At 46.4% G+C, this 71,252-nt stretch overlaps 4 protein-coding genes and 1 long non-coding RNA gene across 7 annotated transcripts; 2 read left to right on the top strand and 3 right to left on the bottom strand.

Annotated features, from left to right (window-relative positions):
- Window positions 1-25,275: 25,275 nt before the first annotated feature.
- On the bottom strand, window positions 25,276-30,451 carry LOC136549899 (polcalcin Phl p 7-like). Of its 3 annotated transcripts, XM_066541331.1 has the most exons (3): window positions 29,901-30,451; window positions 29,009-29,299; window positions 25,276-28,916 (listed from the first exon to the last, which is right to left on the bottom strand). In XM_066541331.1, the coding sequence occupies exon 1, from the start codon at window positions 30,308-30,310 to the stop codon at window positions 30,011-30,013; it is 300 nt and encodes a 99-aa protein (XP_066397428.1). In that variant the 5' UTR covers window positions 30,311-30,451; the 3' UTR covers window positions 25,276-28,916; window positions 29,009-29,299; window positions 29,901-30,010. The 3 variants fall into 3 exon arrangements, with proteins under 3 accessions (XP_066397428.1, XP_066397426.1, XP_066397427.1); XM_066541329.1 differs by having other exon boundaries at window positions 25,276-29,299; XM_066541330.1 differs by lacking the exon at window positions 29,009-29,299 and having other exon boundaries at window positions 29,901-30,450.
- A 1,887-nt stretch (window positions 30,452-32,338) lies between these two features.
- LOC136551922 (calmodulin-like protein 30) lies at window positions 32,339-33,841 on the bottom strand. Its single transcript, XM_066543451.1, has 2 exons — window positions 33,508-33,841; window positions 32,339-32,835 (listed from the first exon to the last, which is right to left on the bottom strand). The coding sequence occupies exons 1-2, from the start codon at window positions 33,655-33,657 to the stop codon at window positions 32,431-32,433; spliced, it is 555 nt and encodes a 184-aa protein (XP_066399548.1). The 5' UTR covers window positions 33,658-33,841; the 3' UTR covers window positions 32,339-32,430.
- A 119-nt stretch (window positions 33,842-33,960) lies between these two features.
- Window positions 33,961-38,111, bottom strand: LOC136551921 (protein disulfide-isomerase SCO2-like). The gene is made up of 3 exons (XM_066543450.1): window positions 37,606-38,111; window positions 37,375-37,501; window positions 33,961-34,295 (listed from the first exon to the last, which is right to left on the bottom strand). The coding sequence occupies exons 1-3, from the start codon at window positions 38,020-38,022 to the stop codon at window positions 34,222-34,224; spliced, it is 618 nt and encodes a 205-aa protein (XP_066399547.1). The 5' UTR covers window positions 38,023-38,111; the 3' UTR covers window positions 33,961-34,221.
- Window positions 38,112-38,778: 667 nt separating this feature from the next.
- LOC136551920 (uncharacterized) lies at window positions 38,779-40,632 on the top strand. Its single transcript, XR_010782698.1, has 3 exons — window positions 38,779-39,466; window positions 39,547-39,618; window positions 40,205-40,632. It is a non-coding gene; the product is annotated as an uncharacterized lncRNA (long non-coding RNA).
- A 4,627-nt stretch (window positions 40,633-45,259) lies between these two features.
- Window positions 45,260-47,008, top strand: LOC136551919 (uncharacterized). Its single transcript, XM_066543449.1, has 2 exons — window positions 45,260-45,484; window positions 45,570-47,008. Exons 1-2 carry the CDS (start codon window positions 45,466-45,468, stop codon window positions 46,130-46,132), a joined length of 582 nt encoding a protein of 193 aa, XP_066399546.1. The 5' UTR covers window positions 45,260-45,465; the 3' UTR covers window positions 46,133-47,008.
- The last annotated feature ends 24,244 nt before the right edge of the window (window positions 47,009-71,252 follow it).

Below are 71,252 nucleotides of genomic sequence, written 5' to 3'. Positions count from 1 at the left end.
AAGATGATGTACAAGTGATTAATCCACCTTCTTTATCAAATGTGCCACGAGATGGTGATAAAGATAGGAGAGTAGAAAATGAAGATACTCATGTCTCTCATGATCAAATGGTGGCACAAGCACAAGATGTTGATGCTCCACAACCCCCCTCAAGTGGTTGATAGAAGAAATTCACCGCTACTACAAGCTCATCCACAAGATCTCATCATAGGGAGTCCATCAAAGGGTGTAATGACTTGATCTCAAAAGCTTGCTTCTTTTATTGAACATCACTCTTTTATCTCTTGTGTTAAACCTAAGAATGTAGAAGAAGCTATTCAAGATTCCAATTGGATAAATGCCATGCATGAAGAGTTGAACAACTTTGCTCGCAATGAAGTTTAGACTCTTGAAGAGCGACCATAAGGTGCAAGAGTCATTGGAACAAAGTGGGTGTTCCACAACAAGCAAGATGATCAAGGCGTTGTTGTGAGGAACAAGGTAAGACTAGTTGCAAAGGGGTTCTCTCAAGTTGAAGGGTTGGATTTTGGAGAGATCTTTGCACTGGTTGTAAGACTTGAAGCCATTCGTATCCTCCTTGCATATGCATCGCATCATGAAATGAAATTATGTCAAATGGATGTTAAAAGTGCATTTTTCAATGGCTTCATAAATGAACTAGTCTATGTTGATCAACCTCCTGGGTTTGAAGACCCTAGATATCCTAGTCATGTTTATTGGTTGTCCAAGGCGCTATATGGGCTTAAGCAAGCCCCAAGAGCATGATATGAATGCCTTTGGGATTTCCTCATTGAGAAGGGCTTCACCATTGGGAAGGTTGACACCACACTATTCACCAAGAAGCTTGATGGAGAGATCTTCATTTGTCAAGTATATGTTGATGATATCATATTTTGATCATCAAATAAAGATTCTTGCAAAGAGTTTGGTGAATTGATGTCGAAGGAGTTCGAGATCTCTCAAGAAAAATAAACCAAGGATCTTCTCAACAGGTTCAATATGGATGAGTGTAAGCCAATCAAGACACCAATGCCATCTAATGGACATCTTGACCTAGATGAGGGAGGTAAAACGGTTGATCAAACTCTCTACCGCTCTATGATTGGTAGCTTGTTATATTTAACCGCATCTAGGCCCGACATCATGTTTAGTATGTGTATGTGTGCTAGATTTCAAACTAATCCTAAGGAAGCTCATTTAATTGCCGTTAAAAGAATCCTTAGGTACCTTAAGCACATACCAAGCATTGGCCTTTGCTATCCCAAAGGAGCTAGATTTGAATTAGTTGGCTATTCCGATTTGGATTATGCCAGTTGCAAAGTTGATAGGAAAAGCACATCCGAAGGGTGCCATTTGCTTGGTAGATCACTTGTGTCTTGGTCCTCCAAGAAGCAAAATAGTGTGGCTTTGTCCACCATCGAAGCGGAATACATTGCCGCGGGTGCTTGTTGTGCACAAATACTTTACATGAAGCAAACTTTGCTAGACTATGGCGTAGTTCTAGAAAAAGTACCACTTTTGTGTGACAATGAGAGTGCGGTAAAGCTTGCTAATAATTTGGTTCAACACTCTCGCACCAAGCACATAGATATCCACCATCACTTAGAGATCATGTTGCTAAGAATGATATTTCACTAGAAGGTGTAAGGACCGAGAATCAATTGGCGGATATCTTCACTAAACCGCTAGATGAGGCTACATTTTGTCAGTTGAGGAATGAGCTCAATATGCTTGATTTTAGTAACTTCACTAGAAAATGAGCTTGTGTTGTCCCTTGCATTGCATTGTAATATACAACATGTTTAATTTTTGGTAATGCATTTAGGGCTTGTCTAACATGGTTAAGATAACCGCCGAAAAGCGTGTGAAGAAGCTTAACCTTGGATCAAACTTGACAAGCAACTAGAATTACTTTCAAGTATTGCATTGCATATGCATGAATGTTGTTTTGTCGTTTCTCTCCAACCACCCTTTTATTACCTCTTTTCTTAAAAGAATTATAGCCCAAGGCAAAATACTTTGAAAAATTTGAGGGTTTGAGAGAGGTCACTCACATTAGTCCTAATTGGTGTTTATTTGGGTCTTATTGAAGTTGGAACTTGATTGGGAACAGGCAGCACGAAGGAACATTGAAGATTTGCTGAAAAAGAGTGATTGGATGCTGCACCGGACTATGAAGTCTAGTGTCCGGTCAGTTCACAGGAGGTAAACCGTTGCTGCGAAGGAGTGACCGAACGCTAAAATAGTTCTTTTCCAACGTCTAGTCAGATGACGTCCCTACGTCCGGTCTAGCGAAGAATAAGATCTAAGGATCGACCAGACTCTAGCTATGTCCAATCAGTTGTGATCGGATGTGTTCAGTCATGACTCGAGAGGTTTTGGACCTCTCTAGACTCGACCAGACTCTGGGTGGCAGCGTCCGGTCGTTGCCACCGGAGCATCCGATTAGTAGAAATCGTATAGGATCTGAACTCTTCTCCGTTTCCTTTTCTGTTCTATCGGGTGATCACCATATAACCACGTGAGTTGACCTAGCCCGTACCAATCTCGCCTACGCTGACTTCGCCACCGCCAGCAGTGCCACTAGTGCCACGCCGCTTTGTGCCTCCCCACGCCTATGCACCACCACGAGGGCCACCGCATCCTGCGTCACTATGCCCGCGCCGCTCCAATAGCCATGCCTCACCGCCTGCTACACAGCCATGCCCACGCTGTCCACACCCATGCCATTGCACCATGCGCCTGCAGCACTCCCATGCCACCATGCCCTACTTCAGCGCCGCCACCGCGCTAGCAATCGTACGCCCTGTGCCCTAGCGCCACCGTGCCTAGCCGCCCCTTCACGCCGAAGTTCCTACTACCTTCACCAACTGCCTCTAGTGCCTACATTGCACCTCCACGGCCAATCCATGCTGCATTGCAGCAACCCTAACCCTAGACGTCAAGTTGCCAACCCAATAGTTCCCCATTTCATTCCACTGCTCTTTGGTTCACTGGTTCGTTAGTGAGTTGGTGTTGTTGAGGTCACTTTGGTAGTTGTCAGATAACTCAGAGCCAAGCCCACGAGTACGAATCAAGGCCAAGCCTTGGAAGTGTCAGTGACAGTTGGTTCTTGTCCATGATTGTAGTTTGTTTAAGCTTCAGTAATGGCTCATGTCAAGAATACTGGAGGTGGTCCAGGTGATGAGGATCCGAGGCCTCTGCCTTGCTTGCCTGCTGATGTGAAAGGCAAGGCAATAAAGAAGATCACATCAAAGAAGTAGAAGTATGCAGATGCTGATACAGCAAGAGCAGCAGCAGTGGCAGCCACCGCAAATCATGCAGAGAGGGGAGGTGCTTGAAGTGGAGTCCAGATTGTAGATCAGCTTTCACCAGCACAGAGGGTAGCCATCAAGCAGGTTGAGCATCATCATGGTAGTCTAGTTGGGACTGTCATGCTTGAGGGACTGGTGTATTGCTATAGAGGAGACTCAGCCTCAGGGGGAGCCACAACAGTAGACAGAGCAGACATAGGAGGCAGAGCAGACCAAGGAGACAGAGTAGGCACCTCAGCCACAGTTATGCCACTCTAGTCATACTCATACCCTAGGTGACACCGAGGGTAGAGACATGGAGGAGGGGTCCACCTCCTAGACCACAGGGTCCGCCTCCAGTGACTCATCTGGATTTGAGGGCCGCCACGGCCAAGCAGGTGCAGCAGCTCAGGTTCGTACAGTTTCGAGGACTAGTTCCCGCTAAGGAGGGATAAGCATGCTTTAGAGGGTTTCTATACACCATTGTAGGAGGATTTCTATAATGCATACCTTAACAGTGGGGTTGCCTTCAGATCTTGGAGAGTATGCTCTATTGAGGCCATTATTGCAGTAGCTAGAGAGCAGATCCGCCCTCACCTCTCTTACTTGCTAGGGTTGACTGATTTACTTGGACAGATAGACATATATGTACCCTCATGGGTCCATGAGTTCTATGCTACACTTTGGATTGACCCGAGGCATAGATTTATTCACTTTGCATTCAGAGGCCACGACTATAGGCTGATGAGCTTCAGGGTCAGAGAGATCCTCAGATTATAGGAGTCACCCATCCGGCTACATGAGGTTTGCTATGGTCATATAGGGCCTCCTAGATGCCCTCATGGTGGTCTCATGCCTCCCATAGATCTCATCCGACCTTGCTTCATAAAGCCATTCAGCGAGGGGTCAAGCAGGACACCCAGGGATCTTACTTCTATAGCTAGACTGCTTGATGCTATCATGAAAAGGATCTTGCTGCCGAGGATGGGATATCATGAGGGATTGACTCACATATAGTTGTGGCTACTGAACTGCCTTGATCTAGCAGACTGTGTTTGATGTATGGGATGTCATTCTTTCTAAGATGGAGAATACACTTGTAGAGAGATTCAGATGTCATAGGCAGCTATCGTATGCTCACTAGATTACTTTTCTGATTCACAAGGTAGTCACAGTGAGGCCTTCTAAGATGTTGGCAGAGTATTCAGGAGCTACTATAGAGTTTTTAGCATACAACATGACTCAGATGCTCTGCCATAGTGCAGCGAGGACACCTAGCCAGCCGCACCATCGCCCTAGAGGTGCTAGAGACTATAGCCTAGCAGGATGAGACTATCAGGGGCATTGCAGCGAAAGAGGAGGAGTAGCTAGATGCTCAGCAAGAGGGTATGGTCAAGAGTGACCCCTAGTGACAGTTCAGATGATGACTACTAGGTTATCCCTCGGATGCCTCCTCGGCGACATGATAGTGAGGCCGGTGGCTCTAGTTTAGCTCCACCATAGGCACCGTAGATAGACCCTGCTCTACTTGCTATACTTGAGTGGATGAGGTAGGATTAGGCTCGCCAGGCACAGGAGACAACAGCTGCTCTAGCACATGTTCAGGCTAGATAGGACGAGTTCTAGCAACAGTAGCAGCAGCAAGCCACGTAGCAGCAATAGCTCCTCATGCAGTAGCAGTTACTTGATTTCATGCAGCATGTTGTTACTGCTATTGGGGCTCCACCGACACTAACTTACACCTCAGCTCGACCAGCCTACCACCACTTTACAGACTCTAGTTATATAGCCTAGTGGGCTTTAGAGTCGGGGACAACCAGTGACTTAGTTTCCTTCACTGATAGAGCAGGTGTCCTAGTGGTTTGCTTCGCTAGTGATAGCCTAGGGTCTGCAGTTCACACCGCTTTGCACAGGCTTCACACTAGCTCAGAGCTCCTCATTGCTTGTCACTGATACCCCAGTTTCACTAGAGCCATGGTGCCACTTTCAGCGAGTTGACTAGGGCAGCCGACACCGCTAGATCAATATGTCCCTAGTCCTTCCACATTTGCTCCTATTACTAGGACTACAGTGACGCACCCTTCATCAGTTGCATCATCAGAGCCGCTTGCTTCAGTGATACCTATAGAGTCATAGGCCACACCAGTACCAAATCCGACCTAGACCACTTCAGCGTCACTACCAGTGACAGAGGGTCATACAGCTCAGAGCACAGGATTAGATGATGCTGCTGCCTAGTTCTAGATCGCTCATCGCACCTTAGCGCACGACTCGTCCGCTGCAGCCCCACCGACAGACCCTTAGGTTTTGGTGTTTGACGCCAAAGGGGGAGAGAGATCGAGTATGATGGACATAGGGGGAGCGATATATTTAGGGGGAGCTTATTTACTACATTTGGCTTTTTATGTGTGATACATTATTATGCATTCATGTTTACTTTCATGCATCGAACTATATATGTGTGATTGTGATATTTATGTGATATCTATGTGATATCTATGTGATATGTGACATGTGTGCTCTCTACCTTGATCTTTATATATGTCATGTGACTTGGTTATACCCATTTGCCTTGCTTCCGTGTTTTACTCCGATGCAAATGAGCTTTATTTCTTGTACTCATGCTTATTTCATATCTATTGAGTACATCATATTGGCTTGGGTCATATAAGCTTGCCTAACTCTTTTGTTTGAATTGTCAAAAGCTTATATGAACCAAGCATGTTGAAAACCTCATCTCTTTTACATACTCGAGGTTGCATTGTCATCAGTCACTAAAAAGGGGGAGATTGAAAGCATCTAGGCCGCTAGTTGGGTTTTGGTGATTAATGACAATATGAGATTACTGTGACTAACATATGTTTTGTAGAGGCAATTAAGTTAGGTAATGGTAATGGCAATTGATTGGGCAATCATGGTTGTCATGCCCCTACGATGGAAATCATTTCGGTTTTCAAAGGATGGACGACAAGGTTAAGGATGGACTAGTTCTAAGTGTCGTTTGGTATTGAAGAGACACTTAGAGTAGTTTAGGACTTTATTTTTCCTTTCGCCATACTATTAAGGGGGGTATGGATGGGTAGCTTGACCTAGGTGAGTCTAGTGGGTTAGGTGTGGTGCACATTTGTCAAATCTAGCACTAGGCAGCTCCAAAGTAGCCCTTAGATCAATTCGGGCAAACTTCATTCACATATGATTTTGAGTTGGAAGTGAATGGAGGGTCAAATGTTGACCGAACACTAGTTTTGGTGTGACCGAACGTTGGCTCAAAGTCCGGTCAGTTCATTTGATCAAGGTGAAGTCATTTGGTTGTGACCGGACACTGAGAGAAATATGATCGGACGCTAGGTGCCAGAGTCTGGTCAACTCCAGCAAAGTTCATTTTGAATGAGGGGTTATAAATACTTCCTCTATTCACTCAAGGGATCACTTTTGCTCATATCAATAGCTGAGAAACACCCTTGAGAGTGCCAAGGAGAGCAAGGTCCTCGTGAGGTGATTGAGATTTGAGAATCCAAGAGAGAGGCCTCATTAGTGAAAAGAGAGTAGCAAGTGTGCATCCACCCTTCTCATTAGGCTTGTTGTGGTCAAGTGAGAGTTCTTGCTTGTTACTCTTGGTGATCGCCATCACCTAGATGGCTTGGTGGTGATTGGGAGTTTGGTAATCATCAAGTGGAGCTTGTGGATGACCCAACTCAAGTTGTTCTTGCTTGTTACCCTTCTCAAGTTTAATTATTGCAAAGAATTTTAGAATTAGCCCAATTCACCCCCCCCCTCTTGGGCATCTTGATCCTTTTAGCTCGCGTAGCTGAGGCAGTTAGTATAGGGATTGAGCGAGATGGACCTCACAGATCCTAGTGTCGGTGCAGCCCATGTAGCCGAGGCAGTTAGTTTAGGGATCGGGTGAGACAAAGCTCGCGGATCCTAGAGTCGATGTAGCCTGCGCAGCCGAGGTAGTTAGTTTAGGGATCGAGAGAGGCGGAGCTCATGGATCCTGGCATCGGTGCACCCTGCGTAGCTGAGGCAGTTAATTTAGGGATCGGGTGAGGCAGAGCTCATGGATCCTAGCATCGGTGCAGCCCATGCAGCCGAGGCAGTTAGTTTAGGGATCTAGTGAGACGGAGCTCGTGGATCCTGGCGTTGGTGCAGCCTGCGCAGCCGAGGCATTTTTTGGTGTCTTGAGTCCCTGAGCCCCGTTGGCCTTTGGTAGGGGTCGGTTGAGTTTTGTGCGTTACCATGTCCTTAGTTTCTCACAACCGGAGGGGCTGAGCTACCGTCGCTTGCCCAATGGCTCGGGCTCGAGTGACGCGCTCGGTGAGCACGCTAACGGGTATGATCGAGTGAAGTCTAGGTCCATCGTTCATGACAGGGCCGACATAGCCCTAATGTGGCACTCCACTGCTCCTTAACCTGCAACCCGGTAGATGTCTGGGTCATTCTAAAGACCGACCTGGATGGCCCGCTGGCCTCCCCTCTATGGAGATTCTGTGGGTTTGGCGAGGTTTAGGATCGAACAAGAAGGTTGAGATGACCCCGTCTGCTTCAGGGCAGACTAGGCGAGGGCCGCTCGGGGCTCATTTGCATTTTCTCCCTTGGCTCTATTTGACGTGAGGCGGCATCAAGCTCTTCGTGGGCTAGCCTTCGAACCCCAGTCGGTCATTGCTCATGTTGAATGAGGCAACTATCGCTTCATGATGCAACATGGAGCGTTGGGAAGCATTTGACTGCATACGCAATGCTTTAGCCCCCGAGCCCTCGGGCGATTCAGGGTAGAATCATTTGGGGTGTGTGGGTGTATGGAATGAATGCGTGTATGAATGTATGAATGTTTTATATAAAGAAAGAGCAGGGGTCGGTAATGTTACCTTGATGACTTGAGTGACGGGGTTTGAGGAGCTCCAATCGGAAATGTCCGATCAGGATCCATGCTCGTCGTTCATGATGGAGTCGGCATGGCCCTCATGGGGCATCCCTCTACTCCTTACCTATCTCTTGGCATTTGCCTAAGTTGTCTGATCGACTCAGGAAGCCCATTGGTCTCTCTCAGCGGAGATCCCATCGCTTGGGCCTTTCCAAGTCCCACCTGGGAAGGCAGAGGGTTGCCTATGCGTAGTGGCACCTTGTTTCTCATGCCCGACATGTGGTAGTGGTGGGCCATACCAAGGACATGTCCTGTCTGACCAGGCGCTGTTCTGTCGGGCAGAGTGTGTCTTATCGGTCAAGGAGCGTCCCATCGTATCCCATCCACATTGAATGGGGAAGGGAGAGGGTTTTTTGCCCCTATCATTTCACCTTTCCCTGATCGGTGCTCCTTTCCTAATTGTTGTGCCCCTTTCTTTAAGTAGGAGAAGGGAGAGGGCTTTGCCCTATTCCATCACCTATTCCTCATCTGCTGTCTCTTCTCTTTCCTCCTTCTCGCCAAGAGCATCTGAGTTCCATGGTGGTTCCTAGGATAGAAAAAGGGGAGAGCGAGGGAGAGAAAAAAACTCACAAATCCATTTGTGAATCTGGAGCAAAATGTCGGGCTAGAGGTCATCCGTTGTGAGGGAGTCGATGCTGGAGGCCTTCACCGAGAAGGGGTTTCTGCCGCTGAAGGAGATGGCGCACTAGAGGGCTCTTGGGAGGGAGGATTTCCTACAACCTTGGACCGGTGAGGTTGTTTCCTTCCTTGCCTTCCATGAGCATGGGTTAGGATACCCCGTGGACTGGTTCCTGCACGGGCTCCTCAATGAGTGGGGCCTAGAGCTATAGCACCTTAATCCGATTGGGGTGCTGCATATCGCCAGCTTTGTCACTATGTGCGAGGCCTTCCTTGGGATGGAGCCGAATGTGGACTTCTTTCGGTGGATGTTCTCCGGGCAAATTTGTCGGTGGGGAATCTGCCCGAGACCGCACCGGTGGGGGGCTTCGCTCTGTAGAAGAAACCGAGTGCTGGGAGGCTCGTACCCCATGTATACCCCCTATGATTCCAATCGGGGGTGGCATGAGGAATGGTTCTACATTAGGAACCCAGCGGAGGCTCTGTTCCCTCCTTTCACCGGTAGGATGTCGGAGAGGCTAGATAGCTGGTCATGGGGCCCTGTCAGCCGACAGAAGCATAAGGTGGAGATTACCAAGGTGGAGCTCTAGAAGCTCATGTGGTGTGGCCTCGACAGGGTGTGGGTATTCCATACCCACTTCCTGCCATTAGGTCGCTCCGTTGGTGTAGAGGATGTGGCCGATGTGGAAGTACAATGGCCCGAATGGACCCTGACCGTGTATCATCGGAGGAGCTGCCGAACGACAAGGTCTAGAGTTGCCTTGACTGGGTGTTGTAGACAAGACCTAGGGAGACCCTTGATGGAAAGCCCGGACCACTCAACTCCATGGTGGTGTCTAAACTGGTGTGCTCTCCTCTTTTGTACTCCGTGCTCTTTTTTCCTCTGCTCTCCTATTTTTTTATTTTGAGTCACATGTTTCATAGGGACTTGGAGTTTACAAGTCCTGGCTGCACCTTCTGAAGGGACTAGAGGGCATAGCTTGGCAAGCCACCTAGAAGGAGGCGTGGATGCCAGGAAGAAGAAGAAAGCCAAGGAGGCTCGTGGAAGCATGAGAAGGAGAAGGTGATCACCCGGCACGTGTGGGCTGGGGAAAATAAGAGCAACGATGAGTTAGAGCTCGAGTTAGAGGACCCCATAGAGGTAGGTGATGACATGATTTTCTCTAAGGAGGAGGAAAGCCAAGAGGTTGTTGCAACCTCGGTGGGGTGTTGCAATCCAGCGGCCATGTCCACTGGTGGTGGGTAGGAGGTGGAGAGGCACGGTGATGTTCCTTGGATGAGGAAGAGCGATGCGAGCACGGATGCCATTAGCAAATAGGAGGTGAAGCAGACACGGTCACCGCACCCTTCGGTGGTATCATCGGCTTCATCCCCGCCTGCTATGGACACGGCGGGACAAGCCCAGTGGTTGGAGGAGCGGGCTCGCACCCACATGTCGTTGGGGCTAGCGCTAGCATGCCCAACAGGAGGATGCCCCGCTAGCTGCCCCAGTCGGCATGCCCCGAGTCAAAGGTCATGGTGACTCGTAGGTTGGGTAGGAGCCAGTGGGGTCAACTCCCCCGGTTGAAGTGAGGGGGCGTGGGTCATGGCCTAGGAGCGGTCGTCATCCAATGGGCCCATTAATGTCGGGTCAGGGCTTCAGAGTCATACCGATTACATCTCGGTATGCCTTTTTTGTTTCTTTTTTATCTTGCTGTTAGTTTTTCTAGAGTGTGTCTGACCTATACTTTTTCGACAGCGACCGGATGTTGACGGGGCTAAGCATCACCCCAACTCCCATGCGGGAGGATTGGAGGCCCACCTTGTAGTGTGTCATGGCGAGCGGTGGGTAGAGCAGGGTGGTGGCAGCGAGTCCTTCCCTTCTAGGGGTGGTGCCCCCTGGGTCGGTCGCTAGTACAGCGGCAACGGCGGTGATAGTATTGGCGGTGATCCTAGTGGTGACGACGGATGCTGCGTTGGAGGTATCCCTTGCGGCCCCTCCTCCACCGGCTACGGTAGAAGAGGAGAGGTAGACCGGGCTCCTTGCCTCGCTAGGTAGAGAGTTGCATGGCTCACCTTCTCAGTCAGCACTAGAGCTGCCGGGGGGAGATGCAGCTGGGACAGAGCCGGAACACCCATCAATGGCCTGTGAAACCAAGGTGGTGGAGATCCCCTTTGATGACGAAGCAAATGATGAGGTGGAGCCACCGGTGTTGTTGCAGGAGCTAGCGGTGGTCTGGTAAGAGGCTGGGCCCTCCAGCAGGCTAAAGGAGACCCACCTGGTGTGGCCCTGCCCCAAGGACCTGACCAAGGTTTGGTTTATCCTTCAAGATTCGCAAGAGTGTCAACTCTAGGACATCCTTGGGGGGAGAGGACTCGCCATGGAGTCTGATCTTGCCAAGCTGTCGGTAAAGCTTGAGGATGCCTAGGAGTAGGTTAAGTCCATCCAACGGTTGGTCAAGGTTGACCTGCTCCGTGCCGTGGAGGTGCATTTCCCATGCTTGTCCTTGACCCCTTGGTCTCTTGTTGGTTGCCTCAGCATGCTTGCTTCTTGTTTTTGTAGGGTCTGCAGTAGATGTCTTGCCATAAGTCCTGTTTCCTTCGGACGGAGCATGCCCAGATGGCGAGTTTGAGCGCCAGCTGGAGTCTACCCGCTGTGAGTCCCAGTACTAGGCAGTGGAGGCAACTGAGGTGCAGGTGGTAGAGCAGCTCATGGCAGAGCGGGCGACCACCGCCGAGCGGGGGCATGAGGCGGCGAAGGCTCGCCAGGCGAAGACCGAGGTGCCACTGTGGAAGTCCTTGCCAGACATTGAGGTGGTGCTCCAAGGTACCCTAGAGACCCTAGAGATAGAGCAGAGTGCCCTAGCATCAGAGCAAAAGGCCCGGTCGGAGGCTGACTAAGAAGTGCTTGTGCTTTAGGGCCGAATGATGGGAATAGAGGAGGCAAACGTTCAGCTGCGCGAGCAGGTGACCTAGCAGGTAGAGGGACTCTCCATCCTCAAGAACACCTGCCTTAGTAAGTACCTTTTCTACTTTCAACATGTTGGTTTCTTCCTTTAGCTTGATTCTAAGCTTGTCGTTATCTTTCTAGAGCTGGGTGGAAAGGTGGAGTTGTTGGAGCAGGACCTGGAGACGGCCAAAGCGACATTTGGCTAGAATGCAGAGGCACTGGCCAAGTCCCTTGAAGAGTGATGTGCTCTCAAGGGGGAACTTGACCAGATGCGCAATGTTGCCCAGCTTGTCATCTTGGAGGTCTTTAGGTTTGCGCCAAGCACCAGCGCACCTGCTATCTGGTTGGCGGAGGTTTTGAATGAGGTCTGGGCCCTCATCACCGATGGGCTGTGCTATGGAGCATTGGGGGTGTTGACTTTGGTGGTGACATACCACCTAGACCTAGACTTTGTCACCATCCGTAGTGGGTATGCTGATGGCTATAGCACAGAGGACATCGAGTCGCTCGGGGAGAGCTTGCTGCCACACACAAAGTTGCTGGCCAAGCAAGTCTTAGCGTAGTGGGTGATGGATGCTCGCTGTGCAGACATGGCCAGAAGCATGTGTCAGGAGGATATTGCCCAGCCTACAGATGGCATGGATCCTGGGTCAGAGATGAACATCGCCCTACCTTCGACAGAGCTGAATGTCATCCAGCCAGGGAGCGAGCAGCCCGTGCATTCACCGGTCGCATCGACAATAGATGCCACTGGGCAGCCTCAATAGCATATGATAGTAAATGAAAAGAGAGGTGGTAGTGCACCCCCAGGGAGCCCTTGAGGGACCTAGGCCAAAAGTGTTTGGATCAGGGCGCTTTTATAGGAGCAAACATTAAGTAAACAATGACAAGACTGAATTTTAGGGGGAAGAAACGACATAGCTGTTCGCTATTCCAAGTGATGGTGAGAACATTGCCATTGTCATCCTTCAGTTGGTAGGCATCTAGTCAGATCACTTTGGTCATAGTATAGGGACCTTCAGTCGTCCGGATCCTTGTCTGCTACGCCCCCTTTCTTGGCCGCTGCTTCTTTGTCTTTTCCTTCTTTCAACCTGCCGGCCTGTCGTTGAAGGCGCTTGAGGAGCTCATAGTCCTTATAGAGGTGTTTGACAGGGTAGGAGTGGTTGGTGCACAGGCTCTTCATGAGCTCATTGAAGTGCTGGGGCTGCTTGCCCGTGTCATTAGCCACGGCGGCCAACGCAGAGTTGGTCGGTCGGCGATGATTCTTCTTGTTCTTTTTGCCCCTCTATGTGGAGGGGCCCTCATCCTGTTCATCACACTTGGCCTTGACTTTGTCACGGCCTCCATTGAAGCATTGTAGGATCAACGCTCTCTAGATCCACTGGCCAAAGGCTTGTGGTCCTAGGGCATCTAGGCTAGGACTCTGGTCGTCCGACCGGCGACCGCACCTGGGGCACGTTTCATTATTCCTTGCGATGGTCTGGCCAGGGTATGTGTCACCTGCCATTGCTGCCGCTCGATGGGCATCATCATCCTACTAGGACTAATGCCAGTTGCTGATGACACTGTGAACGTCTTGGTTCGGTTCGAGCCGCTCGCGCGCAGGCAGCCGGTGTGGAGCGGGCACCAGGTCATGCCGAGGCGTAGTTGTGGCCTCCTATGCTCCGCTCGGTGGTTGTAGCGGTGAATGGGTGCAGCAATTTGTCTGGTGCATCCCCACTCCCTCGGTGGGGAAAGAGGCCACGAGTTAGTGTCGCGATGCAGAGCTCTCCGCCTATTGAACGACGACGGTTTCCACTAGTGCCCAGAGGTTTCAGTGGATGGCCTGCTCATAGGGGTCATTCAGCTCGGGAAGGCCGTGCAGAAGCATTGCTGCAGTGCGATGTTTTGGCCATCCCAAGCAAATTTTGGGGGATCGTTCCCCTCGTCTGTGATGTTGCACTAGACCTAGCAGGCGTGACCCTGGGCGCCATTCACCGGGTTATGCGTACGGGGCACAGCGTGGTGCGCTGAGCGCGCTGATGCAGGTGGCGACTGGTTCTACCGCCGTTGTTGTAGCTCCTCGCCATGCTCTCGTGTGAGCGCGATGGTCCCTGCATGAGGGTTCAGAGGGATGTGAGCCTACAAGGACTCTACTACCACCGGTGGCTGTCCTAGAGCATCTGCCATAGCGCACTCCCAGGACAGACAGTGGCTAGGTGCCACGTTGCCAATGCTAGAGTCATCACTCTTAACATCGTCATCCATGAGGTCGAGGAAATAGGTGGGAGCATAGCTCGCCATACCCACGAATTCGGACGTGAGAGGGGGCGGTGCTGGCATCCTTTGGAGCCCCTGGGCATACGCATCAGTGGGGGACGCGAGGCTGTAGGGGAACCGGTCGCATGGCGGTCGCAACAGGGACAATGGGATCCCTCTGGATAAACGGCGGAAGATAGTAAATGGTGAGTAAATAATAGTATGTACATTACTCATAGCGGGGTTTGAGCAGAGAGTTTGCTTGGAATGAAGCGCAGGTGCCTTGTCGTTGAAGTCATCATGCGTACTAGAGCTGATGGAGGGCGCCCCTCCGACGGGCGATGGAACAAGTGCCTCCTTGCGAAGGTGTGGTACACCGAGCCAGTCGGCGACGAAGTCCAGGCTTCCAAAAAGGATGGCTTGGGATGGCTCGAAGACGGGTGGAACCCACATCCCAATAGGTGGGAGTGTGGGAAGCTCCAGTGAGCCAAAGCGAGTCATATCGCTTGAGCCCGCCATGGCGAAGGTGGCGGAAAAGTGGGCCATCCAATGACCAAAAAGTGTGAACATACAACGTCTTCCCCATGGACGGCACCAACTATCGGTGTAGAAAGTGACCAACACATAAATATTTGTAGTTTTTCTATACATTGTGATCAGAGGTGGCCTAGCACTCAATGACATATGGTTTATACTAGTTCAGACAACATGCCCTACGTTCAGTTTGAGTTGGTCAGTGACTTTATTCCTAAGCCTAGGTGCTCAAAGTTTGCTGTGGGGTTACAAATGGAAGGGAGAAAGATAGGGGTACAAGAGGTCTAGTCAGACTCTGGTCTAAAGGGCTGAGAGTGATGGGAGCCCCGCTATGCGCTAAGTGTTCGAGTGTGTGATCGGTGTAACTTTAGAGTGTCTAAAGTCACAGAGGGTGAATCAAAGTAAGTGAACTGAGGGATCTCTCTATTGGGAGAGAGCGCATCCCCTTTTATAGATGAAGGGGATGGCCTTACAAGTGAGGGGGAGAAGGTATGTATGTTACTAAGTCTTGTTGCCCACGCCGTCGAGTACAAGATGATGGTAGGCACCCACAATACTGTTTAATGTCAGATGCACGTGGGAAGCTACGTCTTCTTCTTCTAGTATGGCAGACGTCGATGCCCGCCACACTATTGATGCCTAGAGGCATGCAAGGGGTTTTACCATGCTCGTCCGGTATGGCAGTTGTTGCGGGTGCCCACAACACTATAGGTCAAATGTCGGTGCCTACAACACTGTTCTGACATGCCTAGAAGTTCGTAGGGCAATCTTCTGACATGTCCTATCGGTATTGTGCTGTAGGTGTACAGGGTATGGTCCTTAGTCTTGCAGTTGACTTGAGTGCCCTGCCTTACTTTCTCCATCCGTTTCCTAGTCCTTACCGAGTGGGCATCCCCGGTCGGTTGGTTCCAGTCGGCTCTAATTGCGCCAGTCGGAGAGGAGTTGTAAGCAGAGGTTCGGTGCATTCCTGGTCGGACAAACGGGTCTGAGTTGAAAGTGGGTTTGGCCAGGCCTTCCATTTGGAGAGGCTATCTAGAGGCGGGCTGGAGTCAGAAGCGAGGCCTTCTGGTTGGAGAGGCGGGCTAGAGTCAGAAGCGGGCATCGTTCCTTTTCGGCCAGGCCTTTTAGTTGGAGATTGGATCGTCCTTCTATCCTATTTATTTAGGTTTTTAGGCCGGCCTAGGAGTTGTGCGTCATTCGCAATGTTGTCCGCTGGGTCGAGCTCTTGCTAGGAAGCTGGTCCATGAGGGACCCCGGGTTTATGAACCGGACAAAAGAGCTTACTTATTTTTTGCTGCTCTGTCAGTCTGATATTGATGCCGAACGTGTTCGGTATTTGCCCAGTCACAATAATTCCTTCATTGTCTCAGCTTGGCTCATCAGGAGTTCTGGGGGTCAGGAGTTCCGGTGATCATCGGGAGTTTCAACGTCTCATGCTTCACTGGCAAAGTGACCGTTGGGGATGTACAAATACCAGACGTGTCTGATATTGTCCAATGGTCACATAACGGCTAGTTTTTCAAAGGGGCTATAAATACCCCTTAGCCTCCACCTTTAGAGGCTGCTAATTCTACTTGACTCTCTCACATATTTTTTAGCCTTGAGAACACTCTCCAACCCTCTCTTAGTGAGTGATTGATTCAATCTTGCAAAATCCATCTTGTAGGTTAAGAGAGATTCAAATTTGAGAGCAAGACACCCTTGAGCACTTGTGCATATTGTTGATCTTGTGTTTTGCATTTGTTACTCTTAGACTCTTCAGTCCTAGATGGCTAGGCATCATCGAAGAGAACCCAAGACATTGTGGTGTGCCTCGGAAAGTTTGTAACGGTTCATTTCCACTGCCACAAGGGATAGAATCAAGCTAGTGGAAGGAGAAAAAAGAAGTTGGAAAAGACTCTGGCTAGAGTGGCCTTCGTGGTCCTCTAGAACTGACCTTTGCTGGGTCGCTCGTAGCCCCCTCAACGGAGAGTAGGTCTCAATGGAGGCTGAACTTTAGTAAAACACATCGTGTGTCTTGATCTCTCTTTTCATTGAGTATTTATGATCCACTTGTGTTTCTTGAGCTTGTGAATAGGTTACTATTAAGTGCCAGCAACTTGGTGTGAAAGGATAAATCAAAAGGATCAAGTTGAGAGCTAATCTGGCAAAACCCGTGTATACTAGACGCGTTCGATATTGATACTAGACACGTCTGGTATTTGTGGACTCTGTTGTTTTTATTCAATCTCATTTCTAACCTTTGTGGTGCAGAGTTTTAGCTCCTAGATACCTTACACATACCTTGTTTACTCTATTAGCTAACTCATGAGGGGTTTATTTCTCTGATAAGGGGAAACTCCAACACTAATCATTTCCGCATTTTGAAGGGTTGAATTTTTAGAAATGCCTATTCACCCCCCTCTAGGTGGCATCCTCGGTTCTTTCAATTGGTATTAGAGCTGAGACTCACTAAAAGCTTCACCGTCGTGAGAAAAGGATGTCGACGCCTAACAAGTCAGAGCCGGTGCTTCTCCAAAATGATGGTTCAAACTTTCTATCTTGGTCTATTCATGTACTCAATGCTTTTAGGGCTATTAGTCCTCTTGTTGAGCATATTGTGGATGCAAGCATACCTCTTCTGGTAGTTGATTGGAGCAACTACAAAAATATTCCAAAAGAGGAAGAGATATGTGTGCAACTCAATGCTCAAGCAATTAATGTCATGTTGAGTACATTAAGTGCAAAGGTTCTAGATGAGGCTATTTTCAGTGGACAACAACCTCTGGAGAGTGCTCATCTCATTTGGACTAGACTTGTTGAGTTATATGGAAAATCCAAATGCGATGATGCATATGATCTCGAGTCTATGGAAAACATGTCCATTGAATCCTCATGTAGTGAAGAAGCCTCGAGGAACCAGCAAAGCATCGAGCTAGAGCAAGAATGTGCAAGCCATATATGTCATGTTGTCTGGTCGCAAATACCGGACGTGTCTGGTATTGATACCGGACCGGACGTGTCCGGTATTGTTGAGACAACAAGGTAGCAAGCTGACCTCTATGACATTGATCAAGCCCGCTAGCAGCCAAGTGATGAGTCAACCTCAGTATCTCATGATTCTCATCACTTGTGTCTCATGGCCAAGAAAAGCAAGAATAAAGTCTCCAAGAAAGATCAAGTGAAGGAGAAAGCACAAGTAGATGATCAAGATGAAAGTGATGTTGAAGTTGAAGACAACTACAATCTTGATCATCTCACCTGCAAGGACAAGCTCATCATCACTGAAGATAGTTGAAAAGAATGATGAGATAGAATTAGAGAATGAGAAGCAAGAGCAATGACTTCAAAATGAAGAAATGTTTCTCATCTCCAAGTTGGAAGAACTAAAGGCTTTAAATGAGAGGTATAAAAATTGTCAATTGAGCATGCTTTGGTTACTAACTCCTCTTCTAGTGTGTCACAACTAGAAAAGGACAACATTGAGCTCAAGGCAAGACTAGATTAACTATCAAGCAAATACAGTGTTCTCCAAGCTAACCATGTTCATCTCAAGTGCTCGCATGAAAAGTTAGTGGAATCACATCTCATGCTTGAGGTAGCTCATGAGGTTGTGATCACATCGGTAAAATCATCTCAACCTCTCACTCACACACTCACTTGTACACCATCTCAATTAAATATCTCTTGTACTAATGAGTATGCTTCTCAAGCAAGCCAATCTTCGATTGAGCAAAATCTCTTAGAAAACAATGAGCTCAAAGAAGTAGAAAGGATGTGATTCGGTTGAAGGGTAAGGAGAAAGCACAACCTTCTTAACCGTGATAACATGGTGAAGAAGCTTGAGAAGGGTTCAAACCTTGCTCCCTCCAAAACCCAACAAAAGAATCACAACTCAAGCAATGTCAAGGCAACCAAGAGCAAGAAACATAGAAAAAGATTATACTATGGTTGTGGATTGTATGGACATCAGTGGGCTATGTGTCCACACAAAACTTGGACTGACAAGGTTGAAGCCACTAAACAAAAAGCTTCAACCAAGGTGGTCAAGCAAGTAAAGAGTGATGAGCCAATTGCTTGTCTCATTTGCAAGAAGTTGGGCCATTCTACCAAAAATTGCCCCTTGTACAAAGAGGCAAGAAAGAGAGCCCAAGTTACAACAAGAAGATGCTATGGATACAATGAGATGGGGCACATGATTGATGGGTGTCCCAACAAGCAAAACAAGCATAGAGCAAATCAAGGCCGCATATGCTATGCTTGTAGAAGAAAGGGGCATCTAAGCTATGATTGTCTAAATGGTAACATTCCTAAGCCAAACACATTTGGTAATGATGATATGCTTAGGAGGGCCACAAATGGAACTAGCACTAGCAAGGTGATTTATTCACCACAAACTAGTACTAAGGCCATTTGGGTACCTAAGCACTTATTGACTAACTCAAAAGGACCCAACAAGAGTTGGGTACCAAAGTGTGCTTAGGATGTTGTTGTAGGTACTTAGTGATGAGATGAAGCCTTTAGGGTGGTTGAGCAATCAAATTGGAAATATTCACTCAATCTATCAACCAATTCTTATAATAATCTCTTATATGGTTGACCCGAAGAATAATAATTGATCATATCCTCTACTTCATCTTCACTTTTGGTAACAAGTACCTAAACCTCTATAGGATAGTCACTTTAAGCTTAACCGCTTTTGATATCTCACAAATAGACATATTTATGAAATATTGAAAGTGGCTAATTAGACTCACCGAAGAATCATAGTGTTTGCCATGTAGTGCTTTTAATGGCTCTCTTGTAGAGCAATTTACATGTTGAGATGCAGGCACACAAGAGATGAAAGAGCGAGAAACAAGAATCACAAGTTGTGATTTGTTGGGTTATGTCCTGCTAGAAGGGGCAGAACCTCAAATGTGATTGTTGTTGAGTAATGATCATCGCGACTTCATATACTCCTAGATTACTCAGAAGCATTGTGATTCTTTATGTCTAAATGGTTGTAAGCATCTTGTGAACTCAATCTAAATGTGGCATCTCACTTTGTGTTGGTCAAAATAGAAAATTGACTCTCTCATATTCATAATTGAGTAAAGTGCTTGTGGCAAGTTATTCAAATTACTTGTAGCACTTATTAAGGGGGAGTTCACTCTTCTATTTTGTGCCATTGTGGACTAACAATCTCTTTTAGTGATCTTATAGTCCTAGGTATGAAAGTTGGATCCTTGTGATGGCATGACTAGTAGAGTAGTGATACAAGCACAATGACTATCATGCCGTGTATTGTCTTAGTAGAAATCTTAGTGGGCTCAAGGCAAAGGTATGTGTTTACATTTATATATTGTAAGTGCATCTAAGGCCCTTTATATGCTAGAATGTGCATTTGTGTGACATAGGATAGATGTCTTTTCAAAATCCATAAGTAGTATGTGTAGGTTGTGTGGATTTGAAAAACCATTTGATTCTTGGTATTTGTGACCTAGCCTTGTCATGTGGTGATTATGTCTCTCCTTGATTGATTGATTCACTAATCACACATGACCTAGCTCTCTTAAGTCCACAATCTACTATGTCTCACTATATCTCTCTCAAGTGATCAAAATCTATACATGCCAAATATTTGGAAAACAAGAAGAGCAACCTTTGGCACTTGGATAAGAACATCGGTTATGCTCTATTTGAATTAAGGACAGACAACATTTTGGATTAAGAAATGTTTATGAAGAGTTTTGGATTAAAAGATCAACTTTTGGAGCAAATGGGTAGGTCCCACAAATACCGAACGTGTTTGGTCACATTCGGTATCTACGGGGGATATATACTCTCGTACCCCTTCAGCCTAGGTCTGAGGACCATTCTTTTCATCCAGTCCACAACCTCTAGCACCACCGCACGCTCTCTTCTTTGCCCACACTTCGCGCCGTCGCCATGTTCTTGCCGACTGCGCCGCTTGTTGGCCCTTTGGCCGCTGCATTGTCTCCGCGCCACGCGCCCTCATCTTTGTCGTGCACCCTGCCAGCCTCCTCATCAGCTGCACATAAGCAGCCCCACAGCAGCTGCATTGCTCCCTCGGACCGCGGCCAAGCGAAGAGAAGGAAGAAGGATTGGAGGGGATTAGAGGGTTCCCGTAGCAAGAATCAAGGATCTCCACCATGGACTTGAAATCGATTTCAAGTTTCTCATCCTAGGTATTTCAAATCCTGAAACCCGTCTGATCTATTCATTATTGCCTCATTTTCAAATTCCTTTGGTCAAGATGCTGCATTGGAGGTCTAGAAGCCATGGTTAAAATTTGGATTGAATTGGAGATGAGATTGAGCGTGAGCCCCTGGTTAGGGTTGTTGTGTACACATACCAAACACATCTGGTATTCCATAATAGTGTAGATTCTCTGTAGCTCTTAACTTAATTTTGTATCGTTGTTGCAGTTAGTGTTATGACTATTTGTCTGAGATACTTTGTGTATCTACGACCAAGGTTGGTCTAGATGAGCACAAAATTATTAGATAAGTAATCATTTCTCTAATAATCTAATTCAAGATTATTCTTGGATATGCTTCTAAGACCAAACTATGTGGATTGTCACTTGAATATAGGACAACAAGGCATGGGGAGACACAAAGATGGTAGGCTTGAGCCTCAATCCAAGGCTCAACATGACAAACCTACGTTTGAGAAATACAAGAAGGCAAGGCTAGGACATGCATCCTAGATTCAGTCAGCAGCAGCATCAGTGCGGTAGCAAGAGACCCTCTAGAGCTACTAGGGGTGCTCCACAGTATAGAGAGTGTGGCAATGGTGACAATAGTCCCTCTTTTGATGATGATGAGACTGAATATTATAGGGTTGAGTCAGAGGAAGAGGAAGAGCACCGATAGAGAGTCAAATGATGATAGTGGTGATAATGAGGAGGAAATAGAGGAGGAGGAGGCACCTCTAGTTCAGTACCCACCTTAGAGAGGATTGCCAACTCACAACATCCACTATGGTATGCTTAAGATACGTCGCACTAAATTACCCGATTACGTTACTAGTGTGAATTACAAGGCTAAGGGTATGGCAGAGAGAGCCAGAGAGTAGAGGAGGATTAACCCTAGGAGTTTACCTAGTAATTGCCCTTATGATCACTGATTTCACACTATGTTTCAGTTTGACTTCTATCATAGTGTGATACTCTCCAGAGATCCTGTTGTGGCTAAGACTTAGTGGATTGATTGGGATCATGTTAGGAAGCAGAAGAAGCCTTCTCTTGATATTGCTATTGACACTAGTGAGCGTATAGGGATCTATAGGCTCATGGAGTTTTAGCATCCATGGAACTCTGAGGTCATTGCACAATTTTATGCTACATTATTTGTTGAGGAGGAGCCGAGGCATATGCATTGGATGTTGGAGGGGCAGTGGTACAGTGTTGACTATACAACCTTTGTAAGGTATCTAGGTATTCTAGAGGATGAGCTTGAGAGAGACAGGATTCACACTGAGGGGGTTCTACCTCCTGAGAGGATGGCTTACATGTACAGAGGTGGGGCAGTTGGGATGGTGGATGGCCTTCATCCCACCTACAGGTACCTAGACAGGATGTTTAGGAAGTCAATTGATTGCAAGGGTGGTGATAAGGGTACTATTGCAAATTACTCTAGGAACCTTCTCCATAGGATGACACCAGATGCACGGCCTTTCATTGTCTTTGACTTTACTTGGTGTGAGATCTAGAGTGTTGGTTGAAAGGTCCTAATGGCTAGAGGGGGGTGAATAGCCTATTAAAAATTTCTACAACAACACTTAACAAACCAGTTAGACAATTATGAGGCGAATCAAGTGTTGCGCTAGCCTACTAAAAGCAAACCACCTACCACAATTCTAGTTTCTATAGTTACAATCCACACAATGGCTATGTCACTACACTAAGTTAGTGTGCTCTCAAAGACTAACTAAAGAGTCACACTAACCAAACTAACAAGCTTTCACAACTAGCTACACTAAAGAGCTTGATAACTAGTTTGCGGTAATGTAAACAGAGTGAGCAAGATGGTTATACCACCGAGTCGAGGAGTGAACCAATCAATCACAAGAATAAATACCAATGAAGGCCAATAACCTTGGAATCAAATGATGACACAATGATTTTTTACCGAGGTTTACTTGCTTGCCGGTAAGCTAGTCCTCATTATGGCAATTCACTCACTTGGAGGTTCACGTGCTAATTAGCATCACACACCAAACCCTCAACAGGGTGCCGCACAACCAACACAAGATGAGGATCACACAAGCCACAAGCAATTCACTAGAGTACCTTTTGACTCTCCACTGGGGAAAGGTCAATAACCCCTCACAATCACCATGATCGAAGCTAGAGACAATCACCAACCTCCGCTCGATGATCCTCGCTGCTCCAAGCCATCTAGGTGGAGGCAACCACCAAGAGTAACAAGCGAATCCCATAGCAAAACATGAACACCAAGTGCCTCTAGATGCAAACACTCAAGCAATGCACTCAGATTCACTCCCAATCTCATAAAGATGATGAGTCAATGATGGAGATGAGTGGGAGGGCTTTGGCTAAGCTCACAAGGTTGCTATGTCAATGTAAATGGCCAAGAGAGTGAGCTTGAGCCGGCCATGGGGCTTAAATAGAGAGCCCCCATGAATAGAGCTGTTGGGCTCCTCACTGCACTGAACACGGGATGACCGAACGCTCTGGCCAGATTGACCGGACACTGGACCCTAGCATCCGGTCGTGCGATGCACGCCACGTGTCCCCTCTCTTCAAATACTGAGCTCTTGATCCCAACGGTCAAGTGATGACCAGACGCGCTACTGTGAAGTGACCTCTGTCTTTTCTATATAGGGCGCCGGTGGCACTATCAGACTATCCGCACTCTACGGGCGGACACTTCACCGGTGAAGTTCCTAACCCTTACTCAAATGTGCCAACCACCAAGTGTATCACCTTGTGCGCATGTGTTAGCATATTTTCACAAACATTTTCAAGGGTGTTAGCACTCCACTAGATTCTAAATGCATATGCAATAAGTTAGAGCATCTAGTGGCACTTTGATAACCGCATTTCGATATGAGTTTCACCCCTCTTATTAGTACGGCTACCAAACCTAAATGTGATCACACTCTCTAAGTGTCTTGATCACCAAAATAAAATAACTCCTACCATTTATACCTTTGCATTGAGCCTTTTGTTTTTCTCTTTCTTCTTTTCCAGTCCAAGCGCTTGATCATCACCATGGCATCACTATCATCATGATCTTCACAATTGCTTCATCACTTAGAGTAGTGCCACCTATCTCATAATCACTTTGATAAACTAGGTTAGCATTTAGGGTTTTATCAATTCACCAAAACTAAACTAGAGATTTCAATCTCCCCCTTTTTGGTAATTGATGACAACCCTTATACAAAGATATGAATTGAAGTTCAATTGAATCCATGTTGCTTCCCCAAGCATATTTACTATGTGTAAAAGGATATGGACAAGTTTCATGAACTCTATATGGTAGCAATTGCTCCCCCTACATATGTGCTAAGAGTTTGGATTGTAGCTTGCACATATGCTTAGATAGGAAATATAGGAGACAATGTCTATCAAATGATGCTAATATATAAAAGATGGACCTTTGAAGTGTGATACCAATCAGAGTGCACCAATATACTATCCTTAGCACCATGGTTAGCTTGATACCACTTGGAAATGAAATCACTCGACAACCTATGCATGCTAGTTTTTCATTTCATCATTCAAACCTACAACTAGCATACACCACACAAGCATAGATATTGAAATTTAAAACTTGTGCCATGCAAGCAAACATATGAAATGCACATTCAAATGCACCATACAAGTTCATGAGCTTGCTCCCCCTACTTGTGTGCTCAAAATTTTAATTGATCCCCTTTCTTTGTCATATCTCTCCCCCTATGTCAAATTCTCCCCCTTTGTTGTCTTTTCACTATCTTTGTACACTATTTCTCCCCCTTTGTCATCAATGACCACAAAGGCTTAAAGTATAGATAGGTTAGGATTATCAATGTCAATCAATGAGGTGAGGATCATTTTCCCAAATTTGGTTCAATCTAGAATACTTGCTAAAGATATTTAACTCAGTTTGATCCAAGGACAAGCTTCTTCACACCTCTAAATAAAGGGTTATCTTGTACCATGTTGAGTTAACACACTTAGAGCTCATTTTCTAGATCAAACACTAGGTTTACAAGCCCACAAACATCTCATATGCTACCACTAGTTCAAGTCAAGCATAGAAGCAATAGTGGTACCATACAATCATTAAATTCATTTGATTTTCATGAAAGAGTCTATTAAATGTGAAAAATGACTAGATGCACTAAACATGTCCTTAGCAAGGATGTATGCCATGCCAATCAACTTTTACCTTGGATTGCTTGAAGGAGAGGCATGTCATATAAGTGGGGGGTGCATCAACACATATTTGAGAAATCCAATATCTCATAATCATGGCATATAAGTGGGGGGTGCATCAACACTAAACATGTCCTAAGCAAGGATGTATACCTTTGCCTTGAGTCTTTTGTTTTTCTCTTTCTTCTTTTCAAGTCCAAGCGCTTGATCATCACCATGGCATCACCATCATCATGATCTTCACAATTGCTTCATCACTTGGAGTAGTGCCACCTATCTAATAATCACTTTGATAAACTAGGTTAGCACTTAGGGTTTCATCAATTCACCAAAATCAAACTAGAGCTTTTCATTGGTGAGAGGCCCATCAAAGGTTGATGCTTTGATTCTTACATTATGCATATGATGAGTAGGTGACAAGGCACCAGTTTGATTATGACAAAACTCACAAGATTCTAAAGATAGCAGCTGATCTGATAGAGGTTGGAGTCCCCCCTCCTTGCCTGGGGGGAGCAGCAGTAGCAGAGGTAGATGCACCTGAGGGTGGTGCAGCAGCAGCAGGAGCCTCACCTCCACCATGTGCTCCTTCACATTCCTCTTCATGCCATGGTAGCCCTCCTTTGCCCATCCATAGGTTCTTCAGTTCTATCTTTAGGATGTGCAGAGATATTTAGATTAGGTAGCGGGAGGAGAGGAAGGCTAGGAGGAAGGACACTCACACACTCAAGAAGATTTCTCAAAGACATGAGCTTGATCCTCCTAGGTCTCCTATCTTAGATGATGAGCCTAGTGAGCCAGAGATGGAGGAGCAACAGCAGGTTAGGTACAACAGAGAGTTTGCTGAGTTTCTTTAGCAATAAGTGCAGTAGCAGGCTCAACAGCAGTAGGAGCAGGCACCAGAGCACCTTGACACCTTGCCACTGTAGGCTCATGTGCCTACTCATGCTCAGCCATGTCCTAGTGTAGCAGATGAGTATGCTTTAGACTGGTGGGGTGACCTCATAGGTGGATATAACCACTATGGGTATGGTGGTTATGACCCGCCTGGTGAGGGTGGTTCGCGCCTATCTAGGGCTCCACATTCAGATGATGAGGGTGATGGTAGAGATGATGATTATGATGATGATGAGTGATCACTGCCTTCAGAGATAGCTTGCAGCCCCTTTGTGCTTACTATGTCATTGTTGGACCTTTGTGTGGTGATGGATGACAAAGGGGGAGAAACTAATTAAAGCTTCAGATGTGTTTCATGTGTTATCTTTGTATCTGGAAACTTGTACTGCTGTTGTGTATTATCTTTATATCTGGAGACTTGTACTGCAGCTGTAGTTAGTTATCTTTTAAGTTTCATTGATGTATCTTGAGTTTGAGATAGATTGTATCATATGAGTGATGAGATTTGTGCTTCATGGTTGTATCATATGAGACTCATATGACATGATCTTTATCTTGTAATATAATCTATCTTAATGGTTTGTGGACTTGAGAAAATGTGTAATGAGTGCTATGTGTGATATACATGTGTTGTATTTTTTTATAAGGACTATGCATGCTAGAATGAAAGTGTTTGATGCAATGCTTTATATTTACTCTTATGTGATATATCTTGTTATATGCATCATAGTTTTATTTTGTCACACACTTTTACCCCACAGATGAAATGATATAGGGGGAGTCTTCTATGTGTCTTAATATGTGCATTTGACATTTGAGATTATTTTTATGAATTCTATTCATAAGCACATATTAAGGGGGAGCCTCTCGTAAATCATTGAACACAAAAGCTTAAATGTTTATTTCCTTTTGTAAACTTTAATCAAGTTGTCATCAATCACTAAAAAGGGGGAGATTGAAAGTGCATCTAGCCCTTTAATGGGTTTTGTATTTTTCTCTCACACAAACCAGCCAGCAGTACTTCTTCACGATCGTAAATTTCCAGCCGGAACAACATTTTTCTCTCACACAAACCAGCCAGCAGTACTTCTTCACGAACCAGCAACGATACGAACTAGCCAAACGAACAGGCTGAATATGATTAAAGGTCCAACCCGTTTGCTAAGTATGAACAGAAAATAGGTTATCTCACATATATTTAATGAAAGCCAAAATGATGTATTGTTAGAAATATTCTAGTTCAAACACAAGACAACAATGCAAATATAATTCATATAAGGCTTATTCATTGTGGGATTTCGATAACTCATATGAAAGCAGGCACGTTGAAAAATAATTAATGAGACAAGAATGATTGCATATGGAATGGTCTCAAGCTTGTTATATGAAAGACAAGTATACAAATGAACTTAATGAATGATTCGACACCAAGTATGACTAAGCTTGAGATGGTGAAGATAGCAAGGAAAGGTTTCGAGGTACTAAGCAAGGGTGAAGAGCAAGCGACAGCTTGGCAACCGATGAACCTAGCTAGGGTGAAGAAGGAAATACTTGTATTTAGTCAAGGCACCAATCAAATCATGTTGGTCATATTGAAGTGAAGAATCAAATTCTAGATAACTTTATAAAGGGATAACTTGATATCTTTAAAGCCAACTCTCATATGTTGAATAGAATCAAGTCAAATGCTCAAGATGGTAATGCTCAAGGACAAAATTAAAATCAATATGTTAAAACCCTCACTTGATGAAGATTGAAGGATATGGCATTTTGGTTCAAGGAAATTCAACTCAAGCGCTTCAAACTCCATTTTCATTTGATCTTTGCTTAATAGGTATGCCATACTATTAAGAGGTATACATCATGTTGATAGATAATCATTCATGAGTTCTCAAACCAACCCATGTAAGATCTGAGTGTTTAAGAGACAAAAGAGCCAACTTGTTTTCTATTGGTCTGGCAATACCTACCAGACGTGTTCGGTATTTTCCCAGTTACAACAATTCCTTCGTTGTCTCGGCTTGGCTTGTCAGGAGTTCTGATGTGAGTTGGGAGTTCTAGGGGTTGGGAGTTTCGGTGATCGTTGGGAGTTCCGACGTTTCGTGCGTCACTAACAAAGTGACCATTAGGGGCTGTACCGGACGCTTAGCCTCCACCTTTGGAGGCTACTAATTCTGCTAACTCTCTCACACAGTTTTTTAGCCTTGAGAACACTCCTCAACCCTCTCTTGGTGAGTGATTGATTCAATCTTGCAAAATCCATCTTGTGGGTTAAGAGAGATTCAAATTTGAGAGCAAGCCACCCTTGAGCACTTGTGCATATTGTCGATCTCGTGATTTGCATTTGATACTCTTGGACTCTTCGGTCCTAGACAGCTAGGCATCGCCGGAGAGCACCCAAGACATTGTGGTGTGTCTCAAAAAGTTTATAATGGTTCGTTTCTACCGCAGCAAGGGAAGGAATCAAGCTAGTGAGAGGAGGAAAAAAGAGTTGAAAAAGACTCCGGCTAGAGTGGCCTTCGTGGTTCTCTAGAGCTGACCTTTGCTGGGTCACTCGCAGCCCCCTCAACGGAGAGTAGGTCTCGACGGAGGCCGAACTTCGATAAAACACATAGTGTGCCTCGATCTCTCTTTTCATTGAGTATTGTGATCCACTTGTGTTGCTTCAGCTTGTGAATAGGTTACTATTAAGTGCAAGCAACTTGGTGTGAAAGGAGAAATCAAAAGGATCAAGTTGAGAGCTGATCGAGCAGAACCCGTGTATACCGGACGCGTCCGATATTGATACTAGACACGTCCGATATATTGTGGACTCTGCTGTTTTTATTCAATCTCATTTCTAACCTTTATGGTGCAGAGTTTTAGCTCCTAGATATCTTAGACATACCTTGTTTACTCTGTTAGCTAACTCGTGAGGAGTTTATTTATCTGATTAGGAGTTTCCAAGAAACTCCAACACTAATCGTTTCCGTATTTTGAAGGGTTAAATTTTTAGAAACGCCTATTCACCCCCTCTAGGCGGCATCCTCGGTTCTTTCACTATTTAATTTATTCAAGTTGGTTCTTCGGTTGCTTGCAGTTGCATGATGAGTGCCTCTTCGCCGATTGATCGTCCTGCACAAAATCATGAGCAACCATTAGAGATGGTGTATCGATCGCTAAGACACAAAATCTTTAGATAGTTGTAGTGGGGCGCTTAACATTGCCTTTATCCACTAATCAAGATATTCATCTCAATCGAAAGATCAGGCCACCCTACTCTCATGACGAGGGAAATGAGTCGTCATGCGAGAGGTAAAAGACAACGTAAGGAAAATGGGTGTGAGACACACTGCACAAGATAAAGAAAAAGAAGGGAATTCCTTATGAGTTATTATAAAAGATCGTAATTCCTTGTGAGCCACTGAAAAAGTTTGGCAGACTTCAGCGCCACTGTTCTAATCTTATTTTTTGTCCTCCATGCCACTGCCGTCAGATTGGGCTCTAGTGGTGTCAAACTGCAGGTGTGAAAAGTCGAAAATACCTTTAGGTCTAAATATATCATTATATTTTTGAGCATCTTAACGAATTCAAATGAAAAGAACTCAAAACTAGAAAGTTGTAGATGTCGTTGAGATCTATAATTTTTATATAAAATTTATCTTTATTTAATTTCGTAAAAAATATAATTTGATATAATTAATATATCTTAGAAAAATAATATCTTTTTTTGTGGTATGTTCACACGGGATGGTCAAGCATTAATTATATTGTCAATTTCACTAGAGCAATTGAACATCCACAGCACCCATGGCACGGCCGGAGCTAGGCTATGCAAGCCGAGGCAGGCAGCAACGCATGTGTACCATACACACAACACACCGTACATATATACACACACAACAAGAACAACATAGAGAGCTATAGTACATGATCTCGAACTCGAATTGGCTATGTCCTGTTTGTTTGACTGATAAGCCATGATTGAAAATAATATTAACTGATTTATTGCGAGAGAAAAATATTATTCGTTAGCTGAAAAAGAACGGCTTACGAGCCAAACGAATAGGGTGTAAGTACATGGAAAGCAAGTTTTAACGGACAAGAGATAGATCAAACCGTTCTTATTTTAGCCGGCAGGGAGAGTGATGGTTTGTTGTCGCTATAGCTAGCTCATGGCGAGCCAGCGCCCGCCGCCCGCCGCGCGCGCCGCCATGCGAGATGCGAGATTAGTAGGCGACGATCTTGAGGCCGAGGTTCTTCTGCGCGAACTCGATGAGGCCGTCCACCTCGCTGTCGTCGATGTAGCCATCGCCGTCCGTGTCGGCGTAGCTGATGCCCTGCTTGCTCCTCCACCCCGTGAACCGGGCGCGGATGGCGCGCATGGCGCGCCGCAGCTCGTCGCGGCTGATGCGCCCGTCCCGGTCCGTGTCGAACCGCCGCAGCCACTCCTTGAACTCGTCCACCGTCATGTCCGCGTCCAGCGACCGCGTCGTCGTCGCCGCCACCGTCATGTTCTTGATCGCCATCGGTCAGTCGAGCGCAGCAGCAGCAGCGGCGGCGGCTCACAAGTCACAACACTACCAGCACAAAAGGCTCCTCTGCAAATGACCTATACCCTTTCTTCCTGCCTGAATGTGTGTGTGCAGCAACTTGTTGAGACCTATTGCTCTTATATAAGCAAGCCAATTTGGCAAGCTGTCGCGTGCTACACAACGCCTACTGCCGTCACTTTTTCTGTTGTAACGTTTATCACGGCTTGTTTGCATCTTACCCCTGCCTTGTTGTGACCTTTTGCAGCTTAGCTTATTCTCTACGCAGATTTGGTGGTCGACAAATAGGCCACTGCCAGGTCCAAGAGCACAACGGCAGCATCTATCGCGCGCCGATCAGATGGAGCCGTCTAGATCCTCGTGCACTAGTTGAATGGAGCAAGAATCTGCACCCAACGAGTGGCTGAAAAAGAACAAAATTAAAAGCTGAAGATATGAGCTTCTGCATTCATCATCCAGCTGATTGATGGTGTCGTGGAATAGAATCGTGTAATAAGCTGCAAGAGGTAACCATGCACGGGCAGCCGCACAATGTGGGAATCTGCAAAGAGAGGAAAATCGGGCGTACTGTACACTGTATAGTGCTATCTTGTTAAAAGGAGATGGAATATGATGCTGAAATGCGGCCCTGCATTATTGCCCTCTCGTTTAAACTCTGCAACCATACACGCTTCGTTTTTCTCGTGGTGGCTTGGTGCTGCTTGAAGAAAGTAACGTGCTCCCTCTCGGTTCCGTTCCAAATTGTTAGTCTTTTTATTTTTTTTTAGAAGAACCAGCAAAAGTTTTTCCAAAGCAGCAAGGTGACATTACACTGAAAGTGCATGTTGCAAACGTATGTTTCAAGTGTTTCAGAGAAATGTTGTAAGGGTTTTGTATGAATGTTGCAAAAGTAGATCGAGATGTTGCATATGTTGCAATGATTATACACTTATGTTGCAAATGTCTGTTTCCAATGTTTTATCTGTTTTTTCTGATGTATGTTGCAAGTGTGTTTATCTAGATGTTGTATATCTTTCACACTTATGTAACGAGTGTTTTGCTTGGATGTTGCGTATGTGTTGCAATGGCGTTTCATGTGTTTCATGTGTCTTTTTAAGTGTTTCAGATGCATATTTCAAATGTTTCATCTGTCTTCAGACGTATGTTGCAAGTGTTGTATCTGGATGTTTCAAAAATAGATCGGGTGTTGCATCTTCCTCCTCGCCTTCTGCTATCTCACATTGGTGTCTCCTCATCGCCTTCTGCTGCTTTGCATCCTTCTCAGACTGGGGAGGAGGCACGCCGGGGGATGGCGGTGTGGACGCGAGCGTATGCTCTCCACTTCGGCTCACTTTTTCTGTTAGGTGAGGATGCTTAGATGGGGTGCTCCTGTTGGTGAGCCTGGGACTACGAGCAGAGTCACAGTTCGGTTGACTGGGACTAGGAGCTACATCCGGGCACGCTGCTGGCGCTGGATATCCGGTCGGTAGGGCCTTCAATTTTTCTAACACACGGAGTACATATTTATTAAAGAAAATGTAATATAAAGTTGAAACGAACCCAACAAAAAACCGTAAAAAAGAGCATAACGACAGCCCAGCAAGGAAAAAGAAATCGGGACGAGAACCCGTGTTAGATTTCAACTTGCCATGCATGCGCTACAAACTTGCATTGACTTTGAAATTTTTGGTAAAGTTTCATGGGCACAGGGCACAGGTTATTCGTTTCAAGTACTTTCGGTAGCTCGTCTAAAAAAAAGTACTTTCGCTACGTCAGACACTGCAAGTTGTCGGGTCATCGACAAGACTGTAATCGCTACTCCTACTCCGTACTACAACCATTCTGTGTGCTTCCGGATGAAGAAGCAACTGTTGTTGCAGCGGGAATTCTACTGTGCAGAGCAAACGGGCAACTGCAAAGAGCAGTGACAGCCAGGCTTGGAAGACCCCTAGATTTCTAATAGCGTGTCATCAGCAAGCTGCAGAAAGATAAACAGCAGAAGAGAAGATAAAGCTAAATGAGAGCTGGTTTGAATATGATCATCTTATTCAGGATATGATTTGCATGACATATTTTACATCAGGATGTGCACGGAAGCTAGCTAGCTCGGTGCTCAGTCACGGCTTCCTCCGCGGGCGAGTCATCATGACCATAAAATCGTCCATGCCCACGAAGCCATCGCCGTCCCTGTCGATCTCCCTCACCATCTTCTGGCACTCATCCAGGCTGCAGCTCTGCCCGAGCTTGCGCAGGACCGTCATGACCTCCTCCGCACTGATCCTGCCGTCCTCGTCCCTGTCGAACACGAAGAAGGCCCGCCGGATGTCCCCGAGCTGCACGCCGTTCCGGTGCACCTCCATGAACTCCTCCAGGTCCATGTACCCGTCCTTGTTGTGGTCCGCGACGCACATCATCCGCCGCGCCTCGGTGGCGGCGTCCGCCTTCCCAAACCTCTCCAGGAGCTGCTGGAGGTCTTTCTTGTTGATCCCACGGGATTGGCTAGCTATCATGTTGAATACTTTCTTGAGACTTTTCCCTGTGTGCCCTTATAAAAGATCGTAATCCCCTGTGTGCCCCTGAAAAAATTCAGCGGTCTTCAGCGCCACTACTCCAACTTTTTCGTGTCATCCATGCCACTTCCGTCAGTTTGGGCTCTAACGCCGTTAAACTGCAGGTGTGAAAAGACGAAAATGCCCTTAAGTTCAAATATGTTATTAATTTTTTTTTAGCATCTTAACGACTTCAAATGAAAAAACTTAAAACTAGAAAGTTGTAGATCTCGTCGAGATCTATAATTTTCATATAAATTTTTTTTTCATTTAATTTCGCAAAAAAAATATGATTTGATATGATTAATATATCTTAGAAAAATCATATTATTTTTTTTGCGAAATTAAATGAAAAAAAAATTTATATGAAAATTATAGATCTCGACGAGATCTACAACTTTCTAGTTTTGAGTTTTTTCATTGGAAGTCGTTAAGATGCTCAAAAAAAATTAATAACATATTTGAACTTAAGGGCATTTTCGTCTTTTTACACCTGCAGTTTAACGGCGTTAGAGCCCAAACTGACGGAAGTGGCATAGATGACACGAAAAAGTTGGAGCAGTGGCGCTGAAGACCGCTGAATTTTTTCAGGGGCACACAGGGGATTACGATCTTTTATAAGGGCACACAGGGAAAAGTCTCTACTTTCTTCATCTCCTCGTCGTCGGGCTTGTAGGTGCTCAGGTCGGAGAACTGCCGGTCCCTGGCCGACAGCGGCCGCCCCGTTGGCCGGCCGGCCTTGGACCGGAGCTTCGCGAGATTGTACTTGAAGGAGAGAATGCTCAGATGAGACATTTTTTTTTTTTGCGATGAATAATTGTTCTGCTGCGGCTAGCTAGAGGCGATGGCCCTCCATCAAAGTTTATATGTCGCCTGCCATCAGCAAAGTTTGAGAGAATACATATGCCTGAGCTGCAGAAAGTTTCAGAATGTGGGATTCTTCCAGAGCTTGCAGTGTAAGCAATCTCAAACCAGAAAGGAGGGCAACAGATGGACCATGCCAACGTGCGAAGTATAAGATTCTAATACGAAGCTGCTTGGGAACGTACAGCAAACGAAAAAGGTTTTATACAGCAGAGAAAAGAATCCCCTTGAAATTTATTATTTTCTTTTCTGTACCGATCGTTATCATATCTGTCAGCAAACAACAAAGGTAAAAGGGGTACAATTACTAGGCACCATTGCTAAGTTTACAATACTTTTTTTTAACGCAAAGTTTACAATGCTTAAAGAACAACCCCTCCATGTATCGTGCCTGAACAGTGGAAAGAATCATTGGTCAATTTGTAGGTTGCGAGCACAAGCTATTCGTCAGCAGTCACGAAATTACAGCAGCCGAATGGCCTGAGACCTTTCAAACTATGGTAGTTTGCCATTGTCTAACTCGTCGATCTTTTGAATGTCCTCACGAAATGTAATTTTCCTCACATAACCTGCAAAACAAGTAATGTTCCCATTCCACAGGTATGGGAAGAAGTCAGCGTATAATCTTGTAGAAGAGAATAATAGAGCAGTAAGCTGTTAGAAAGAAAGGCCAACTCTTTGGCATGACATATGCCCTCAAGCTCTACAGGAAAGTCTTTACTTTTCCATGGCATAAAAACAAACAAAATGAGGAAGCATCAGAAGACCATCCTAGTGTGAAACTATTACTAGACAAATGAATTACAGTTATATGTTGACCATTGAGGCACAGAAACTGGAAAAAAATCCAGTGCATACTGGATGCACACGCAGTCTATGCAAACTGCCATCCATGCCGTATAAAGCTGCCGACCAACTACATCCCACGCCCGCAGGCCACCAACCACGTACGAGAGAGCCTGGGCGCGGGAGCCGAGCACGTGAGAGCCGAGCGCGTGTGCGCTGTTGGATCGATGAAACTGGACAGTGTCAGCTATCTATGGCATGTATGCAGAGAGGCATGATGAATACAGTATGCACCGAATTTTTTTCCCAGAAACTACACTCACAAACTAGGGGTTTCATCTATCGGGAAAGGTATTCATCTGGGTTTTATCTCAGGTAAGGCGGCAGTACTTTGTGTTTCAGTACTACATATCATTCCCTTATTTCTCAAATCCCCTGCGAGGTTATATGTAGTATCTACCATGGTACATGTTCTGTACAAGTTAAAAAGAAAATCACTGAAGTGGTCCTGTGAGTAGGAAATCCCTACTGATTACTGAACCAAGAAAATGGATCAACTGTTGATATTCGAATCTAGTACTTCAAAATTTATTTCAGGCAAGGTTTAAGAGTGTGAATTGAGTGGTGGCTAGTCTAGAAAAGGACATAGGACATGAAGTTAGGGTCTACTAGGGTCCAGTTCCAACGAAAATGTGGCTGCAGCCACCAGCGACATGGACCATGCTTGTGTTCAGTGATCCTAGTCAAGCAAGAATGCAGCGAGTCAATGGAGGCAATTAATTATACAAGCATATCTACAAGTATCACTAACATGAATTCATGGTGATGATATGAGCTTGTGTAGTGTTCATGATAGAAGGCAAACCCCGTACAGTCAAAAGTTGGCTGTGAATAAGACACCTAACTGATCAACGTCATCCATTGTTCTAAAACTGAATTTCTAAGGTTCCACCTAAACACCTGTTGCATAGGATACAACCTTTTCTGACTAGTATAACAATAAAAATGGGAACATTTGAAACAGTGAAAAGTATAAAGGCCTGTTTGGTAGGGCTCCTCCCTGGCTCCGGCTCCTCCAGAAGAGCCTACCAAACGTTTTGTAGGAGCAGCCATTTTTCAGTGAAAAACAGAGGACCCGGAGCCGTTTTGGAGTGGCTCCTCCAAAACGGCTCCGGCTCCTCCGAAGGAGCCCCTCATGAGGAGCCCTGCCAAACACCCCCTGGGACAACACAATTAAACCAAATAGTCGAGCAATATATCTATCTAGGGAACAGTTGCCCAAGTTCTACCATTGTCTGTCAGTGAAATGCCTAGAGGTACATAATAAAGAGTTATCTGTACTCTGTAGTTTATGTACTATCATTAGTATCTCATCTCAGACACACTAAAAAGCTGCTGCTGATCACCACTGAACACATCTCGAGACCCCCCCCCCCCCCCCCCCCCCCCCTCGCCTCTGACAAGCTACCTGCCAGATCTGCTTGGTGGTTAGTGCCTCGACGCCTGGTGCGCTCCTCTCGACTTTCTGCGCCTGAGAACAGTTGTCAACATCAGTCTTCACCGTATTTGCCCATGCCATCATTCATTGATCCACGCGCCCTTAACCGAGGGTTCTGTCTTTTCCATTTCCTACACTTCGCTGGCAATCACATAAAAAATCTTCCAGGGAAGGTGCACTTGTCAAGCCGGTGACCGAGGTCCGTCCAATCCTCCGTTGCAAAGGCCCTGTCACCCCAATGCCATCGGAGTCAGTTTCAGTCCCTATGACACAAATATTGGTGACCTCGGTGCGGTCAACTCGAGTACTCGACCACACCCTTCTACACTTTGCGTCCTGCAGGATCTTCCTGTTCAGGTGTTCGCATCTTTGTGCTTGGTGTAAGGTTTTGCATGTTGAGGATGTATTCTACACCTTCATGGAAGGTGCTAATGTGCTGCTCTATATATTAACGTTATAATACAATCCTGTTTAAAAAAGAACTGCTGCACATTTACTGTCTTCAGATCATTAGCATATACTATATCATTCATATGCTTGTTGCTAATTAACAGGGTTAGCTCAGTTCAGATGTCCCGTATGTAAACCCACAAGGATAAGAGCTGAGGGACTATCCTGTATCACTGTTCATTGCATAAACTAGAAATGTCATATTCAATCACCACAGAATTGTCCTGAGAACCAAGAAATCTACAGTTTATTCAGCAATTTATTACTATGACATTGATAATTTGTCATCATGCCTACCAACTAAAACTTGCAACCATGTCCATTCTAGTTTCCTTGTGTGATTAGCATCCATGGTATACTTGTATAAACCAAAGACAGTCTGTTAGAACAACACAGAGAACCATTGATATGAATATCCCCAGAACTATTCGCATGCACATATTTTTCTGTAGGACACTAACCACGAACTCTTAGGAGAGCCACTGGCAATAGGTTGTTTATTCCTAAGCATACTGTCCAATTTATGACAATCTAAGGTTCTTCTCAAAAAAGCAATGTCTAGTGCCCAAGGTTAGGAACTCAAGGTGAACTTAGCCATGGGGTTCAAAGTTCGGACCACCCTAGTGTTGTAATTTTATAATTATGATCTGTAATAGAATTGCACCTCCACCAGTAACAGCTCTACTGGATGACAAAGTATATTGTCTGTCCAACTAGTAGTTCATCACAATGACATCACATCTTCACAAAGCTCAAGTCTTGATTTTAGTTCCACCTACTGTGCAAAAGCATGATAGATCTACCAGTAAGAAGCTCTGGGCACCTTTGTCCCTGTTCTGTCTAGATGTTTTACTCTAAAAAAACATCAATATTGTACCATGTAAGGAAATCAAGTTCGAGAAATCTCATCTTACCAATGCCGGCGCATGGCACACACTTGCAGATTGTCTCCTTGCCCTTCTTCCTGAAGTAGCTGACCAGCCCCGTCCCCTGGCAGCTCCGGCACTTGCCCGTCCACTCGTACGAAACCGTCTTGCAATCCTACAGCCCAAATTCACACATCCCAAACTCATCACCTCGCCCAAACCCAAGCCGCCAAGAAGAACACAGAAATTAAAGCTTTCATCTCGGCCTGCCGCACTCACCTCGATCTCGACGTCGCAGCTGAGCCGGCGGTTCAGCTCCTCCCGCGACATGGGCTCGGTATCTGGCACGGTCACGGGGATGGGGAGCGGCTCCACATCATCCACCAGGTAGCTCTCCTTGTCTCCCGACCACCGCTCCCACCATCTCCTCCTCTTGCCCTTCTTATCTTTCTCCTCCTCGGCGCCCTCCTTGGCCTTGACGCGAACGCCAGGATCGCGCGCGGCTACGCGGCCGCCGGGGGAGGTGGACGGGTCCGTGTCCGGAGGACGGCGAGGGCGGAACCAGTCCGGCGCCGAGGCGGCGCCGGTGGTGTTGGCGGCGGCCGGAGAGTTGGGGAACCGGGAGCGGCGGTGGAGAGGGATGGAGGGGTTGGGGCGGGAGGAGAGGAGCGGGGAGGGGTTTGGGGGAGTCGTCATGGAGACGCGGGGGAGGTTTGGGTGTGGGAAGCGGCTGTCATCGCCGGCGCAGAAGCGGGAGTGGGAGTTGCAGCGACGGTGAAGTGGGCGATGAGCGCGAGGAAGGAGGAGGAGATAATTGAGCCGACAAGAGTAAGACACGAGGGAGATATCTTGGGACAGTACGGGCCTATTGGGACAACGGGCTGGGCTGTGCTTCATGGGCTGCAGAATAATTCCGGTCTGGATTGCATGGCCTGCAATAGAAGCATTTCTGAATTGAGAAAGGAATTCCATTGAGAAATGCCTCACGTTTTTGTATAAAAAACTATAACCAAATCGTTTCAGCTTTTGATTCATAAATACTAGTACAAGGCGCGCGCCACCCCGGGCGTACGTGGGCACATGAAAGATTTTAAAGATGGAGAAAATATGCTGGATATATAGACTGCAATATAAGTAATAAGGTAGGTAGATATATATGGGAAAATTGTGTTCTTGCCCTTATGCAGGAGTCTAATTGTGATTTTGTTCTTGTTTTCTCAACTTTGTGATTTTGTTCTTGCAATTTTGAATTGAATCGTCCGTTTGCCCTGGTTTGAATGTCGTCAGATGGTCATAGAATAAATGAATTAAAAAAAATTCAAAATCTAAAAAAATAAAGACAAAAAGACCAAATTACCCCTTATCCTTATATTCACCCTCATGAGGAAACCGTGCCTTTCTCACGGGCCGGCTGCATCGACCCGGGCGTCGGGGGCATCCGGCGGCGGCGGCGTTGGCAGCGCACGGCGCGCGGTGCGGCAACGGCTCCCCGCGGCGGGGTTCGTCGCGCGCGGAGCGGCGGCGGGGCTCGGCACGTGGCGCGCTGTGTGGGGGCACGCGAGGGCCGCGGGGCTTGGCACGCGACGCGCGGTGCGGGGGCTTCGGGCGTGCGGCGCTCGGAAGCAGCCGTGGCTCGGTCGCTCGGGCGCGGACGTGCGGTGGCCGGCGTACAGTGGCAGGCGGCGACTCTCATCCGGTCCTCGTCCTTCCAAATCCCGGAGGCCGGCGGGTCGCTGCGGCGCGGCGCCGCGTTGGGCGGTCGGCAGCGGGTGGCTAGTTGCGCTGCGCGCCTGTGCCTGGCCGCTGGCCCGCGTGCGGCTGGTCAGGGCGTCCGGCGTCAGGCTGGACCGCGGGAGTCGGACGACAGAAACATGCAGCAGCCGCGTGCGGTAGCTCAGGCCCTTGGTCCCTGCGCCCTGCGGTTGTCCGAGCGAGGCCCCTCCGCTCCTCTCCATGACCGCCGTTGGTTGGCTCGACTGGAAGCGCACGCGCTCGGCCGCGCGTGGGCCTGCTCAGGGAGGTGCACGGCGATGTGGGGCGGGCGGTGGCCGTGAGCTCTCGGCACGCGCACTCGCCGGTCTTCACTAGCGCGCTGCCCAGCTGGTTGCCTCTTCGACCAAGTAGCTGCACCTACGATTTGGTGAGTAATTGCTGCCTCGATGACATGCCCTGCTGGTGTTCGATGAATTGACTTGCTGCTGATCTGATAGATGTTTTCAGGGTGGCTGCTTGCTTTGATTCAATCGCTCAGATGTCTGATCTGCTCCTCGTGCATTTGAATCCCAGCAGAAGGTACAGAGATCCATGTTTGTGATTCGTGCATACTTCATCTTCATTGTTCTTGTTTGTTGATTATGTGTTTGTGCTACTGTTTTTATGCTCTGCTTGGTTGCAATTAGAGCTCAACCTCTCTCCCTGATGCGGTGGTGTCTCCAACACTGGACTGTCATCCCTATGTGCTGATGGTTTCTATTCACTCTGAGGCATATGATTTCTACGTCATAATCTAGCTATATCAGAGCCCTTATGATTTCTATGCTTCATGTGTGATGGATGTTTTTAGTTGGAGGTATTTTAGATCGAGCTTTCTATGCTTTATGAGTTCGGCGATTTGATGTGGTTTGAATTTTATGCTTCGTGTGTAAAAGTTTGTATGCTCCATGTCTCATGTTTTTTTCTAGCTGGAGGTGCTGTAGCTGGATGTATCTATGCTTCATGTGTTTCTAGATTTTTTAGATCGAGCTTGTACATCAATTAATCTGCATAAAAAGTTGTGGCCCAATCTCGATCTTCTTGCGAGCTCCAGCAGTCTAGTTTGCTTGTTGATTAATATGCATAAAGAGTTGTTCCTGGTTTTTATGCGTTCTAATTTGGGTAGCTATAATGTGCGGCAAGACAACAGTGGCCAGAGCTTCGTCGCGGAGCAATATATCGAAGAGTGGATCCCCAGGTAGACTAGCACCTGATACAACTCAAGGACACGGGTGTCGGCTCCTGAAAAAAGATATATGGAAGCTTCACCATCTGTTATGTCTACATCTGAAAAAGGTGAAATTAGGAGGCTGCTGAAAGCAAAAATCAATGAGCTTGGCATGTCGGACAGGATTGAGTGTACACATGATTCACCTTCAGTTTGGCATCTCTTTTCCAATTTGGTTAGTTAATACATGGTGTAGTTTTAGTGCTTGTAGTGTTACATGAACCAACTTGTATGGCGGTTACTTTTGCTGAAAAAACATGTATTGTATGACATTCCTATGTGGTAAGGTACTAAGGTTATCAGTGCATGCATCTACTTATACAGTTTGTTAACCGATGTTCTATATGCATTCTTATACATTGAAGATTTTTGGTCCCACACAAAAGATTATATCAAAATATTTCTTATGGCGTTAAATCTGTCATCATTATGAACCTTTTGGTCCCAAAATTTTGAATATTTATCAATATTAAATCTGAGTTCAAATAATTGCAAGTTGTGTCAAATATGTTTGACCAAATTTAATCAATTGTCAGCATACAATAAAAAAGTTTAATTCCAAATCAGGGTAAAATCATAATTAGGCATAACAAACAGGGGCAAAATCGCATGGGCATCCATGTCCTTTTGTATAAAGTTTGACACCGTTAGGGGTGGATGACGGAGCAGGGACAAACTGGTGCTTTGTTTTGAAATTATAGGGGTAAATTCACAAAGTAAAAAAAATAGGGGTAAAATCACAATTTCGATACAAAACAAGGGTACAAATGCAAGAGCCCTGTCGACGAAATATGGTCGGCAGTCTACCTATGGGTATGCCCAAGGTAGTAGATTATCGGCAGACAGATGCGCAAGCCCCAAACAAGACGGTGACGCAAGACAGACACGAGGTTTTATCCAGGTTCGGCCGCCAAGAAGGCGTAATACCTACGTCCTGCGTCTGATTTGTATTGCTGTATGTCAATGAGAGATCTTTTTTAGAGGGGTCCCCTGCCCGCCTTATATAGTCCGGGGGGCAGGGTTACAGATCTAGAAACTAATCCTAGTCAGTTACAATTGCCATATGTGGCCGGATAAGGATTCCTATTCTAACCGACCAGGATCCTGCTTGGTCGCCAAATCCGTCTTGATTCCTTGTGCGGGACTCCGATCAGGTTAACTGGGCCGCACGTCGCCTTTCGGGTGGACTGAACCCATCGATCCGGGCCAGCCCAAGCTTAGCCGTAAGGGTATAGGGGTTAATACCCCCACAGCTAGTCCCCGAGCATCATGTATTATGCTGCGACACGCCATTTTAACCTTCTCCGACAAACGAGGCTTGAATCCTTGACGCCTCCGACCACCGTCATCACCGGAGAAGTAGGTTGTCCGAAGAATGTATGGTGCTCTTTAAGAAAAAAGAAAAAGATTTCTGTCCTGAGAAGTGTGCCCACTTGTATTTCTGATAAGAAATGTAAGTGGTCTTGAAGCATAACGTCCTTGAACATCAGAAGCGTAGGGGTCGAAAAACAAACACATTCACCGCAAGGTGAAGTGTGCCCACTTAGTCCCCGAGCCTGGTAGTAGGTGACTTAGGCACGTGGTGCCAGGGTCTAAAAAGAATTCCCAGTTAAATTGAGAACCCAATCGTCGTACAGGCGATACGAGATGCACCGACAGGTGCATCGTACCGATGTAGTCCCCGAGCTTGCTGGAAGGCGAGGTATGAGCCTTGTAGCAAGGTCTAAAGAAATGTCTCTTAACTGTATGTGAGTATAAATCACATGTAGCCAAGGAGAACCATTATTCAAGCAGTGGTCGGGGCAGTCCCCGAGCATATTAATAATCCTTATAATAATTCAGAGCACAGGGGTCGATTTAAACAAACACATTCACCGCAAGGTGAAGTGTGCCCACTTAGTCCCCGAGCTTGCTGGAAGGCGAAGTATAAGCCTTGTAGCAAGGTCTAAATAAATGTCTCTCAACTGTATGTGAGTACAAATCACATGTAGCTGAGGAGAGCAAAACTATAAGAAGTGGTCGGGAGAGTCCCCGAGCACGGCGGTGGTCATAGTAGTTCCCGGGCACGGCCGTGGTCGGAGCAGTCCCCGAGCACAAAAGTGGTCTGGGAAGTATCCAAGCACAGTAGTGGTCGGGGCAAATCCACGATCACTTGCGCTGCTTGTACTATTATTTGGTGTACTTATTTTTCTATTCTTTGCCAAGTCCAGTCTGACACGTCTGGTCAAAAAAGTAAATAGGTATAGTACGTCATTCTGTCTTTTTTTTTTGCAAACAGTCGGTTGACACCTGTATTGAGGTGTGTCAGTGTGGGCCCTCTTACACCATCAACGAAGAGGCGCGTACACTGTTAACGAAGGAGCGCGTTTATTGGTGCAGATTTCGAGGTTGTGTGAACAACCGTCTGCGGCGCGTGCGCACGACTCCCAATATTCTCGGGCGGACGAAACGACGGTGCTCTTTGTTTTATATAACGTAGATCTGGTAAGTTACTCACACCGTTCCCCATTGCCATCCGCCGCCACAACCTTCTTCTTCCTCCTGCCGAAACCCTATTCCCCCAAAAATCATCGCCAATCCCCTCGGTCTCCCGCATCCACCCACCTAGTAAGGACGAACTAATGGCGAAGAGAGACGCCCAGAAGAAAGGCGGGGTCATGGCGAAGGAATGGTGGAAGTCGCGGAGCAACGAGCAGACCATCGAGGACCTCGTCGCCATGGGAGTGCTCCACAACAAGGCACTTGCGGGATGGCGTGCGCCGGAAGGAGAAAGCTTCCCCGATCCACAACCAGGTGAGATTGTGGTCTTTGAAGACTTCTTCAAACGGGGTTTTGGGATTCCAGTGCACCCTTTCCTTCAGGGTCTCTGCTTGTACTACGAGATTGGGATTTGCAATCTGCATCCCAACTCGATTCTTCTTGTCTCTACCTTCATCCATCTCTGCGAGGCTTATGGTGGCTTCCAGCCCCATTTCGACCTCTTTCGCCACCTGTTCTGTCTTCGGAAGAAAGGAAGCGGTGGCTCGAAGATCGCCGGAGGCGTCTACCTGAACCTGCGTGACGGCATGAAGGCTCAATACCTGCACTGCCCCTGGAACACCTCATTGGACGAGTGGTACAAGAAGTGGTTCTACATCCGTGAAGAGCCGAACACCATCACTCTGTGCGATGTGGGGCTGATTCCAGAGAAGAAAAGTAGCTGGTCGGAGAAGCCCGAAAACTTGGAGCAGATCGCCGAACTGCTCGGGATGATCCCGTGGGGAAGGCTTGATGGCCCGAGCGTGGTCGGCAACTTCATCAGCCGAAGAATTCAACCCTGCCAGAAAAGGATTCATCCTGGCTTCGAGTACCAAGGAGGCGCTGATCCAACGAGGACCAGGAAGGAGCCGCTCGACAAGATGGAGATCAAGGCCAGGATTGGAGAGCTGTTCAACCTGGCCGATCCCAATTATGTTGCACTGAACGCCATCGAGCACGCCTTCAAGCTGGCTCGTCCTCCCCCAAAGGTAAATGACGCCTCCTTTTAACTGTAGAGTCATGTTGTATCAAGAAAATAACTGTCTTTTCCTTCATTTTGTGTCTCAGTGTAATGGCCGTGACCGAGCAGAAGTGTTCGTGTCGCCTCCCCCCGGTGTAGAATGGCCGCAAGCTACCGGCCCAGCCGCCCAGACCAGCGCCAGGACCGACGACGTTCACTGGGCGGTTCTCGAGACCGTAGAGGACGCCTCGACCAGAGCCGCTGGCAAGCGTCCGGCTGCCAGCAAACGACGTCAAGCCATCTTCCCCCTGTCGGATGACGAAGCAGAGGATGCGGACATCTTCCGGCTCGTCCCCCGAAAGAGGAGAAGGCAGGTGGGACCGTCGGAGCAGGGTGGCTCCTCTGGGCCAGCAGTGGTCACAGCACCGACCACTGCGACACAGAGGACAGATGAAGGAAACATGCCACATCATACTCCGACGCCCGTACCGGAGGTTGAACAAGTCCCGGTGGAAACTGCCGAGCAAGCGGAGCAGGGGCGGTCGAGGAGACGTTCCTTCGCCACATCCTTCCGCAAGTCGAAACTGTAAGTATCTATATTTTTTATGTAAGCTTTGCATTTTGCATTGGATGCTATTATCTTCTGAATTTGTCTCTGAATTCATCAGATCGGCTTCCACCGAAAGCCCCGACCAGCTAACTGGGTGCGGAACGTCCTCACCAACAACAGCGGGACAAACTGCTCAGCAACCAGCCAGTGGAGGAGCCCATGGCAGGGACTCCGCCTGAGCCTCAGCAGGCGGACGACCAGACGCCAGTCCCCGAGCAGCTGGTCGGGAAGACAACCGAGCAGAATACAAGTGCTCCAAGCACGAAACCTGCTGAGGCGGATACCACGGCGCCAAGGAAGCTGGATCTAGCCGAGGGGCAGCAGCCAGAAGTTGCCCAGAACATGGTTGCCGACGCGACGGCCCGTGGGAAAGCCCTGGTGGTCGTGGAGTCTGAGAACTCCAGACCAGTGCCGCCTCCCGAACAGGAGGCTGAAGAGGAAGAAGTGGAAGAAGTCCTGGGCCGTCCCCAAGATAGGCGACAACATATATATGTGTCGCGCTATCGGAACGACGAATGGGTCATGCACGAGGAAATCCCAGAGGTCGAAGAGACCTTAAGAGTCGAACGGGCGGCCAAGCGTCTGGTGACGGAAGTCCAGGTATATTTGGCTTGAGTCCTTTGACCCTGTTGTGTAGTCGAACTGTCTGACGTAGCTTGTCTGAATGCAGGACTTGATGAAAACTGCCAGATACCGAAAAAGGTGCTTCGACCAGATAGAAGGAATCACGACGACCAATAAGGAGCTGACGGCTGAAGTGGAACGCCTACGGCACCAACTTGAAGCCGCCGACCAGGAGAGGACAGTCCGAGAAGCACAGAACCAAAACCTGGTCGGCCAGCTCAAAAACAAAGAGCAGGAGAAAACAGGTAAGTGTTCACCGTATCATAACAAGTGCGGGACTTGTGTTATTTTGTTCTTGACAGTAATAGCTGTAATGCAGGTTTAGAAGCTGAAGTGACCCGCCTCCAGGGGGAGAACAGCCGTGCGCTTGCAGAATGTGGTCGCCTGAAGGAGGACAACGAGAAACTGGCACGCCGCCAGTCGGAACTCCAAGACCACACTAACAGAATGAAGGACGACCTGAAAAGTAAGCACTCCAGACCACCTTTCTCATTCAATTGCCCACATTGCCTTGTCGTGTCATCACGTTTGATGTCTTGTACTGTTTTCAGTTTTGAAAGTCAATGCCAAGAGGCACCTTGAGGCCGTGATCAAGGAGCGTGACGACTGGAAAGCACAATGCCTTAAGGCCACCGAGGAGCGGGACACGTGGAGCAAGCGGTGCCAAGAAATGGCAACTGGCATTGTGCCCGTCCTCGACCTTATCGACCCGGCGCTCACAGAGGAAGAGCTAAGGACGCCTCAGCTCGGACTGGTCGAGAGATGCAAGCAAGCATGGGGATGGTTCCAAGACTTCGTGAAGGAGGCGGGTGAGTACACGGGTGCCCATGTGCTAAGCATGGTGCGTGCTCACTACCCCCTGATCGATCTCAAACGCTTGGAGGCTGGGTACCCGAAGGAGATAGACCCAGACAAGGCCGAAGAGCTTCGGACGGCCCAGCTGGACTTGTCGTCAAAGATAATTGGCGATATTAACCTGTGCGGAGGTGGGACAGCACCTGTGCAGGGTATGCCATCGACAAGCCAGCTGGAAATGCCACCAGCTGCAAGCCAACCAACGAAGCCTGCGGTCTCGACCAGCCAGGCACCGGCGGGGCCATCCCCTTCAGCTTGACTAGCTCTAGAGTCCCCGAGACTCGAGTAGGGTATCAGAGGCGGCGAGCAGTAAATGCCATGCGCCCCGACCAGCCAATGTAATAGGCTTAGAGCTGTAGAAGGAGGACATAGTTGTGTTATTGTAAACTTGAGCCTTTTCAGGCAAGCTTGTAATAACGTAACTGTATATCATTATAAGCTTGTTTGTTTTATACAAAACGCACTTTAAGCTTGAAATTTTTTGTTGGTGTAACTAAGTGGGAACGTGTTAACGTTCTGTTTAGTTGTACCGTTTTGCTCGACACGTCATCCTGAAAAGTTTGTGCGGCCCTAGTCTGGCATGTGGTCGGAGTATGAGGTACTATGACCTGTGCACACGTGGACGCAGACAAGTCAAACCAGGGGGGACCTGCCGATCACCCGCAACGTAGAGAGCGGATCCCGTGCACGTGTTGGGAGGAACCGGAGACAGGGCCTGCTCCGAAAACCGTAGAAGGAGTGGTGGTCGGCTTGTACTGGCTTAAGTTAGAATAACCATAAAATTCGGAGTGACACATTAGAGTGGTCGGAGAAATCATAGTTGCTTTAGTAAAGTAAATCGAAAATACAAGTAGAGTACATATCTCAGTAGTTAAGCATAGAAGCGTCTAAGCTTGTCGATGTGCCATGAGTTCGGTACGTCCGTGCCGTCTAGATGAGCTAACCTGTAAGACGTTGGACGTGTGACTTCCTTGATCATGAAGGGTCCCTCCCATGGGGTTGCGAGTTTGTGGACACCAGCCTGGTTCGTCTTCCACTTCAGGACTAAGTCCCCGACCACGAAGAAACGCTCTTTAACGTTCTTGTTGTAGTACCTGCGCAAAACAGCAAGGTATTTGGCCGTGCGTACGCAAGAATCAAGCCTTTTCTCTTCTGCGCTGTTAACTTCTAGCTCCCGTACTTCGTTGACCTTGCCTTCGTCGAAGTTCTCTACCCGTGCTGATCTGAAAGCTATATCTGGTGGGAGGACTGCCTCAGCGCCGTAAACCATAAAGTATGGTGAGACGCCGGTGTTACGACTGGGCTGAGTTCGGAGGCCCCAGACAACGGCTGGTAACTCCTTGAGCCATCTTCCAGGAGCTTTATCGTTTTCTCTGTACATCCTCTTCTTCAATGCGTCCAAGATCATGCCATTTGCCCGCTCGACTTGTCCGTTAGCTCTAGGATGCGCCACCGAGACGTATTTTACAACTATGCTCCTTTCATCGCAGAAGTCCCAAAAAGCGTTCCCGGTGAACTGAGTTCCCAGATCAGTAATGATGCTGTTGGGCACGCCGAAACGGTGGATGACCTGGTCGAGGAATGTGACAGCTTTCTCTGAAGATGCCTGTACCAGAGGCATGTATTCTATCCACTTAGAAAACTTATCAATTAACACGAAGACGCATGTAAATTTCCCAGGAGCTGGTTTGAAAGGCCCGATCATGTCCAGTCCCCAGCATGCGAAGGGCCAAGAGGCTGGAATCGTCTGGATCTCATGTGCTGGTACATGGATTCTCTTGGAGAAGAACTGACAACCCTCACAGCGGCGGACTAGCTTCTCTGCGTCGGCCACTGCTGACGGCCAATAGAAACCTGCTCGGAAAGCCTTACCGACCAGTGTTCTTGAGGCCGCGTGGTTGCCGCAGGAGCCAGAGTGGATTTGGTCTAGGAGATGCTCGCCCTCCTCCTGGGTTATACACTTCATCAAGATTTCCTCCTTAGCGTTTTTGCGCCATAACTTGCCATCGACGAGCAGATACTGCTTACTACGACGCATCAGGCGCTCATTTTCTGTTCGATCGACATAACCGCTACCATCTGTCAAGTACTTGATGAAAGGCGTTCTCCAGTCCGGCTCATGAGTGGTCGGAAGCGGCTCGGTTGTGGTCCGCGCCGGAATCGTAGCCACTAATTGCTGGTCTGAAACTTTGTCAGTCGTTGAATCTTCGTCTTCAATGGAAGGCGTGAGCAGGTCTTGGACGAATACGCCATGTGGGATTTTGGCTCGGGATGATCCTAACTTTGACAACGCATCCGCTGCCTGGTTCTTGTCCCGGACCACATGTATGTACTCGATGCCATAGAACCTGCCTTCCAGCTTTCTTATCGATTTGCAATATGCGTCCATCTTTTCACTGGTCGTGTCCCAGTCCTTGTTGAGTTGGTTGATGACCAGAGCCGAATCTCCGTAGACATAGAGACGTTTAACTCCAAGCTCAACCGCAATGCGTAGACCATGCAGGCATGCTTCATACTCGGCGGCATTATTAGATGCTGGGAAATAAATCCTGAGGACGTACCGGAGCTGCTCCTTGGATGGTGATACGAAAAGAACTCCTGCTCCCGCACCGTCAATGTTGAGAGAACCGTCGAAGTACATCGTCCAATATTCGTCGGATCCCGGAGAGGCAGGCGTGCTTAAGTCTGTCCACTCGACGATGAAATCGACGAGTGCCTGAGACTTGATTGTAGTACGGCTTGCAAATTCCAAGGAAAAGGGGCATAGCTCCATTGCCCATTTGACGATGCGCCCGTTCGCATCCTTATTGCGAATGATGTCCCCCAAAGGATACTCGGTCATGACCACCACACGATATCCGTCGAAGTAATGTCTCAACTTTCGGGATGTTATCAGTATGGCGTAGAGCAGTTTCTGAATCTGTGGGTACCTGGTCTTGGATTCGTTGAGTACCTCACTAATGAAATAAATTGGCCGCTGTACCTTGTAGGCGTGGCCCGGCTCGTCGCGCTCGACCACCATTGTAGTGGAAACCACCCGATCGGTTGCCGCAATGTAAAGTAGGAGAGTTTCGTCTTCTCTGGGAGCAGTAAGTACCGGAGGTGACGTGAGGTATTGTTTCAGCTGCGTGAAGGCAGCGTCTGCTTCCTCCGACCACTCAAACTTCTCGGACGATTTGAGCAGTTTGAAGAACGGTAGTCCTTTTTCTCCTAATCTTGATATGAAACGGCTTAGAGCAGCCATGCAGCCGGTGAGCTTCTGGACATCCTTCACCTTTTTTGGGGGCTTCATGTCTAAGACAGCTTTGACTTTCTCCGGGTTAGGGCGTATGCCGTCGTAACTGACGACGTTGCCGAGCAATATGCCAGAAGGGACACCAAAGATGCACTTCTTTGGGTTTAATTTCCATTGGAACGTATTAAGGGCTGCGAAGGTGCGTTCCAGATTGTCAACAAGGGTATGTGCTTCCTTGGTTTTGACAACTACATCGTCGACGTAAGCCTCGACGAGGCCGTCTTTTATCTCGTCGTTGAGGCAGGCCTGTATAGCGCGTTGGTAGGTAGCACCGGCGTTTTTGAGCCCGAACGACATAGTCGTGTAGCAGTAGGCGCCAAAAGGCGTGATGAAAGATGTCTTGATCTGGTCGTCCTTTTTGAGAGCGATCTGGTGATAACCAGAGTAGCAATCGAGAAAGGAAAGCAGCTCGCAACCGGCGGTTGAATCTACGACCTCGTCTATGCGAGGTAAGCCAAAGGGGTCCTTAGGGCAGTGTTTGTTGAGATCAGTGTAATCAACGCACATTCTCCATTCATTATTCTTTTTGCGTACAAGAACCGGGTTGGCTAACCATTCCGGATGATACACTTCTTTGATAAATCCGGCTGCCAAAAGCCGTGTAACTTCTACCCTAATCGCCTCCTTTTTGTCGCGAGCGAACCGTCGTAGCTTCTGCTTGATTGGTTTGGCTTTGCTGTTGACATTTAAGGAGTGCTCAATCAAGTCCCGAGGTACACCGGGCATGTCGGAAGGTTTCCATGCAAACACATCCACGTTGCCCCTCAAGAACCTGACGAGCGCGTCTTCCTATTTGGGATCCAGGTCGGCCCCGATGAGGGCCGTTTTGCTGGGATCGCCCTCGACCAGCTAGATCGTCTTGTGCTCCTTGGATCTGATGTTCTTGCGTGGAGCCTCGAGCTCTGGGATCTCCAAGTGGTCGGCCGGGGTCTTCTTAGCGTCGAGCATGGTCTCGGCCATGCGAATAGAGAGGTCGTGGGCCTCTGCTATTTTGAAGCTGTCGTCCTCGTAGGTATAAGCTGCGTATACGTTGCCCCTGAGGGTTAAAACTCCTTTCTCAGTAGGCATCTTGAGCACCAGATACCTGTAATGAGGTATGGCCATGAACTTGGTGAGCGACGGTCGACCAAGAATAGCATGGTAGGTGCCATCGAAATCAGCGACCACGAAGTTGATGTAGTCGGTGCGGAAGTGGTCCGGAGTCCCAAACTGCACAGGTAGCGTGATCTGCCTGAGAGGTGTGGAGCTCTGTCCGGGGAGAACGCCCCAGAACTGTGCCTCGTACGGCTTCAGGTCCGCCTGGGCTATTTTCAGAGCGGGCAGGCTGTTCTTGAACAGTATATCAATGGAGCTGCCGCCGTCGATCAGTACCCTGTCGAATTGAACCTTGTTGATACAAGGATCGAGGACCAGGGGAAAACGCCCTGGCTCGGGTATGGCGGCCCATTGGTCCTTCCTGCTGAAGCAGATTTCACGGTGAGACCACGGAGGAAGCCGCGGATCGGTGAGAAGGTTGTCGGTCTTTGCCACGTTCAAGCAAGCGCGGGCGAGCAGCTTGCGTTCTCGTTTGGTCTCAATGGACACCTTGCCGCCGATGATGGTGTGCACGCGATCAGTCGGCTTGACGTATTTATGACGAGGATCTGCATCGTCGTCGTCGTTGTCCTCGTTGCGCTGTTCCCCCGCGTCGTTAGGCTTGTCGGACGTATCCGGAGCCTGTTGACGCGTGTAGATAGTCTTGAGGACGCGGCAATTCTCCATGGTGTGGTTCGACTTGGGATGGAGCTGGCAGGGTCCCTTCAATGCTTTGGCGTAGTCGTCCTCGTAGTTTCGACGTCCGCTGCCCTTTTTCACGGTATTGACCTCGCCGTCGTCTTCCCGAGCGCGCTTGCTTCTGTAATCGTCACGGCGGTTGCGCCGCTGATTACGTTGATCACGGTGGTCGCGGGAGTCGTTGCGCTGGTTGCGGCGGTCAAAATTGTCGTTCCGACCACTGATTGCTGCGGTAATCGTCGCGGTGTGGAGGGTGGTCGGAGCGTGGAACCCTTGCTGCTTCTTCAACGATTATCTTTTTAGCGTCGTCAGCGTCCGCGTATTTCTTAGCGGTGGCCAAAAGCGCTGTGACTGATTCGGGTCTCTTCCGGAGGAGCTTGTCTCTTAGGGCGTCGTGGAAGCGGAGGCCGGTGACGAAAGCCTCGATTGCTTCGTTGTCGGAGATTGATGGGACCTTGATGCGCATCTCCGAGAAACGCCGAACGTACTCGCGCAGTGGTTCATCCTTCCGATCTCGGATCCGCTGCAGATCGTACTTGTTGCCGGGTTGTTCACAAGTAGCGATGAAATTGTCGATGAAGGCCTGCCTGAGCTCCTGCCAAGAGTCAAAATAGTTCGCTGGCAAGCTAACCAGCCATTGGTGACCTGCATGACCAACAGCGACTGGGAAGTAGTTAGACATGACGTGCTCGTCAGCCATGGCTGAGCGGCACGCAGTTTCAGTAGAGCATGACCCATAATTCGGGGTTTTCCTTGCCGTCGTACTTCTGAAGCTTCTCGAGCTTGAAATTCTTGGGCCATATGACTTGGCGCAGGTGTGGAGTGAACTGCTTCAGACCCGGCGGACCGTGGGCGGTGTCATACTCCATACGGCGATAGCTTTCATGGGATGCACGATCGTCGGCTCTCTGGTTGATGCGAGCACGCAGATCACGTCCGCCGAGGTAATGGCGGAGATCGTTATTGCCATCGCGGCGATCTCGATTGCCATCTGGATTAGCCCTGCGACCGTGGTTATCACGGCGATTGTCACGGTTATCTCGGCGGTTGTCGCCTCGAACGTCGTGGCGGTTATCCTCCCGACGGCGGTTGTCGTCCCGACCACCATCATGACCACCGTTTCCGCCTTGACGGTTGTCTGATGGGTCGTTATTGCGCGAGCCATGTTGGTTGAGTGGCTGTGAGCGACTCGAGTATTGGCGGCTGTGGCTTGATTCGACAGAAACGGATGGAGCCCGGGCTTGATTCATCTCTGCGGTCTGAGCCATAGCAGCTGTCAGATAAGCTTGTATGTCATCACGGACTGCTTGGGTCTCGGGAGTGTTGGGCAACCGCTGCATTGTCGCCATGGCGACTGGCTACGTTGGCGCTTGGGGTCTTGAAGACTTGTTTGTCCCCCACCCTGTCGAAAGCATTGTTGAGGTCACGAGGTCGGAGCCTTATGCGTCGTGCCTCCTGGTCTGCTTCAAGCTTCGATTTGCCGGCGATTAAACCGGTCAATATTGCGTGCTTCGCGTGCAGTCTTTTCTTGTTCTGTTTCAGCCAACTGCTGGCGGCTCGTCGTTGCTGACAACATGGATCAAATCCCCTCGTCTTGGTGGGAAAGACGGAAATTGGGGGAAACCCGGGGCGTGGTCTGGTAGATCCAGATCGTATTTGACGCCTTCATCTTCGTGACGCTGAAGCTCGGTGTGGACAGATGCGTTGGATGCGACGCCGGATGAGGAGCTGGAGTCACCCTCTCGGACTGTGTGGACGGATCCTTCTTGATAATCTTCAATCCGGACCATGTTGACGATGTTGCATGGCTTTGGCCGAGATCGGTGGATAGGACATAGGTCCGAGCGGCGTCGTAGGTTGTACGCGTAGCTGGAGGCAGCGTTTCGCAGGCCGTAGGGCTGGACCTGGTGGTTCTCCGTCGGGACTTCGTACTCGTAGAGTCGGAGACCCGTCGCGAAGGCTGGCTGGCGACGAGCGGAGCGCCCCTCAGGAGTAGATACGACCACAAGATCTGTTCCAAACCGTGCAGGACGACTGGCCCGAGCTGGTCGGATAGATCTGTTGTGGGGAGCTGTTACCTGCTCATTAGGTTGGCTTTGAATCGTACTTACCAGAGCTAGGGTTTCAGCGAGTTTGATGCCGACCCGATCGATGGAGTCGTGTAGGTTGGTGTCGTCGATCTGCTTTCCTCTGTAGCGGGGAAGCGGATGACGGGTTGTCGGCGTGGCTGTGGGCGTGGTCGGAGCCAGATGTACCGTGGTCGGAGCCAGATCCATCGTGGTCGGAGCCGTGTTCGTCGTGGTCGGAGCCGTGTTCACCGTGGTCGGAGCCGTGTTCACCGTGGTCGGAGCCGTAGCCGATGCAGGTGAAGTAGTCGTCGGCGCGGGTTGAATCCACGCCTCCTCCGCGGTCATGGCGATGGAGACGCCAGGGCCGGTGGTCCAAGTGATCTGGCCGACGGTGAACGTGAGGCCGTTGGGCGTAGCCATGGAGCCGGAGATGATGACCATCTTGTTTGCTTGGAGAGCAGTACGCACACCCCCTACCTGGCGCGCCACTGTCGACGAAATATGGTCGGCAGTCTACCTAGGGGTATGCCCAAGGTAGTAGATTATCGGCAGACAGATGCGCAAGCCCCAAACAAGACGGTGACGCAAGACAGACACGAGGTTTTATCCAGGTTCGGCCGCCAAGAAGGCGTAATACCTACGTCCTGCGTCTGATTTGTATTGCTGTATGTCAATGAGAGATCTTTTTTAGAGGGGTCCCCTGCCCGCCTTATATAGTCCGGGGGGCAGGGTTACAGATCTGGAAACTAATCCTAGTCAGTTACAATTGCCATATGTGGCCGGATAAGGATTCCTATTCTAACCGACCAGGATCCTGCTTGGTCGCCAAATCTGTCTTGATTCCTTGTGCGGGACTCCGATCAGGTTAACTGGGCCGCACGTCGCCTTTCGGGTGGACTGAACCCATCGATCCGGGCCAGCCCAAGCTTAGCCGTAAGGGTATAGGGGTTAATACCCCCACAAGCCCCGACATACATATATCCAGGATGTGCATATTATGTATATTGTTCAAGGCTGCAACGATGATGGTGCATAGGCATATACTATATGTGCTGGCACACGCTTTATACATTCGATGGTCTGTATATTACATTAGGAAGAACTGCATGGTCACTGATGGCTTGATGCCGCTCTGTTATAATTTTGGTTCACGATCAGAAAGGTTGCTGGTGAATGAGGCTGTGCTTTGGCTCCTAGGAAACTGAACCTAGGAATCCCAAAGCCTAGATCGTTGGAAGCTTACTACCCTGCAGTGAATAAAAAGGATGCCAATTAAGAAGCAGGAATTGTGTCGATAATACGTATGAAACAACAGAAGACATACGGGTTAGGGAAAAGGGAAGCAGTAGCAGAGCAAGTGGTCTGGAGATAAATCAAGCTGACAAAAAATGCAGCGCCAAAACCAAATGGAAACAGACAGTGAAGAAAGAAGAACAAATCCCTAAATCTGAAAGCGACAAATCGGCCCTGAACTTGTCCCAGGATGCACACAAAATTAACTGTACCAGTTCAAAAATTAGATTTAGTAGGACAACTGGTGGACATGGAAAAATGAAGCTGCAAAATATGATTCCATCTTGCAAATCAGGAAGATTGGTAAAACGAAGCACTAAAATATGAAACCGAAACCCATATGAAAGCAGTCCATTAATCGATACTGCAGAAAGGTCCATTACCTTTATTATAACATGAGAAGAACGAACACATCGGCATCAGTGTCCACACCTAGAGACTGCAAGGGATAAAATTAAATTCAATCAAATTAGGCTTTCTACCAAAAAAACAGTAACCATGCAAATTAACAAAGAATTTGATAAATCCCACGTCAAAACATTACCATGGACACCAGAACAGGAAGTATGAAGTGAAGCAATCCGGAATATAAGGATCCACACACTGACCTGTAGCGCATGGCATGCATATTCAGTTCAAATTTTGAGAGAAAATATATAGACACAAAAAATGAGCAGACACCAACACATGTAGCGCCAACTCTGAACATAGATATCGAGTGACCAAATTTTGTAAGAATATACAACCATTGCAAATCACATGAACCTATAGCAAGGACCCTCACCATGGATCTATATTGAGTCAAACATCTAGTTTTTGTTGCATCTAATGCTTGCCAGCCAGATTAGGCATACATAGAAGCGTTTTTTCATACAAAATACAGGCAGTAAGGCACGAGTCAGGCCTAAATTGGTAAGGCGATCGCTTCTTTAAAAGGCACCATAGGCAGTAAGACAGATACTATATCCTAAGCTGATCGCTTTTTAGAAGCAACTATTAGAACAGGCGAAAGCAAAAGACCATACGAAGCACTCTCAACTGGTTCCTGAGATGTACAAACTGGAAAGACCATCCGAAAAATAAATATTAGCTACATGTATGAGCACAGCAAAAAGGTGATCAAAAGAGAGAACTGAGCCCAAGCAGCCATGGCAAATACAGCATATCTGAAATCGAAAATAAGAAACAATAGGCCAAAAATAAGGTTCTCACCGAAATAGGAGACCGTCTCTAAAAACTGCTTGCTGAGTGAATCGCTGTGAAATACCGCCTTTTGACTGCACCGCAAGGAGCAAAGAAATTAGTGGTGGAACTGATTGGACACGGACGCCGCAATTAAAATTGGGCTAGCATTGTTTAAGGGCCTGTAATTTCGATCAGTGGAGCCAACAAGCTAACAACCAGTCACTCCAATACATAGGGAACATTAGTAATACAGGCAACATAATTATGGCCAGGTTTGTCAACCAATGGTGACAGTTTTCCCCACACAGAAGATAGCTAAAAATTATTAATTATATATTTTAAACTTATGGTAAGCTTGTAGCTGTCTATTTAGGGAGGCTATGATCCTACCTTCTGTCTATGTAGACCATAATGCACAAGGTTAAAGTGTTTAGAGATTTATTGAAGCTGGTATACCGCCGGGGGATAAAACGGCAAGGTTACAACAAAATTTGGGAGAGCTGATTTTTTTTTCACGTCAGACTGAACAATGGAAGCCCCCTGCTTTGTTTTGGAAAAGTAACCACACAGTGATACAGGAAGTGTAAAAACATGATGCTACCTCAGTCAGATGGTATGAAAACTAAACTGACCCAGGGAAAAATTAATTAATATTGAGGCTGCTGCACAAATATGGACACCTTTATGAGGCCAATGTCCTTGGCACTCGTGGAACGAGGGACCCGGCTTCGAAAACAGAAGCATATTGAGAGAAACAAGGCTATTTTATCATATTGTAAAATATACTCTTTTTACATGTAGGTAAAAAGTGGTCCATTTTAAATATTTTTTTAATAAATCAGTTCAGCAGATATTAATTCCCTGACAATGCAATGTTTCTGGTAGGCAGTGAATGACACCCTGCGGTTGAGCAAGGAGCTATCAGACTACTCAGTTGTTATGATCATACTCCAAGATTAATTACAGAAGCATTGAGGTAACCACGATCATACTCCAAGATTAATTACAGGAGGCATTGAGCTAACCAAAAACAGTCTAATTTCATGAGAGGTGATCCAAACAAATAAAGAACGGCTATCCAAAAACCTTTGCATACACCCTCGCTAACAGGCTGTGCCATGAAAAATTAATGTAGGTAGCAGCCACTCATCCAAAAGGACAAACATAATTTTTGAAGGATGACACATGTAGGTTCACTTACTGTGATGGTAGTTCTATACCTTGTTTTCAATTCTGTCTCTAGCATTCTCTCTTATTCGTTACTAAGAGTGTTTTCTCTAGATGCAGAGGATTAAACTTCTTTCAGAGAATTAAATTAAATAGGTCAAAGAAGGGTGGGATGCTAAGGTCGATCAATACAAAAAGGAACATCATAGCAAGTGTCATATATTAGTAGCGATGTGGTTTTGAACCCATAATGCCGCAAGCAGGTTGTTAGTCCTATTCATCATAGAAAGTGTCATATACTGTCCAAATTAGAAGACGTGTCAGCTAATCATGTTTGTTAACTAACAGGGAAGACCTATGCGGAGTTGTAGCAATACCACAATTTTGATGAAAAGGATTGAAAGCATCTAGGCATCTAGTTGGGTTTCGGAGATTAATGACGACATGAGATTACTATAACTAACAGTGTGTTTTGCAGAGGCAACTTGGATTAGGTCATGGTCATGATGATTATTTGGGCAATTATGGTTTGCATACCCCTATCGATAGAAATCGTTTAGGTTTTCAAAGGATGGACGACAAGGTTAAGGATGGACTAGTTCTAAGTGTTGTTTGGCAGTTGGAGAGACACTTAGAGTAGTTTAGGACTTTGTTTTTTTTTCCTTTGGCCGTACTATTAAGGGGGTATGAACTAGTAGCTTGACCTAGATGAGTCTAATGGGTTAGGTGTGATACACACTTGTCAAACTTAGCACTAGGTAGCTCAGGAATAACCCTAAGATCGATTGGAGTCAAATTCATCCACAAAGGATTTTGAATTGTAAGTGAATGGAGGGTCAAATGATTGACCAGTATGCTTGATTTAGTGTTGACCAGGACTCACAAGTGCTGCGTCCGGTCAGTGTTCAGCGTGCACAGCAGAAGCCGAGAGACCGGACGCTACGCATTGATTGGGACCGAACGCGTCAGTGCCGACCAACTGTAGCAGCTAGGTCTCAATGTTGATGAAGGATCGGACTGCTGAACAATGAATGACTGGACGATGTATTTGCAGCGTCCGGTCAACATCAGTAAGGTTCCAAATAAGAAATTTGAGGACCAAATGCGTCAGGGCTAGGAGGATCGAACGCTCCTCTGCGTCTAGTCACTCCAATGGCCCTCTCTGATAGGGTGACGCCACGTAGCCATTGGCTAGTGACCGACGCGTTCGGTCATATGGACCTACAATCTGGTCACCCTGAAAAATGTTGAGTTGGACCCCAACCGTTATATTTTGAATGGGGGTATAAATACATATCCTACTTGTCCAATTGAGTGCTCTTGCCCATTTGTTCAGCTGAGAAACACCTTTGGAGTGCAACGGACAACAAGAGCCTAGTGGAGTGATTGAGATTTGATAATCTAAGATTAAGGACCTCATTAGTGCATAGGGAGTAGCAAGTGTGCATCCACCTTTCTCATTAGGCTTGTCTTGGTCAAGTAAGAGTTTATGCTTATTACTCTTGGTGATCGTCATCACCTAGATGGCTCGATGGTGACTGAAAGCTTGGTGATCATCCGATGAAGCTTGTGGATAACCCAAGTCATGGTGTGAGCGGTTGTGGGCAATTCATCGCGACGGAGTGTTAAAGAATCAGTCCGTAGAGAGCACTTGATCCTTGCGCAGATCAAACGGGAGCTACACCCTTGTGTGGGTGCTCCAACGAGGACTAGTGGGGAGTGGCGACTCTCCGATACCTCAGAAAAATATCACCGTGTTCCTCTCTCTCTCTTTACTTTGAGCATTTACATTTGAGCAATTCAATTCATGCCTTTACATTCTTAGAATTGCCATGCTAGAGTAGGATTGAAACCTAGGGTGTAAAACTTTTGTGCGGTAGAACAATAAAAATACTTCTAGGCACAAGGGAGTGAAATAGGCTAAGTGTAGGGCTTAATTATTGAAAGAAATTTAGAATTCGACCAATTCACCCCCCCCTCTTGGGCATCTTGATCCTTTCAATTGGTATCGGAGCCTCGTGCTCCTTAAATTAGGCTTAACCACCTAGAGCAAGATGTCCCACGGGGATGGACCCCCTCCAGTCTTTGAGGGAGATGATTTTCCTTATTAGGAAAATTCATATGGAGGCGTACCTAGAGGTTTTAGATGTTGGAGTGCTTAGAGCCGCCTCACAAGGTTTTTCAACACCTAGGGATCCCGCTAACCTTCAAGGTGATGACGTTCACTACGAGAAGTGGAATGCAAAGGCTAGAAACACTCTTTTTAGAGGCCTTTGCAAGGATGTCTTTAACCATGTGTGGAACCACAAAGACACCCATTCATTATGGTTGGACATTTGTGCGCTCCATGAGGGAACTAAGAGTGAGCATGAGGAACGCTATCACCTTGTAATGAAGAAGCTTAATTCATTTGAAATGCTTCCTAGTGAAAGTGCTAATGAAATGTATTCATGCTTGAATGTTCTTGTAGAGGAGGTCAATGGGCTTGGACTCACTCAAATGCAACCATCCGATGTTGTGAGAAAGATCTTGAGTGTCCTCCCTATTGACAAGTATGGGCATATTGTGACGGTGCTTCATCAAGGTGGTCTCTCCACCGCTACGCCAACTCAAATATTGGGGAAGATCAATGCACATGAGATGTACATGCACATAACTCCACAAGATGGCTCTTCTTCCACTAAGAAGAAGTATTTGGCATTCAAGGCTAGCCAAGCGAAGAGGGGCAAAGCAAAAGTTGATCATGATAGCTCAAGTGATGATGAGATTGATGATGCAAGCCTTGCTCTCATGGTGAGAAGAACCGCCAAGATGCTCAAGAAGCTAAACAAGAATGGTGTCAAGTTTGATGGCAAGAAGAACAAATTCTTCACTAGTAGTAGAAGGAAGCCCATCTCCAAAATGGATTGCTACATTTCTAGAGATCTTGGCCATCTAGCCCATCAATGCCCCAAATCCAAGAAAGACAAGTACAAGAAAAAATACAAGGGCAAGAAAGATGAGTCAAGTAATGATGATGATGAGAAGAAGAAGAATAAGGCATACAAGAAGAAAGATGGCAAGAAGGAATTTCACAAGAAGAAGAAGAATGGCAAGGTGAAAGGTCCTAATGGCTAGAGGGGGGGTGAATAGCCTATTAAGAATTTCTACAACAACACTTAACAAACCGGTTAGATAATTATGAGGCAAAGTGAGTGTTGCACTAGTCTACTAAAAATGCAAGCCACCTACCATAATTCTAGTTTATGTAGTTTCTATCCACACAATAACTATGTCACTACACTAAGTTAGTGTGCTCTCAAAAGCTAACTAAAGAGCCACACTAACCAAACTAACAAGCTCTCGCAACTAGCTACACTAAAGAGCTTGATAACTAGTTTGCGGTAATATAAAGAGAGTGAGCAAGATGGTTATACCACCGAGTCAAGGAGTGAACCAATCAATCACAAGAATAAATACCAATGAAGACCAATCACCTTGGAATCAAATGATGACACGATGTTTTTTTACCAAGGTTCACTTGCTTGCCAACAAGCTAGTCCTTGTTGTGGCGATTCACTCACTTGGAGGTTCACGCGCTAATTAGCATCACACGCCAAACTCTCAATAGGGTGCTGCACAACCAACACAAGATGAGGATCACACAAGCCACTAGCAATTTACTAAAGTACCTTTTGGCTCTGTGCTGGGAAAAGGTCAAGAACCCCTCACAATCACCACGATCGGAGCCGGAGATAATCACCACCCTCCGCTCGACGATCCTCGCTGCTCCAAGCCATCTAGGTGGTGGCAAAACACGAACACCAAGTGCCTCTAGATGCAATCACTCAAGCAATGCACTTGGATTCTCTTCCAATCTCACAAAGATGATGAATCAATGATGGAGATGAGTGGGAGGGCTTTGGCTAAGCTCACAAGGTTGCTATGTCAATGCAAATTGCCAAGAGAGTGAGCTTGAACCAGCCATGGGGCTTAAATAGAAGCCCCCATGAAATAGAGCCATTGTACCTCTTCACTAGGCACAACACGGGGTGACCGGACGCGCCGATCATATTGATTGGACGCTATACCCCAGGGTCAGGTCGTGCGATGCACGCCACGTGTCCCCTCTCTTCAAATACTGAGCACTCAATCCCAACGGTCAAGTGATGACCGGACGCGCTATTGTGAAGTGACCGGACACTGGACCTCAGCGTCTTGTCATTTCTAGTAAGCATCCAGAAACGAGAAATCACGATCGGACACGTCCGGTCATGCTCGACTGGACTCACCCAGAGTCTGGCCACTCGGCGTCTCCTCTGTGCACTACCACGTCAGCAGGACCGGACGTAGGCCTCTAGCGTCCGATCACTAAGTGACCCAGCATCCGGTCAGAGATCGACGCTAGCATCTTTGCTGCTTTTGCTAACCAGACGCGCTAGTCCTTACGAGACCAGCATCTGGTCACTTACAGTGACCTCCATCTTTTCTATATAGGGCACCAGTGGCACTGTTGGACTGTCCACACTCTACGGGCGGACACTCCACCGGTGAAGTTCCTAACCCTTGCTCAAATGTGCTAACCACCAAGTGTATCACCTTGTGCACATGTGTTAGCATATTTTCACAAATATTTTCAAGGGTGTTAGCACTCCACTAGATCCTAAATGCATATGCAATGAGTTAAAGCATCTAGTGGCACTTTGATAACCGCATTTCGATACGAGTTTCACCCTCTTAATAGTACGACTATCGATCCTAAATGTGATCACACTCACTAAGTGTCTCGATCACCAAAACAAAATGGCTCCTACCATTTATACCTTTGCCTTGAGCCTTTTGTTTTTCTTTCTTCTTTTCAAGTCCAAGCACTTGATCATCACCATGGCATCGCCATCATCATGTCATGATCTTCATTTGCTTCACCACTTGGAATGTGCTACCTATCTCATGATCACTTGATAAACTAGGTTAGCACTTAGGGTTTCATCAATTCACCAAAACCAAACTAGAGCTTTCAATCTCCCCCTTTTTGGTAATTGATGACAACCCTTTTCACAAAGATATGAATTGAAATTCAATTAAATCCATGTTGCTTACCCAAGCATATTTACTATGTGTAAAAGGATATGGACAAGTTTTATGAACTCCAAATGGTAGCAATTGCTCCCCCTACATATGTGCTAAGAGTTTGGATTGAAGCTTACACATATGCTTAGATAGGAAATATAGGAGACAATGTCTATCAAATGATGCTAAGGTATAAAAGATGGACCTTTGAAGCGTGATACCAATTGAAGTACACCAATATACCATCCTTAGCACCATAATTAGCTCGATACCACTTGGAAACACTTGGAAATGAAATCACTAGATAAACTTATGCATGCTAGATTTTCATTTCATCATTCAACCCTACAACTAGCATACATCACACAAGCATGGATATTGAAATTTAAAACTTGTGCCATGCAAGCAAACATATGAAATGCACATTCAAATGCACCATACAAGTTCATGAGCTTGCTCCCCCTACTTGTGTGCTCAAAATTTTAATTGATCACCTTTAATTCATCCCCTTCCTTTGTCATATCTCTCCCCCTTTGTCATCAATGACCACAAAGGCTTAAAGTATAGATAGGATAGGATTATCAATGTCAATCAATATGGTGAGGATCATTTTCCCAAATTTGGTTCAATCTAGAATACTTGCCAAAGACACTTAACTCGGTTTGATCCAAGGATAAGCTTCTTCACACCTCCAAATAAGGGTTATCTTGTACCATGTTGAGTTAAACACTTAGAGCTCATTTTCTAGATCAAACACTAAGTTTACAAGCCCACAAACATGTCATATGCTACCACTAGATCAAAATAAGCATAGAGGCAATAGTGGTACCATACAATCATCAAATTCATTTGATTTTCATAAATGAGCCATTTAAATGTGAAAGATGTCTAGATGCACTAAATATGTCCTTAGCAAGGCTGTATGCCATGCCAATCAACTTTTACCTTGGATTGCTTGAAGGAGAGGCATGTCATATAAGTGGGGGTGCATCAACACATATTTGAGAAATCCAATATGTTCAACTCATTTCTTAGCTTGCAAAACCTTTTCTCATCCAATGGCTTGGTGAAGATATCGGCAAGTTGATCTTCGGTGCCCACACTCTCAATGCGAATGTCCCCTTTTTGTTGGTGATCTCTTAAGAAATGATGGCGGACATCAATGTGCTTTGTTCTTGCATGTTGAACCAGATTGTTGATCAACTTGATTGCACTCTCATTGTCACATAGCAATGGCACTTTCTTGAACTTGATTCCAAAGTCACTCAAAGTGGCCTTCATCCAAAGTATTTGTGCACAACAACTACCGACGGATATGTATTCGGCTTCGGCGGTTGATAATGCAACACTATTTTGCTTCTTTGATGACCATGAAACAAGTGATCTTCCCAACAATTGACATGTGCCCTGAGGTGCTCTTTCTTTCAACTTTGCATCCCACATAATCCGAGTCAAAGTAACCAACTAGCTCAAACTTTGCTCCTTTGGGATACCACAAATCAAGATTTTGTGTATGCTTCAAGTACCTTAATATTCTCTTTATAGCCTTGAAATGACTATCTCTTGGTGAGGCTTGAAATCTTACACACATGCATACACTAAACATGACATCCTAGCCTTGATGCTGGTCACATAGAGTAGGCTTCCAATCATAGACCGATACAATTTTTGATCTACCATATTACCACTTGCATCACTATCCAAGTTGCCATTTGTTCCCATTAGTGTGCTAATGACTTTGCTATCACTCATTATAAACTTCTTGATCATGTTCTTGATATACTTCCCTTGACTCACAAATGTACCATTATTTAATTGCTTGATTTGAAGACCAAGGAAGTAACTTAACTCTCCAATCATGGACAACTCAAACTCATTAGCCATCATCTTTCCTAAACTCATCACAAAAGTCTTGATTGGTTGATCCAAATGTGATGTCATCAACATAGATTTGCAACACAAATAAATCTTTTCCAATCTTCTTAATGAAAAGAGTGGTGTCAACCTTGCCCATCATGAACCCTTTAGAGAGTAGGAAGTCCCTCAATCTCTCATATCATGCTCTAGGTGCTTGCTTCAAGCCATACAATGCCTTCTTCAACTTGTACACATGGCTGGGCTTCTTGTCATCTCCAAAACCGGAGGTTGCTCAACATATACTTCTTCATTGATGTAACCATTGAGAAATGTATTCTTTACATCCATTTGATAGAGCTTGATATTGTGGGCACAAGCATAGGCTAGCAAGATTCTAACTGCTTCCAATCTAGCAACCTGGGGCATATGTTTCTCTAAAGTCAAGACCTTCAACTTGTGTATAGCCTTATGCTACCAATCTTGCTTTGTTCCTTACTACTATCCCATCTTGATCTTGCTTATTTCTAAAGACCCATTTGGTTCTAATCACATTGTGTCCCTTTGGTCTCTCTACTAATTCCCATACTTGATTTCTTGTGAAATTATTCAATTCTTCATGCATAGCATTCACCCAATCAACATCCTTCAATGCTTCATCTATCTTCTTTGGTTCAATGGATGACACAAATGAGAAATGCTCACAAAATGACACCAATCTTGATCTAGTTTGCACGCCTCTTGAAATATCACCAATGATAGTGTCCAATGGATGATCTCTTGCAATATTGGTTGGTTGGAGCATTGGAACTTGATTGCTTGCACTTGCTTGATCATTGGGTTGAGATGATGTACTAGCCACTTGATCTTGTTCATTTTCATGAGAGCCACTTGTACTAACTTGATTTGTATCATCTTGCACATTTGAGTTAGACAAGCACTTGCACTTGATCATCTTCATCATCATTCACTTGCCTAGGCCTCAATTCACCAACATTCATGTTCTTCATGGCATTTGAAAGTTGAATGCTTCTAACATCTTCCAAGTTTTTATTTTCTTCTTGTGAACCCTTGGTTTCATCAAATTCAACATCATGAACCTCCTCAAGAGTACTACTATCCAAATTCCAAACTCTATATGCTTTGCTTGTAGTGGAATAACCAAGTAGGAATCATTCATCATATTTCTTGTCAAACTTGCCCAATCTAGTGCCTTTCTTCAAGATATGGCATTTGCAACTAAAGACCCAAAAATATGTAATGTTGGGCTTTCTACCATTCAAGAGCTCATATGGTGTCTTCTCTTTCAATGGGTGACAATAGAGGCGGTTGCTACAATAGCAAGCCAGTGTTGATAGCTTTGGCCCAAAAAGATTGACTCACATTGTACTCACTAAGCATAGAGCTTGCCATATCAATGAGTGTTCTATTCTTCCTCTCAACAAGGTCATTTGATTATGGAGTATACTTGGCTAAGAATTGATGTCTAATTCCAAATTCATCACACAACTCATCAATTCTAGTGTTCTTAAACTCACTACCATTGTCACTTCTAACTCTCTTGATGGTTGTTTCAAACTCATTATAAATGCCCTTGACAAATGATTTGAATGTTGCAAACACATCACTTTTGTCCACTAGAAAGAATACACATGTGTATCTAGTATAATCATCCACTATCACAAAGCCATTTTGTTTCCACCAATGCTAGTGTATTGTGTTGGCCCAAACAAGTCCATATGCAATAACTCAAATGATTTACTAGTGCTCATCATGCTTTTCTTAGGATGGGTGTTTCCAACTTGTTTTCTGGCTTGACAAGAGCTACAAAGCTTATCCTTTTCAAACACAACATCTTTCAAGCCTCTAACCAAGTCATGCTTAATCAATCTATTCAATTGTTTCATTCCAACATGACCAAGCCTTCTATGCCATAACCAACCCATGCTAGACTTAGTGAACAAGTATATAGATAATTTAGCTTCACTAGCATTGAAATCAACCATGTATAGATTCTCATATCTAAAGCTTTTGAAGATCAAATTAGAGCCATCTACACTTATGATCTCTACATCATCTACCCCAAATATGCATTTGAATCCAAGATCACACAATTGAGCCACGGATAGCAAATTGAAGTTCAAGCTTTCTACTAGAAACACTATTGGAAATGCTCATGTCATTAGATATTGCAATCCTACCAAGCCCTTTGACCTTGCCTTTGCCATTGTCACCAAATGTGATACTATCATAACCATCATTGTCATTTGTGTTGATTGAGTTGAACATTCTTGCATCATCGGTCATGTGTTGAGTGCACCCACTATCAAGAACCCAATGCCTTCCTCTAGCTTTGTAATTAACCTATAAAAGAAGATCAATTCTTTTTAGGTACCCAAACTTGCTTGGGTCCTTGAAGATTAGTCACTAAGCTCTTTGGTACCCAAATGGCTTTCTTCTTTGAGCCCATCCATGGTTTACCAATGAACTTAGCCTTTACACTATTTGCACCCTTGGTAAGCATATAAAATGAATCAAGCTTAATGGAGGATACATTAGCATTTTTGCTCTTGTTTTTGCATTCATGCTCTTTATGACAAACTTGCTTGCAACTAGTGCAAAACCGATCATTATTTTTCACAAAACTAGTCTTATGAGGAGCAAAAGCCACCTTGCCTTTCTTAGAGGTATAGCCCAATCCCTCTTTGTAGAGAGAAGCTCTTTGGCTACCCAAGCACATAAGCAAGCAGTCTTCACCACCATAGGCCTTAGCCAAGGTGTGAGTGAGCTTATTGACCTCCTTCTTGAGGTTCTCATTCTTAACTATTAGTGAGGCATTACAAGTGAAACCATCACTACTAGATGAGGTGGAAGTAGAAGTACTACAAGAAGGGTTAGCGGGAGCAACAATGATAGGCATAGATAATGATTCATCAATTATATCACAAGTTAAGCCTACATCACAAGTCTCAACATGCTTCTTTTTATTTTGTTCATTAAGCAAAGAGGAATGGGCCTTTTCAAGCTTTTTGTGAGCCTTGACAAGCTTCTCATGGGCTTCCTCTAGCCTCTCATGAGATGTATTGAGTTCATCAAAGGCTTGCTTAAGGGCTTTTAGTTCCTTACGCAAGCTTTTGCATTCCCTTCTCTTAATGCCAAAGTGTTCTTTAGCATCTTCTAGCATATCAAATAGTTCATCCTTAGTAGGTTCATCATCATCACTATCACTATCATTTTCATTTTCATTATCTTGTTCTTCATCACTTCCATCATCACAAATTTGTACCTTAGTGGCCTTAGCCATGAAGCATGATGGAGTGTCGAAGAGAGAGGGCTTCTCATTGATAGCAATGCTTGCAAGTGCCTTCTTCTTGGTGGTCTTGTCATCATCACTATCATCATCATCACTTGATGAAGCATCACTATCCCAAGTGACCACATATGAACCACCCTTCTTCTTCTTGAAGGTCATCTTGTCCTTCTTCTCTTTCTTTTCCTTCTTGTCCTTCTTCTTGTTCTTCTTGTCATCATATTTGTCGCTATTGTATGAGCATTGAGCAACAAGATGATCTTTGCTTCCATAATGGAAGCATCTTCTTGACTCTTCTTTGTTCTTGAATGAAGACTTCTTTCTTCTAGCAGTGGTAGCCCTTCTTCATCATGAACTTGCCAAATCTCTTTACAAAGAGAGCCATCTTCTCATCGTCATCATCATCCCATGAGCCATCATCTTCACTTGATGTTTCTTGCTTTGCCGTGCCCTTGGATGATGTGGCCTTGAATGCCACACTCTTCTTCTTCTCATCTTTCTTGTCATATTTCTTCTCCTTCTTTTCTTCCTTCTCATCATCATCTCTATATGTATCATCGGTCATAATATCTCCCAACACTTGGTTTGGTATAATGGTGTCCAAACCACTCCTCACTAGAATAGTGACCAATGTGCCAAATCTTGAAGGCAAACATCTCAAGAACTTGTGGGAGAGGTCCTTGTCCTTTACCTCTTCTCTAAGTGCTTTGAGATCATTGACAAGCACTTGAAGTCTATGGAACATCTCTGGCACACTCTCATTCTCCTTCATCTTGAAGCTTGCAAACTTTTCTTAGAGAATGTATGTCTTTGCACCCTTCATGGCTTGAGTGCCCTCACATGATTCCTCCAATTTCTTCCATGCCTCATGAGCTCTCTCAACGTTCTTGATTTGCTCAAAAGTTCTCTCATCCAAAGCATCATGGATGACACTAAGAGCAATGTCATTATTTTGGAGTAGCATTTCTTTGGCGGTGGTGGGAGCCTCTTCATCTTCAATCTCAATCTTTGTCTCTACCACCTTCCAAACCTTCCTATTGATTGACTTGATATAAGTTGTCATCTTGGCTTTCCAATAAGGATAATTTGAGCCATCAAATTAGGGTGGCTTCTTGGTGTTGTTGATTTGAGCCATTTTTATACCGAAGGTTGTTAAGCCTCAAATCACGGTGACCTCGGCTCCAATACCACTTGAAAGGTCCTAATGGCTAGAGGGGGGTGAATAGCCTATTAAGAATTTCTACAACAACACTTAACAAACCAATTAGACAATTATGAGGCGAAGCGAGTGTTGCGCTAGCCTACTAAAAATGCAAGCCACCTACCACAATTCTAGTTTATGTAGTTTCTATCCACACAATAACTATGTCACTACACTAAGTTAGTGTGCTCTCAAAAGCTAACTAAAGAGCCACACTAACCAAACTAACAAGCTCTCACAACTAGCTACACTAAAGAGCTTGATAACTAGTTTGCGGTAATGTAAAGAGAGTGAGCAAGATGGTTATACCGCTGAGTCGAGGAGTGAACCAATCAATCACAAGAATGAATACCAATGAAGACCAATCACCTTGGAATCAAATGATGACATGATGATTTTTTTACCAAGGTTCACTTGCTTGCCGACAAGCTAGTCCTCGTTGTGGCGATTCACTCACTTGGAGGTTCATGCGCTAATTGGCATCACACGCTAAACCCTCAATAGGGTGCCACACAACCAACACAAGATGAGGATCACACAAGCCACTAGCAATTTACTAAAGTACCTTTTGGCTCTACGCCGGGGAAAGGTCAAGAACCCCTCACAATCACCATGATCAGAGTCGGAGACAATCACCACCTTCGGCTCGACGATCCTCACTGCTCCAAGCTGTCTAGGTGGCGGCAACCACCAAGAGTAACAACTGAATCCCACTAGCAAAACACGAACACCAAGTGCCTCTAGATGCAATCACTCAAGCAATGCACTTGGATTCTCTCCCAATCTCACAAAGATGATGAATCAATGATGGAGATGAGTGGGAGGGCTTTGGCTAAGCTCACAAGGTTGCTATGTCAATGCAAATGGCCAAGAGAGTGAGCTTGAACTAGCCATGGGGCTTAAATAGAAGCCCCCACAAAATAGAGTCGTTGTACCCCTTCACTGGGCACAACACGGGGTGACCGGATGCGTCGATCATATTGACCAGACATTGGACCCCAGCATCTGGTAGTGCGATGCATGCCATGTGTCTCCTCTCTTCAAATACTGAGCGCTCGATCCCAACGGTCAAGTGATGACCGGATGTGCTGCTGTGAAGTGACCGGATGCTAGACCTCAGCGTCTGGTCATTTCTAGTATGCATCCAAAAATGAGAAATCATGACCGAACGCGTCCGGTCATGCTCGACCAGACTCACCCAGCGTCTAGTCACTCGGCGTCTCCTCTGTGCACTGCCACGTCAATAGGACCGGACGCAGCCCTCCAGCGACTGGTCACTAAGTGACCTAGCATCCGGTCAAAGACTGACGCCAGTGTCTTCACTACTTCTGCTGACTAGACGCACTGGTCCTTCCGAGACCAGCGTTCGGTCACTTACGGTGACCTCCATCTTTTCTGTATAGGGCACCGGTGGCACCGTCAGACTGTCCACACTCTATAGGTGGACACTCTACCGGTGAAGTTCCTAACCCTTGCTAAAATGTGCCAACCACCAAGTGTATCACCATGTGCACATGTGTTAGCATATTTTCACAATATATTTTAAAGGGTGTTAGCACTCCACTAGATCCTAAATGCATATGCAATGAGTTAAAGCATCTAGTGGCACTTTGATAACCGTATTTCGATACGAGTTTCACCCCTCTTAATAGTACGGCTATCGATCCTAAATGTGATCACACTCACTAAGTGTCTCGATCACCAAAATAAAATGACTCCTATCATTTATACCTTTGCCTTGAGCCTTTTGTTTTTCTCTTTCTTCTTTTCAAGTCCAAGCACTTGATCATCACCATGGCATCACCATCATCATGTCATGATCTCATTTGCTTCACCACTTGGAATGTGCTACCTATCTCATGATCACTTGATAAACTAGGTTAGCACTTAGGGTTTTATCAATTCACCAAAACCAAACTAGAGCTTTCACAAGGCCTATATTGTTGGTGTCGATGTGAAAATGCGTCGACACACTGGCAAGCCGGAAGGATCTACTCGATGGAGCCAGAGATCCGCTTGGCTTCAACGCAGGGATAACCGATCCTGCGTATTCCTCTCGAGGCATGCCAGTCAATTTGACCCTTCAATTAACAAGGAGAGAAATTTTATAAATAATTTAAGGTGGAACATGCCGGTCTGTGCCCAGACAGTTCCAAGTGTGCCGCTTCGGGAGCAGCCAGACGTGAAAAGCGATAGAATAGCCGATACGCACAGAAATCGGCTGTTACGGACTATAAAGCTCGTGGGTAGCATTTGACTTTATATTGATAGGTACAGTATACATAGATGTAAATGAGATCATCAACTAGACAAATATTACCAGTATAAAGCATTGAGCCGATGAATCTAATGAGAAAGGATATAGCATGCGAACAAATCGACTAGCTGATATGAATGGACCTACAAACACTCTGAATCTAATCTGTTACCACAAATAGTGAGGATGCAACCGGATCGATGATAGCTATGATGATAGTAACAAACTAAAACCGAAGAATCCATAAAAACATCCACACTTTGACATTCTTTCCGAAAGACATGCTATACGTGAAGGCTCGATGAATCAGGCTGAAATAGCCGATTCAGGTGAAGAGAACTACGGTGTGTGAACAATCGACAATTTCACATGGACAAACCTATGAACTCATCAGACCTAACCTGCTATCTCTAACAGTGGGGTTCGACCGAATCGATGTAGCCGTGATAAAGACAACAAATCAAACCTTTAAAGTACACAGATCTATTCATGTTTAACAGAATCATATAAACACGATGTAGGCGTTAACGCATAGGCGATCGGCTATTTAGCCGATGTAGGCATAGCAAACAGCTAAGGTCATGCCTAATCAAGAACAAATCTACTAACTAGCATCCTCCAATCTATAGTGCCATTAGTGGGGATCGACCAGATCGTTACAGCCATAATGGTGAACTATAAACTAGATTTAACTAGCTAGGAAACCTCTTCAAGATTATTCATGCCTTAACCGTGTACTCTGCACTGATCAAGATCGAAGTAAAACAGCCGATGAAACATAACCCGTCGCTCAGAGTAAGAAACATCGTGTTGTAATAAAGCGAATGACTGGACTAAAAAGATATAAGGCCGATCTAAATTGATCTCGACCGGGAGAGTTGATGTTGCTGCAAACTAATAACAATGAAAACATCAGCAAGATCAGG

The sequence above is a fragment of the Miscanthus floridulus genome, chromosome 4 (assembly GCF_019320115.1).
Source record: "Miscanthus floridulus cultivar M001 chromosome 4, ASM1932011v1, whole genome shotgun sequence".
Lineage (NCBI taxonomy): Eukaryota > Viridiplantae > Streptophyta > Magnoliopsida > Poales > Poaceae > Miscanthus > Miscanthus floridulus.
Note: the sequence above shows the minus strand (reverse complement) of the source record. Positions and strands in the feature narration are given on the sequence as shown.

Coding starts and splice junctions, on each gene's coding strand:
- LOC136549899 (XM_066541329.1), bottom strand. CDS start 30,310: ATGGCGATCAAGAACATGACGGTGGCGGCGACGACGACGCGGTCGCTG.
- LOC136551922 (XM_066543451.1), bottom strand. CDS start 33,657: ATGTCTCATCTGAGCATTCTCTCCTTCAAGTACAATCTCGCGAAGCTC. Junction 32,836..33,507: donor ACGACGAGGAGATGAAGAAA/GTAGAGACTTTT, acceptor AAAAGTCTCAAG/AAAGTATTCAACATGATAGC.
- LOC136551921 (XM_066543450.1), bottom strand. CDS start 38,022: ATGACGACTCCCCCAAACCCCTCCCCGCTCCTCTCCTCCCGCCCCAAC. Junction 37,502..37,605: donor GCTGCGACGTCGAGATCGAG/GTGAGTGCGGCA, acceptor TTTGGGCTGTAG/GATTGCAAGACGGTTTCGTA. Junction 34,296..37,374: donor TGTGCCATGCGCCGGCATTG/GTAAGATGAGAT, acceptor CTTGTTTTGCAG/GTTATGTGAGGAAAATTACA.